Source organism: Leucopleurus acutus (assembly GCF_964270905.1).
Source record: "Leucopleurus acutus genome assembly, chromosome: 20".
Classification (NCBI taxonomy): domain Eukaryota; kingdom Metazoa; phylum Chordata; class Mammalia; order Artiodactyla; family Delphinidae; genus Leucopleurus; species Leucopleurus acutus.
Genome location: NC_139162.1, coordinates 29801991 through 29874079, shown reverse-complemented (window position 1 = coordinate 29874079; position 72089 = coordinate 29801991). Strand labels below are relative to the sequence as shown.

The 72089-nt window shown below is 42.4% G+C and overlaps 1 protein-coding gene and 1 long non-coding RNA gene across 3 annotated transcripts; one reads left to right on the top strand and one right to left on the bottom strand.

Annotated features, from left to right (window-relative positions):
- Positions 1-23995: 23995 nt before the first annotated feature.
- Positions 23996-55582, bottom strand: LOC309976881. Its single transcript, XR_014327013.1, has 3 exons — positions 55460-55582; positions 54001-54066; positions 23996-24086 (listed from the first exon to the last, which is right to left on the bottom strand). It is a non-coding gene; the product is annotated as an uncharacterized lncRNA (long non-coding RNA).
- A 6058-nt stretch (positions 55583-61640) lies between these two features.
- On the top strand, positions 61641-64824 carry IRX5 (iroquois homeobox 5; the record flags this gene model as incomplete). Of its 2 annotated transcripts, none has more annotated exons than XM_082862400.1 (3): positions 61641-61889; positions 62951-63356; positions 63520-64824. In XM_082862400.1, 3 exons carry the CDS (start codon positions 61641-61643, stop codon positions 64311-64313), a joined length of 1449 nt encoding a protein of 482 aa, XP_082718526.1. In that variant the 3' UTR covers positions 64314-64824. The 2 variants fall into 2 exon arrangements, with proteins under 2 accessions (XP_082718526.1, XP_082718525.1); XM_082862399.1 differs by having other exon boundaries at positions 63517-64824.
- Between the last annotated feature and the right edge of the window lie 7265 nt (positions 64825-72089).

Here is a 72089-nt window from a genome sequence, read left to right as displayed (position 1 = left end):
GTTATATTCATTATTATTATAATAAATTTTAACTTTATTATATGAATTCATAATGGAGTATTATATCATTGTTTTCTTCTGACTTTAAAAGAAACCAAAACATTCCTGTGGCCCCTAGGCACTGTGCCCTACTGTGGCTTGTGAGTCGGCCCTGATGTCAAGTGCCTGGTATGGGATAAGCACGTAGTAGGTGCTCCACAATTTTTATTCCCTTTCTCTTCCATTGCCCGTCAAAAGAAAAAAAATTTCGAAAACTTCAAGTGGCAAATTAAAATTCAAGAAATAAAGTCAAAAGAAAATGTTCCCCAAGCCAGTGGATATCTATAACAGCAGGTTTCACTTATAGTGAATATCACTTTACTGCTTTTAACAAACTTCAAAGAAAATGTTGTAAGGCCATTCATTCTACATGTCTGTTTCACATCAGTCACAATTATATCCCAGCTTCACTTCTCTCCCCTTGTTATACCTCATAAATTGTATAACTAGAATGTATGTGTAGTGTATGGATTACATTAGGAATTGTCAGAAGTAGCCTGATAGTAAGCATTTGCAATCACCCCCCTTCTGGCATCTCTGAACCCCTCTGAAGGTATGTGAATACGCTGTACCCCCAGTAACGGGGGACAAAAACACAGATCAGGGAAGGGACCCTATGTGCTTAATAGCTCCTCCAGAGAACTGAAATTGTCACTGTGATGTTTAAACAATAGTGCTACGGTTCTACGACAAATATGTTGCTTACCTGTTGAACGGTCATACAAAAATACAAACAAAAATCAAATTTCCACTGAGAGTGAAACCTTGTTTGTGGTAAGTAGGGACAATGTAGGTTTCCAGAGCAGGTTAGTTGAGCCCCAGAGATGTCCTTCTGGCAGTGAGGAGTGAGATGCTGTTATCCTATAAGAAACGCTGTCTGCCAAATGTCTCTCAATGCAGGAAACTTCTCTGGGCTTCTAGTTTGGTTGTCCTCTGCTCTTTTCATTTATGGGAAGACCCCTGGGTGTCAGCCGCCATCCTTTGCATAAGGAAACAACTACAGAGATGAAATGGCAAACTGGGGCCTCTCTGGCAACCATTTGGACAGCAGCAGAGAAATTCACCTTCTCCCCAACTTCCCCACCCCCAACCATGGGTCCTTTCTCTTCACATTGTAAAGAACCAAGGAAGTGACTCATCCGTGGCCAGCAACTTTTTCTGTTTGAAAGTTGCAGTAAAGAAAAAAAGTTCTATGGGCAAAGAATACAGATTCCTTGTTCTAAAGGAAAGCGCTTTAATAGATTTATATTTATCATTCCTGTTGCATTTATAAGATCATTGAAATTCAAGACTGTCTCATTTATCTCACACTGTTAGAGAGAGAGCTGCTTCCCACATGTGCGTTTCCTGATAACCCAAGCTTTCTAGCCTTTGAAGCACCAGCACTTGTTAAAGTTGAATCTTTTTTTTTTTTTATAGAAAAATGTCCAAAATGTTACACATGTCTCCCAGCCTTTTAAAACAGACTTTCCTGAAACATAATTTAGCCTTTGTTGAGGGTCATCCTACGGTGTTATGCTAATGCCTGAGAGGCATGATGGTGAAAGGACTCTGAAATCAGACAGGCTGGGTTCACGTGAAACTGATGCTGCCATAGTGACCAAGAAACCTCGGGCACTTACAAATCTCTGAGTGCTGCCACAGAGATGGGATAAAACCTGCCGCTTCTGAGAGAGGCTGAGAGTGTTAAGTGACCTGCTACACATTCAAAGTGTTCAGCATGATGCTTCGGAGATAGTAAGCATTAAAAAAAAAAAAGTGTAGTAAAAACTAAATGTACGATAAAATAAAGAAAACGAATAAGCAAAATAAAAATGTAATGAAACTGTAATAAACTGAAAAAGCGTTGCTGCGATACAGAGATGGCTTCAAAGGCTTTTTAGTAAGCATCATTAATTCCACCTATCCAAAATGGCCCCAGATCATAATGCTTTTTGAGTTCCTTACCTTCTTATCACAGTTTTTCCTTCTCGTTGGGGTGAGTGCCTACCTCTGGTGACATCGCCTCTAATATTTTGCTCTAAACGTCCTGTGAGATGGGAAACCACATAAACAAGTTGGAAAGAAGTGCTTTAAATAAGAGCAAATGAATTCTAAAGTATGGCTTTAGGTAGGTTTTTTTTTGGGGGGGGATGGTGGGAAACTACAACTTTTAATGCATTATATTAATCAGGATGGGCTAGGTTTTGCTGCAGGAACAAAAAAACTCCAAAATCTCAGGGAGTTTAACACATCAAAAGCTTGTTTCTCATTCATTTTATGTGTCCACTTGGGTTGCAGCAGAGCTCTCCTCAACATGGTCATTCAGGGACCCAGGCTGGCAGAGGCTCCATCTCAACATGTGCTTCCCCATATAGGGGAAGGCGAAGTGATGAATTGTTCAGTAGGTCTTACAAATTCTGTAGGAAATGACATATGTCTTTATGATTACATTTTATTGGCAAACATAAATAGCATGGCCACACTTAACTTCTAGAGGGCAGACAAATGCAGTTCTATTGTGGGCTGGCAGCAGGATGGGAGAGAACTGAGTTATCTCAGGCATGGCTTTGGGTTTACATATTTTAGGTAATAATCATCCCAGGTCACGTTTACTGAGTGCTTTTACTACGTTCCACGTGCTGAGCTAGGTGATTTCCAGGCAAGAACTATTTTCCCTTTCTACCCATGAAGAAATTAAGACTCAAACTAGTTAGGTTGCCTATTCATAGTCATAAAGATAGTAATCGCATGGTTAAACTGATCTGTCTGACACCAAAGCACATGATTTTAACCAACTTTTTCTGAATCTCAAATATATTCCAGATCACTGAGATTAATCAATAACTTTGAAATAAGTGACTTTTATTATTGTTTAGTCAGTGCAATTTATCCACCAAAGAATGATCAAAACTTGCTTGTTCATTTTCTTTTCTTATTGCCTTTCCATCAGAGGGACTGCTTTCAATTTAACAAATACATTCTTTACAACGTGTTTAGCTGTAGAACACGCCATGAGGGATTTCAGGGCAGGGTATCATAAACACCACAGTTCTTGACCTCTGAGATTCTATAGTCTTTTACGTGAAATACTGAATAAAAGAAAGCAATTAAAAGGAAATAGAAAACATAAATGTAAGATAGTTATGTACAAATAAGAGAGAGCTAAACAGAATGTAATTATGTATTATGTGCTACAGACAGTCCTATTTGCTGTTGCCAATATTGGGTGATAGGAAGAAGGGTGTTTAAGGACAGGCAGGATTTGGACAACAGAGATATGAATCCTAAAATAAGCCAAGGATTATAAAAAAATGGGGAGACTGGCCTGATGGAAATAGAAAATATGTGTTGAGAGGTGGAGAGGGAGCTAAGCTGGCTGAAAAATAGAGGCAGGTTATGAGGGACCTTGAATATCAGGGAAAATCCTGAACATATCCCAGAGGCAAAGGGGACAAAAAGGCTTGTTTCTAAATGTTTTAAAAATGTAGACCATTTCAGATAAAGTTGACGTTTCCTTTACTCCCTGCCCCAGCCCCTCCTGGTGGCCATCGCCTCTTCTCTCTCCCAAGAGGAAACTACTATCATGATTTGGTGGACAGTATTCCAGTTCATATTTTTCTTCTACTTGTATGCAAATTATGCATTGCATTTCTGTTCTGTTATGGCTACCCTTATATTCATGTTCACACCTAAACTGAAGTCTAGAATTAATCAATAGCACTTACCTCCTTCTAAATAACATGTTTTAACTCTGATCTGCTCTCCCATGTTCCATGGTTTTATACTTACAAATTTATTTTTCCCTTATTTTTAAACACATAGGCATTTTAATTTGTATTATCAAGCGTTTGTTTATATTTACCAACATATTTATCCATTTTAAAAATACTTCTTGCATCCCACTTTTTCTTTTCAAGGTAATATTCTTTCTTGCCGAAGTAAATCTTCATGTACAACATGCCAAAGTACTACTGGTCAAAATAGTCATTTGTGTCTGAAATTGACTTTATTTTCCTTTCATTCTGGAAAGACAGTTTTTCTCTCAGCAATTTAAATGCATTATTCCTGTGCATTTGTAACTACATTTATAACACAACAGCCATGTTCTGCCAGCTATTTTTGCTTTGAGAAGTATGCCCTCAGTCTAAATGTCGTTCATTTGTAGGTAAATTTGTATTTCTCTCTGGTAGTTTTTAAGGTTGATACTTTGCAGTTGAACTAGTGTTTAAAAGTAGGTTTGTTTTTAATTATACTGCATGAGGCCAGGTGTGCTTCTTTAAAGACTCATGTCTTAGATAATGGAAATTATTGACTACTATCTATTTGCTTCTAACTCCCTTTTTTTTCTATTTGGAACTCTTAATAGACATAGGTAGGACCTGCTCATTTGATCAACTTTCATATTTTTCATCTCTTTGTGTGTTATATTCTGGGTGATTTCTTGCAATGCGTCTTCCAATTCACTTAACCTCTCATCAGCCATCTCTACCTTACAGTCCAACTGGTCTATTAAGTTTTTTATTTCAATTACTATATTTTTCATTTTTAGAATTTTTTCCCCAAATCTGCCCTTTTTCAAATAGTTTTATTCTTGGTTTGTGACTACTATTCCTTTCTCCATGTCTTGAAATGTTTTTTGTTTTTACTTAAAGTCTTTTTTAGATTGTTGTTCTATTATTTCCAGTTCTTGAAGTACAAGTTCTCCCGTTTGTTTATCTGCTGGCTCCATTGCATTGTGGTTGGCTTTCTTCTATGATTTCTTTTTTTTCATTTCTCTTTTTTTCTTTCCATAAACTCTTCCTTAAAGAGATGAGATTGAAAGGGGAGGCCACAGAATTTTCATGTGCCCTAAATCATCCTTTTGGAGCATTTTTACACTTACCAATTCTGGACAAGATTTTAGGATAATTTCTTAGTTTGGGGTTCCCATAGTACATGAGTAATCAGAATTCAGGCCTCATATAACTTGTGGAACAAATTTCCCTTTTTTTTTTTTTTTTTGGTGATTCCTATTACTTTCACAGCCCCAAGAAAATTAGACGCTTTCCTGCAATTCCCCTAGGCTAGCAGAAGTTTTCTCTAGTTCCAGATTCAGAGGATACTAGATAATCTCTTCAGGACCCCTGGCTTTATGCAGGTAGCCTGGTTCCTGATTATGGTCTCACGGAGCTCAGACCTGCATAATCCTGATCACAGAGCTTCAAAGCTTCAGCTGCTAAGGTCTCTCTCTCCTCCTGATTCACATGTGAGCATTTTTATTTCTCCTCCCTCTTATCACTGTAACTTTGAGTATTCCCTTTGTGCGTATATTTTCACCAACATTCATATATGTGTGAAGTGGGAGGGTTCCTTTTAGCTTTTTTTTTTTTTTTTTTTTTGCATTAGGTCAGGTTGGCGCTATTGAACTGCAACCATGGAAATATAATTTCAAATTAAAAATACACAGGATCTGGCAACTGGTTACGTGGAATTGACCTAGTTTGCATCCTTCCTCCCCCAAAAAAGGAGGTATTGAGACAAGGATTTAAGAACAAGTAATTAATATGGGAGGTGAAGGAAACACCAGTAGGGACATGAGGAAGTTAGGGGAGGGAAAGTAGTCAATAAAGGGTGTTATCAATCCAGTTACTATCCCAGGCAAATGGAGTTTCCCCTGGGGAAACTCTGAGAGTTCAGTGATCTACAAGGCATGAGGAAGCTGTGGTATTTATACAAACTACTGCATGTCATTGGTTGAGGGATGCTTCCAAAATGTAATCCACCAAACTTTCCAGCTTGCCACATGGATAAGTTTATATATTTAGTTATATACTGATGTGCAATGAATTATCCCAACACTTAGTGGCTTAATACAACCATAAATATTTATTACCTCATATTATTTGTGAGGGTCAGGGATTTTGGAATAGCTTAGCTGGTGGGTTCTGGCTTCTGTTTCCTCATGAGGCTGCAGTTATGAAATCGGAAAGACTTTCATTATCTAAAGGCTGGACTGTGGCTGGAGGATGTTTCTAACATGATCCACTCACATGGCTGGCCAGTCAGGGCTGGCTTTTAGCCGGAGGTCTCAATTCCTTTGACCCCTTGAATGTCCTCAGGACAAGGTATAGGGCTTACCGCAAAGTGAGTGATCTGAGAGGGTGAAGCCACAGTGCTTTTATAACCTCCTCTTGAAAGTCACACCATCTCTCCAACCTTCCATTTGAGAGGAGCGAGACAAGTCATGAAACATGGCCCACATTCAAGAGGAGAGGAGGGAGGCATGTCAAAGACTGTGAACATATTTTAAGCCATCACAGTAGGCAAAGACAGCCTCAAGCAAAGAATGCAGGTGCCTGTGGAAGTCAGGCAGACGGAGGCAGTAAGGGCCAAGGGGAATGGGTGGGCACCAACGTGCCCTCTACAAGAACAAATAAAGATAAGACCCACCCATTTTCCAGGCTTAGGGAAATAGATTTGATTGATGGGAGAGTTGCAAAGTGACATCTTTGCGAAGGACGTGGAGACAGAGATGGGTGAAGATTTGGGGTACTTTAAGTGTCAATCTGCTGCAACCACTAAGAAAGGAAAAATAGTACCAATTAGATTAAGATTCTCCATTGATTATCAGCTGTATCCCAGTTTTGGGGACACAAGTATGAGAGAAAAGCACATCTTAGAATCAGCAAATACAGAAGTTGCACAAAGAATTTCAGATTTTCACATATACAACTGTTGCAAAAGCAAACACCTCTAACTTTTATCTTCCATCTTATATAGAGATCATTAAAAATTAAGCATAGGCAACCGTGTGATATGGAGTTTTCCTTTTTAGTTGGCCATGTCCCCAAACCTGAACAAATCACTAACCCTCTCTGAGCCTCAGTTTTCACATTTGAAATGTAGATAAGGTATTGCTTTGATTTTCCTATGGATCAATTCAAAAATGAATTCAAAATAGCTTCAAAATTAAAATGTTGTCAAGATACAAGGTGCTATGAATGGGCAGAAGAAGCTATAAAACTCACAGGCAGCATGAAAGAAAATGATCATTTTCTCCTTGAAAGCTCAAGAAAAACTAATTCCTCATGCTGCTAGTCAAACTGGAATTATTCCTGCATTTTAAAGAAATTTCACTGCTTAAAGGCATCAGGGGAAAAAATGGGAGGTGGTGGGTAGGAAGTTGAGGATGGTCCTATACAAACAGATCCTGCACATAAATAAATTAAAGCCCCAACTGTTCATTTTCTAGCTGGTGCAATAATCCTAGGCCCAGGAGAGCCACATCCCTCATTGGCTGGAGCGAGCAAGCCTGGTTATTGTTCACACATGGCCGTTTCCTAACGCTGTCTGTGCAGCCATAACAGAGAACTTGGGGCTGTCAGCCAGAAAAACCCAGGCTGCCACTTGGGGAGCTTGAAAGCTCCCAATATAAAGGAGTGACACACACCTGAGCGGGTCTGATATATATTCCTTTCTGCAGAGGGCAGTGGAATACATTCCCGGGCCATTCATCTTGTTGCTAAAATTAGATCCTGCTTAGAAGGAATGATATATTACTGATTACATAATAAAGATAGCTATATTTCTCATGAGAAACAGAAGGGAGAGATATAGTTAGGCACAGGGCAAATATATCCTTGATATGAAAAATGGATTCATTAAGTATTTAATCTTTATACTATTCCTGTGAAATAAATGCACACATACATCACACGTGTGTTAAAGTGACTTGATAATTAATATTGTTACACTTGAGAAAAATCCTGGCCCTCCATCCTGAAGTCATGTCATGAGTTGGAGAACACAGGCCAAGGCATGCCCTCTGCCGAACTCTGAATGGGGCGGCTTGGCTGCGCTCTGAAAGCCAAGGGAATCAGAGGGTGAGTCGTGGGTTTGCATCGAGATTTCATCTTATTTTGGTGAGGCCCAGCGGGAGTCACCAGGGATCTCCTGGAGTAGATGGATCCCACATTTCTAAGCGTCACGGAGAGATAGCTGAAAAGAGCCCATGTACTAAAGGGCCTCTGGTAACTGCGTACAGCCTTCATGCTCTCCTCTTTACAAATAAACCTTCTCCCTCCACATCTCATCTCATTCTATTTCCCTGCTCCAAGATTCCTGCCAGAAAGGGCAAACCTCACATTTTTAAAAAACCCGTAGCCGCGGTAGAAGAATTTCCAGACATCCTGGTGATGATATTCCAAATTAAACATGAGCGCGTTTGGTTGGAGTTTAAACAAACATGCAGATTTGTAGCACCTCAGGTGTCAAAGATCAGTAAAAACAAATCTGAGTGAAATAAAAGAAGAAAATAATTCTAAGAATAATAGCTTGGAATAATAGCTTGATCTAACTAAAGATTATTCCAAAGAGATTATGGCTTGGAGAAAAACCACTAACAGGCTATCAGGGGTTAAAAGCTCATTACTTGTATATTTATTTTACAAGAAAAGAACATAGGTTTTGTAGTCAGATGGACTTCAGTTCTTCTCCTGGCTCTGTCATCTCCTAGCTAGATTTACAGACGAGCAAGTTAACCTCTTTTGAGCTCTTCTTCCTTATCAATAACATAAAAATCAAAATCCTTTAACCATACTGTTCTAAAGACTGGCTGCACGCACAGCACCAGCATGGTGCCTGGTGCAGAGCAGGAAATCAACAAACATTAGTTCTCTTCCATTCTCCATTCCCTGAGTCCATCCACCTTACAGGAGCACAGAAGGGTAATGCCAGAAACTTTTTCCCCCTCTCAGTGATAAAAACTGGTTCCTTCTACTCTACCAGGCTGGAGGGTAAGCAAAAGTTCTAGAGAGTTAACAGGGGCACGTTCATGGGGAAAGTCCTTGCAGTAGTCAGGATAGGCTAGGCTCTGCTGCGGTAATAACAACCTCTGATGCTCCGTGGCTTAACACAGTAAAGGTTTATGTCTCTTTCATGCTATTTGTCCACTGTGAGTCAGCAGGTGGCTGTGCTTAATTTAGTCACCCAGGGACCCAAGACTACCGTTTTTTGATGCCACCATCTCAGTGCAAGGTTGACAATTCATTGTCACAGGAAAAGAGAACACCAAAAAAATACAGTGGTGGCTCTTCATGGCTTCCACAAGGAAGTGACGTATGACACCTCCTCTCGTATTTCAAAGGGGCAGGGAGGTATAATCCACCCAGGTGCCTGGAGGAGAGGAAATTCAGAGAGTGGAGGCTGCTGTGCCAGAAGCAAAGGGATGAACTGGGTGTACGTTGTACAACCGAGTCCACAGAGGCTCCCAAGAACCACACTGCGGTTGCTCTAGCCCTGACTCCCCCGTTCCTTTCCTGGGAGGAAGCAGCTTTGCATGGCGGACCTCCCAGTGTTTGCCAGGATCCCATCCAAGCCCGTTCTCTCCCCTGGTTCACGCTTGTGAGCAGCACTCAAGTTGCCATTATTAACTTGTCTAAATAATTCATATACCTTTCTCGACTCGCATCCAAGTTGCCGAACTTTCGGATGCTTCATGGCAACGTGATCACAATTGTCATTTTGTCACCTATTTTCACCTCAGATCCAATTAAACTCCCTGTAGAGCTGCTGTTCACACAATTTTTGCTTCTTCCCCAGAAATGCTCAGTCCATATCTCCCTTATTTGCTTCCCATCTGTGGCTGGCTGACTGCATTAATTGGCCCCCATTTTTCACCCCTCCCTGTGTTCAGGCCCCCTTGCACATAGCTTTGCACAGCCCCCTGCTAAGGGCGTGGAGTTTATTTCTCCAGGAATTCAAAGGCCATGTTGAGGGGCCATGTTCAAGGAGATTGGCCCACTGGGGCTTTGGCAGCTTCTGAGTCTGCCAGGCTGGGATGAGTCAGGAGGGAGCCTCCACTGTGATTCTGGGTGGTTCAATCTGTGGGAAGCCAGACCCCAGCTGGCGGCTTGGACAGAGGGAATAAGGCCCTGAGTCCATGAAAAGGAAGCCAGCAGGAGCTAAGCAAAGAGTAGCCAGGCACAGAGGAGCCGGAAAAGGTCTGGGCTGAGGGTTCAGGAGGGCAGCTGGAAACCAATCAGGAAACTGAAACAGGGCAATTCCCTGGCGGTCCAGTGGTTAGGACTGCGAGCTTTCACTGCCTGCCGAGGCCCGGGGTGTAATCTCTGGCTGGGGAGCTAAGGCCTAAGACCCCGCAAGCCAGGTAGTGCGGCGGGGAAGAAAAAAAAGGGAAATCGAAACAGGGGACCAGAACGGAGGAGAGGGTGCCGTGGTGGCAGCGCTAGGCTCTTTGAACACTGTTGAAGATAGCAAGACCAGTTCCGGAAACCACCGGCAGAGAGGGGGATCCTAGGTTCTTTCCAGGTTCGGTCAGAGCTCGATGAGAATCAGGCGCCTCTAACTGGCAGGCGTGGGGAAGGCAGGGCTGACAACGACTACCCTGGTAATTCCCTTTTCTCAAGACTGGACTACAGCAGCCTGCTGATCCAGTGGCTCTCACCCCTGGCCAGCTCGCCTGGCACAGTACACAAAACACTAGTGCCTGGGCGCACCCTCCAAGATCCTGATTTGATTGGTCCCGGTTGGTAGGATAGATCATTATTAATAACGTACAGCCGGGGTGGAGAACCGCATACCTAATCTGCCCGCCCCCAACCCTCCCTCCCAGGGCAGACCTCTATACTTGTCCTTCTAAACCACAGTTTAGTTAGGCACTCTACCTTCAATTCTTTAAAGAAAAAAGTAAATTTTCACACACACATATACAAGGATGAGAAAAACATTTTTTTCTGAGAGTAGATTTTTAATCTACTGATTATACACACAAGTTATTTAGATTTAGAACCTGTAAGGTAACCAAACATGGGCATTTGCCCCTAGCCATATATTGGCATGCCCTCCAGAATAACGATCTGAGTCTAAAAAGACAAGGAGTGTATTCCAAACCTTGAGAGTACTTTGCATTAAAGAGATTCCTTAAAAGATTAATTTTAAAGCAGATCATAGCAACTTAAAGTGACAAAATATTAGCTTATCAATATATATATTTTTATCTATTCTTCCCAAACGCTGGAATTCTAGGGCTCTTAATAGTCTTATGTGCTAAAGAGAAAATAAAAGAGCATGCCAGGATACACTGATGGGGGGTGTGATTCTTTGGGATCTGAGATCAACGCAGGCCTCTTGGGGAAGGTGCCGTTTGATTTCAGGCCCGAGGGAAGGAAGGTAGCAGTTATGGGACCATCAGTGGAAGAAACATGTCCAGGCAGAGGGAATCATCAGCGAGAAAACTCTGCAGAGGCTTCTGGCTTGGTGATCAATGAAGAAAGGCCAGAGTGCAGCCTCTTCAGATGCTGCGCACAGCAGTTTATTATCCAAAATGTGGAGCACCCCGACCAGCTGAAGGGCAGAAATGCATACCACAAAATCAATGAGGAATAAGAGTTTCAAAGTACCATGAACAAGCATAGCTGGTGCTACAGACAGTATGCTGGGGACGATATTATGCGCTTCTGCATAACATTTATCAAGAACAGAGAATGGCATGGCCCTGCTCGGTTTTCCCTAGGAGTGATATAAAATAATCTTTTATTAATCTTATTTTAAATTTGTTACCATTGTACATGATCTCAGAAGACCAAGTGGAGAACATTTGATATAAATCAAAGGAATAAATGAATATGAAAGAAAGGCAAATTATATGCCCCAATAAATACTTCTGCCCATTCTGTTATACTATAAAGCATTTTGTAAATGTAAATATTGTACATAAATGTTAAATAAATATATTAATATAATTTCCTCTGGGTTTTTAAAAATAAGAATCTCAGTAGGCAAAGAGTTATTTCATATTTAAAAGTTCTCTCAGGCCCACATTTTCCAGCCTCTAACAGTTACCACAGGGAAGCCATTATCACGGTAGAGACAATGAGGCTGATGCTCGAAAGCCTGGGGTTGGGGGCAGACAGACCCAGGCTCAAATTCCTACTTTGCCGTTTAATAATTGTGTGACCTTGAACAAGGGACGTAATCTCTCCAAGTCCTTGTAAGGGAATATGCAAAATGTGATGATTCTTTTCACTGAAAATTGTTGTTGGAACAAAACTGGGTTCTTTTGAGAATATGGCACAGTGGTGTGGCATCCTCAGGTTCACTATTACCGTCATCATCTCATCAGAGGGCATGGGTGTGTGCAGGCATCTCATACTCACGAACTTGGAAAAACACAAGACAGGCTCAGGATAGAAGAAAACTGTGGCGTGGCGGCTCCCCTCCCGTTCGAAGATTTGTAATGGATGACAAGTCCTCTGTAGCTTTATCCATCAATTCTCTCTGACAATTAAGAATCCAGGAAGGATGAGCTCAGCCTGTTGCCAACTAGTTGTCTGTGTATTTAGCCTAACCAGTCTGGCTTCTTCCTTTTTCTTTTTTTTGGCCACGCTGCACAGCTTGTGGGATCTTAGTTCCCCGACCAGGGATTGAACCCAGGCCCTTGGCAGTGAGAGTGCGGATTCCTAACCACAGGACTGCCACGGAATTCCCTGGATTCTCATTCTTGATTAAGGAATTTGACAATAATCTTAAGAATGGTTCTGGAGAGAATTCTTCCTGCAACAAATTGTCACCTGGAAACTCACCCATCCATACAAACAGGAATTCAACTATACAGCAATTAGTTACTTTGGAGAACTGCAAAGATTAATGTTATTCATGATGGAGAAAGATATTCCACTTTAGGCATACTTCGTATGCTGCTAGCAGGGGTATAAACACATTTTTTCCCTTTTCCATTCAAAATAAAGACAACGAGTGCATTAATTAGAAACAGTAGGATTTATTCTAGGTAACAACTCAGATTATAAATTGAGAGATGAAAAGGACTCCATAATCAGGAGTCATCCATCACTACCTCATCTGCTGGTGAGGTTACACTCCTAGATTTCCAGTGCTGTCTGTCCTGAGTTTATTCTGCTTAAGCTTTGGACCCTCCATTGAGCGACTGATCAAAACGACCGTGGCCTTGTGCTTCACCAGAATAACCGTGGCTTCCTCTGGACAACCAGTGGTCCTTGAGGGCTCAGAGTCTTTTTTTTTTTTTTTTTTTTGCGGTACGCGGGCCTCTCACTGTTGTGGCCTCTCCCTTTGCGGAGCACAGGCTCCGGACGCTCTGGCTCAGCGGCCATGGCTCACGGGCCCAGCCGCTCCACGGCACGTGGGATCTTCCCGGACCAGGGCACGAACCCGTGTCCCCTGCATCGGCAGGCGGACTCTCAACCACTGCGCCACCAGGGAAGCCCTAGGCTCAGAGTCTTTTAACCAAAGGGTGGGCTGTTTCTTTTATTGACATCATTAAAGACCTGTGTATCAGGATGACCAACTTTGTTCTTTGTTGGACGAAAAAGACACACAAGGTTAGCTGCTGCTACTGATTACTAAATGATCTTATAAACACAAATTCTTAAGGGTCTAGCATGGGTGCAAGCACACTTAATATTCAAAATATGAGATGGATTATGTAGAACAAACAAGCTGTTTGTTTGATGGAAAAAAAATAATGATCCCAGAGTGAGAACTCAGGTTCAAGTCTGAGGTTGATTACTGAGCAGCTATGTGACCTTGGGCATGGTCATTTTGCTTCTCAGAATGTATTTACTCATCTATAAAATGGGAATGATAATATTTATTTCAGGTTCCTCATAGCATTGTGGTGGAAATTAAATCAAATGGTGTATGTGGAAGTGCTTTGAAAACTGCCAGAGGAGCTGCTGTGTAAATGGTATCATTATTACCAATTTCTAGGAATTACTGAACACCATATCCTTAGACCATATCGGCAAGCTGACACCTGACAAATGAGAACGCATTACTGTGTCATATTCCATTGTCTCTGGCTGTTTTCATCCTCAGCTGACAGGGTGGGCCTATGGGGTCTTGTTAGCATAAATCCTTGGTAGAGGGCATTTCTCTAAAAGTAGAAAGAATTTCTAGCTCCTGTCCTATCGCACCTCTTTCCACACACTCATATAGTCAAACAAACACCACTCAAAATTCCTGAAGCAAGAAAAGACAAACACAGGAAGCATATAGATATCTCTGTTTTAGATTTCCCCACTTTTGTCAAGATTCTTTACAGATCAAAATGGCCACAGCCTCAACTCCTGAAATCTCTGTAGAATAATAACTATTTATCTACCATTTGTTGAGCACTTCCTGTAGTTGTTCACAGTGTGGAGTATCTTATTCAATCCTCACAACAAACATATGAAATACTGTTACTGCTCCAAACTGAAAGATTGGGAAATTGAGACTTGGAGAGGTTAAACAACTTCCTGAGGTCACACGGCTAGCTCCTAAGTGGTAGAGATGGGACTAGACTCTAGGTCTGCTTGGTTTCAAAGTACATGGTCTGACTATAAAACTCTTAGAGGAAAACGTAGGCAGAACATTCTATGACATAAATCACAGCAAGATGCTTTTTGACCCACCTCCTAGAGAAACGGAAATAAAAACAAAAAAAACCAAATGGGACCTAATGAAACTTCAAAGCTTTTGCACAGCAAAGGAAACCATAAACAAGATGAAAAGACAACCCTCAGAATGGGAGAAAATATTTGCAAATGAAGCAATGGATAAAGGATTAATCTCCAAAATATACAAGCAGCTCATGCAGCTCAATATCAAAAAAACAAACCACCCAATCCAAAAATGGGCAGAAGACCTAAATAGACATTTCTCCAAAGAAGACATACAGATGGTCAACAAACACATGAAAGGATGCTCAGCATCACTAATCATTAGAGAAATACAAATCAAAACTACAATGAGGTACCACCTCACACCTGTCAGAACAGCCATCATCAAAAAATCTAGAAACAATGCTGGAGAGGGTGTGGAGAAAAGGGAACCCTCCTGCACTGTTGGTGAGAATGTAAATTGATACAGCCATTATGGAGAACAGTATGGAGGTTCCTTACAAAACTAAAAATAGAACGACCATATGATCCAGCAATCCCACTACTGGGCATTTAGCCTGAGAAAACCATAATTCAAAAAGATGCATGCACCACAATGTTCATTGCAGCACTATTTACAATAGCCAGGACATGGAAGCAACCTAAGTGTCCATCGACAGATGAATGGATAAAGAAGATGTGGCACATATATACAATGGAATATTACTCAGCCATAAAAAGGAACGAAATTGAGTTATTTGTAGTGAGGTGGATGGACCTAGAGTCTGTCATACAGAGTGAAGTAAGTCAGAAAGAGAAAAACAAATACCGTATGCTAACACATATATATGGAATCTAAAAAAATGGTACTGATGAACCTAGTGGCAGGGCAGGAATAAAGATGCAGATATAGAGAAGGGACTTGAGGACACAGTGGGGAAGGGGAAGCTGGGATGAAGTGAGAGAGTAGCATTGACATATATACACTACCAAATGTAAAATGGATAGCTAGTGGGAAGCAGCCACATAGCATAGGGAGATCAGCTCGATGCTTTGTGACCACCTAGAGGGGTGGGATAGGGAGGGTGGGAGGGAGGTTCAAGAGGGAGGGGATATGGGGATATATGTATACATATAGTTGATTCAATTTGTTGTACAGCAGAAACTAACACAACATTGTAAATCAATTATACTCCAATAAAGATGTAAAATATATATATATAGTCTCCAATAATTGAAAAAACTTAAAAAAATAAAAACACCAGAAAAAAAGTACATGGTCTGACTACTACATGACCAAGTTTTTCCTGAAAATTTTTTCTATTGTTACTGTTTTGTGTAGAACCTACTGTTGGGATAGGTGGTTATAGAGCACTTAGACTTCCTTCAGCCTCAAACCAGATACTGTCAAATGATTCAACTTTCCATCCAACAAATTCTAGGTACTGCCCCAGGGAGGGAGTGGTCATAAGCTATGAGTGAATCCCGTCCCTTAATCCTGAAGAGCTTCCAGGTAAGGATAATGAATCAACTACAACAACTTTCTCCCTAAGACATGTTGATGTGCATTGAATTAGGAAAATTCCTTCAAATTAAAATACAAACTCATGAGGATTTTCCTCATTGTCTAAAAGAGATACACCTTAGGATTTAATTTCATTCATTCAATCCATGAAACAATAAATATTTGTTAGGTATCTATTAGGAGTCAGTCCCTGTGCTAGCCAATCTAAAGATAATATTGCATCTATCAACCCTTTGTTTACTCACAGCCATTCCAGAAATACTAGAGAACACCTAACGTTAATACATGTTCACTCTCAGTTATCCATCTTGACAGAGAAAGAAGATAGTTGGAATAAAAGGTATATCTATATCTATGTATCACTGTGACCAAGAATTTGAGACTCTTCCCACTTTACACTTTTACAAAGATCTTTTGAGCTTATAAACGATCCTCTCAATTTGCTCTGCGGAAAAAATATTTATAAAGTACAGTAGCTAAAATTAGGCTGCAAAAACAAGAGGTAAAGGGAGAAGTGAAAGGCAGCATGGGTAAGCCAGAAGCTAAGTATACTCTTGAATAACCATCAGTGTTTTTAATGAGTTTTTCATGGTTTCTGAGCACCCAGATCAAATCAAGCTTTCACCTTCCTGAATGATGGTACTACTTTGTACCATTAAGCTTATTTTCAGACTAGTGGGGGCCTTCTCTTAGAGAGATGTAAACTCCCTGAAGGAAGCAGCCCTGCTGTATTTCTTTTTTTTTTGTTTTTTTTTTTGCTGCATTTCTTTATACCTCCGCAGTGAACAAAACAATTCTGGTCGCATAACAGGCACTGAATATGTTCTTACTGATTCATAGATTAAGACTCTTGGAGAGGTAACAGTAGTACACGAAGGACTGCAGAGACCAAAAACAAAGGTATTACCTAAAAGCCACCATCTTCCAATTTGTTGGAGGTGGTCAGAATACATATAGTGGTTAAGGAGCCAAGTTCTGTCATTTTCTATTTCTGAATCTTTGGAAAAATTACTTAATCTTCTGTGCCTCAGTTTATCTTCATCTGTAAAAATGAAAAAAATAAGGATGTCTATATTATAAAGCTGTTGTGAGAATGAAATTAGTTAATACACTAGCAGCATTAACAACACTTAACACATGATGAGTGTATAATAAATGTTAGCTATTATTATTTGTGATTCTTTTATTTTGCAGAATGTAAAAGTCCTTTAAAATTAGAAAATATGATATAATAGATTGATTTATTTCAAAGATAATAGGAAATTTAGTTCCTTACCACCACTAACCTTAATTTAAATAACGAAACTCACACTTGACTTCCAGGTAAAGATGGTAGATTGACTATGTGCATCTCCTTTCACTCCTTCCCAAGACCACTAAAATGGCAGAAAACAATCTTTTAAAGGGATAAACCCACAAGGATTTGGAGAGTAAGAGGAGAACAGCAATGAAGTTTCTTCAGTCAGACCCTCACATCTGTGGAAACTGGATTTATAACAATTCTGGCATGGATTGCAGAACAGTGGGGAAGGATAGAGAGTGGGTGGAAAAACACAACAGAGCATCCAAGAGATACGATATAATAACAAAAGGTCTAACCTGTGTGTAATTGGCATCCCAGGAAGAAAAAATAAGGAGAAATAATACACGAGAATATTCCAAAATGAATGACAGATATGAAACAACAGTTCCAAGACATTCAAAGAACACCAAGCAGGATAAGTGCTACCCTACCAAAAGTACTCCCACACCATAGGCATATTATATACAAGCTGCTGAAAACCAAAGGCAAAGGAAATTATGAAGGCAGCCAGTGAAAAAAGACACATACCATACAGAGGAATAAAAATTAAAGATAAGAGTTACAGTAGACTTCTCCAGAAACTACACAAGACAGAAGATAAGGAATGAGGTCTCTGCAGCTGAACAACAACAAAAACCTGTCAAGTCAGAATCCTATACCCAGCAAAAATGTCTTTCAAAAAGGAACAAGAAATAAAGACTTTCCTGAACCAAAACCAAAAACCAAACCTGAGCGAATTCATTGCCAGTAGACCCATGCTATAAGTAATATTGAAGAAAGTTCCTCAGACAGAAGGAATATAATAGCAGACAGAAGCTTGAATCTACACAAAAAAATTAAGAGCACTGTAAATGGAATAACTAAAGGTAAGCGAAGTTCAAAATTTACTTTTTATTATTTTTAATTGCTCTGAAAGATAACTACCTAAAGCAAAAATAGTAGTATTGTGTATTTACAGCATATGTAGGAGTCAGTATGTGGCAAGAATAGAAGAAGAATGAGAGGGAGAAATTGGGGATATATTGTCTTTGTACTAGACATGACAGGATATTATGTGAAAGTGGACTTCAATTAAATAACAGGTACATGGTAAACCCTAAAAGTACTAAATTTTTTTCAAAAGAGGTGTGCATGATAATTCAATAGTGGAAATAACATTGAATCATGAAAATGCTCAATTAATCAAAAAGGAAGCAAAAAGAAAGGAAAAAAGAAACAAAGGACAAAGGGAAGAAACAGAAAAGAGCTGGTTAGATGGTAGATTTTAATTCAACCATATCAATAATCACATTAAATGTAAGCCATACTAATTCAAAGATAGATTGTTAGATTAGATAAAAAGCAAGGCCCACTATATGCTGCCTACAAGAATACCACTTTAGATATAAAGAGATAACTAGATTAAAAGTAAAAGAATGAAAAAAGATATTCCATGCAGACACTACTCAAAAGAAAGCTGAAGTTGCTTTATTAATATCAAGGTAGGCTTCAGACAAAAAATATTACCAGTGATAGGCTTATTACAAGATGAAAAGGGATTCAATTCTCCAAGAAGACAAAAACATTAATGACTTTATGCCTATAATTTCAACAACTTAGAGCAAGTGGACAAATTCCCTGAAAAGCACATCTTCCCAAAATTAGCACAGGAAGAAATAGAAAAATTCAAAGAGCTTTATATCCATTTTCAAAATTAAATTCATAATTAAAAACCTTTCAACAAAGAAAACCCCGGCTCAGACGGCTTTACTCACAAATTCTATGAAAGGTTTAAGCACAAAACTAATACCAGTGTTATACAAACTCTTTGAGAAAATAGAAGGAAATGCTTTTCAAGTAGTTTAATGAGGCCAGCATAACCCTGTTATTACAACCTGACAAAGACATTACAAGAAAAGAAAATTATAGACTAATATCCTACATGAATAAATATACAAAGTCCTCAAGAAAATATTAACAAATCAGATTCAGCATTATATGAAAAGGATAAATGTTATTAATAAATGGAGCTTATGCCAGGATTAAAGGTTGGTTTTACATTATGAAATCAATAGTTCTAATTCATTACATTAACAGAATCAAAGAGAAAATAAAATCTCAATTGATGCAAAAACATTTTTGAAAATGTCAAAAAGTGTCACACCATTCATTAAAAAAAACCTCTCAAAACACTAGGAAAAGAAAGGAATTTCATCAACCTGATAATGGGAATATATGAAGAAAGAAGAGTTAATGGCATACTTATTGGTGAAATACTGAATGCTTCTTAATTCAGGAACAAGGTACCCACTGTCTCCATGTCTATTCAGCAGAATAGTGGAAGCCCTATCTAGCACAACAATGTAAGCAAGAAATAAAGGTATAAAAATTTAAAAGAAAGAAGCAAAACAGTCTTTTTTGCAGTTGACATGATTGTATATATAAAACATTCTAAGGAATCTACCCCGAAAACTACTAGAACTGAAAAGTGAATTTAGCAAAGTCACAGGAATTAAGGTCAATACACAAAGTTTAATTATATTTTAAAATTATACCAGCAAATTATTAAAAAATGAAATTTAAAAGCAATTCATTTACTATTGAAGGAATAACATAAAATATTCAAAAATAAATTTAAGAAAAGATAGGTAGGACTTGTATTCTGAAAACTACTACGTACTGCAAAAAGTTATTAAATAAAAAACTTAAACCATGTAACACATTTAGGGATGGGAAAATTTAATATTGCTAAAGTATCCGTTCTTCCCTAATTGATCTACAAATTCAGTGCAATCCCAATCAAAATTCCATGAGGCTTGTAGTAGAAATTAACAAGCTGATTTTATATGTATATGAAAACACGAAAGATTAAGAATAGTAAAAATAACCTGAAAAAGAAGAAAAAATTTGGAAGACTTACACTACCTGCTTTTCAATTGTGCTTAAAAACCACAATGATTGGGCTTCCCTGGTGGCGCAGTGGTTGAGAGTCCGCCTGCCGATGCAGGGGACACGGGTTCGTGCCCCGGTCCGGGAAGATCCCACATGCCGTGGAGCGGCTGGGCCCGTGAGCCACGGCCGCTGAGCCTGCGCTTCTGGAGCCTGTGCTCCGCAACGGGAGAGGCCACAACAGTGAGAGGCCCGCGTACTGCAAAAAACAAACAAAAGAACCCCACAATAATTAAGACACTGTTACTTGTATAAAGATAGATATGCAAGTCAGTGAAGCAGAATAAAGTTCTGAAGTATACACACACACACACACACACACACATACACACATCCAATGGGGAAAGGAAAGTTTTTACAACAAATGATGCTAGAACAATTGTATATCCATATTTTAAAAAAGAAAGAACCTTTACCTCTACTTCACACCATAACACAAAAATTGTATTTAGATAGGAATCTTTCATGTAAAATCTGAAACTAGAAAGCGTCAATGTTTTCTAAAAGAAAACATAGAAGAATATTTGCACGAACTTGTGGTTGGCAAAGAGTTCTTTGACAGGATACAAAAAGCACAAGCCATAAAAAAAAATCATAAGATGGACAAAACCAATATTTAAAATTTCTGCTCATCAAATGATACCATTAAGAGATGAAAAGATGAAACACAGACTGGGAGAGATATTTGCAAAGCTGATTTCTGACAAAGAACTTCTTATCTAGAATATATAAAGCTCCCATGAATCAATAATAAAAAGATAACCCAACAGCCCCAAAATGGAAAAAACTGAGCATCAACAAGTAAACTGATAAACAAACAGTAGTATTTTCACACAATGAAACATTACTTCGTAGTTAAAAGGAATACATTTCTGCATGAATCTCAAAGATGTCACTTTGAGCAAGAGAAGTCAGGCACAAAAGAGTGCCTCATGTATGATGCCGTACAGAAAGTTCTAGAGCAGGGAGATCTAATCTACGATGAAAGAAATAACAAAAGTGATTGCTTCATGGATGGGGACTGATTGCAAAGGTGTATAAGGGAACTTTCTGGGGTATTGCAAATGTTCCGTAGTTTGGTATACAGTTACGTGGGTACATTCATCTGTTAAAATGTATTGAACTGTACATTGAAAATCTGTGCATTCATTGCATATAAATTATACCTTGGTTTTAAAAAAGAGTAATTAAAAGAAAACCCACTGGGACTTCCCTGGTGGCTCAGTGGTTAAGAATCCGCCTGCCAATGCAGGGGATGCGGGATCGAGCCCTGGTCCGGGAAGATCCCACATGCCGTGGAGCAACTAAGCCCGTGAGCCACAACTACTGAGCCTGCGAGCCACAATTACTGAAGCCCGTGAGCCTAGAGCCCGTGCTCCGCAACAAGAGAAGCCACCGCAACAAGAAGCCCACGCGTAGCAACGAAGACCCAACGCAGCCAAAAATAAATAAATAAATTTGTAAAAAAAAAGAAAACCCACCTTCATGGTAAGTGGAAGAAGTGAATCACAGCAATGATTCCATGTATGTAACATCCAAAAACAGGTACAGTGAAACAACCTATTTCTCACTGTGAAGTTATTTTTCTAAATAGTCTGCTGCAGGAAGTGAAAGTGGTTGTCTGTGGCGGTAGGGGTGGGAGATTGGGGACATGGCTATTTTTTGTCACAAAACCTGGAACTACTTGACACTTCAAAATCTGTGCATATATAACTTCAATAAAAACAGAGAACAAAAAAATCATACCCATTTGCAAGTTCATGATATTAGCTTCAATAGAGAATTGTTGACATTTGCTTTAAATAAGAAATTATTTCTGATGGGTGAATCTGGCAGAAACTTCAGGCTGTTAAGTCCAGGAGACAGAGTCCATTTACTGGTGGTTGTATAATGTGGGCCACCTTGTTACTAGGCAAGCATAAAAGACAGCGGGGGAACTCAGCACACCAAGTGTGACAATACACTGGAAAAGGGGGCATTAAATTAGGGTAAGTGAGTAGAATTGTGACAGAAACCTGGTCTGTACTCCCTAATTACAAAGTTTCACTTTCACCAAACTGACACAAATGTTAAGTCAAATTAAATATTGTCTAATTAACAAGCATACACGAGAAGGCAAGCCCAGTGACTAGGCAGTATTCAGCCGAATAAAGGAAACACAAGGACTTGTAAATTCTCAGTCACCCCCCATCTGCCATCTCAGCCAACTGCTACAAGATTTGTCCATTTTGTTTTCACACATCTCCACTTTCAGGGCTCTGCTTGTAATATTTACAGAAAAAGGCAATGGTGGTAAACCGTTTCACACAATGAGGTGTGAGAGCTGATAGGGTCCTATTCAAGCTCTGAACTCTCCTGATGAGCTGCCAAAAGTTGTTATGAATGGCCCGGCTGACAGGGTGATGACTGATAAAGGAAAAAACAAACAGCTCTGGTAATTCATGAAAACACACAGCTCCAAGACAACTCAAAGTGGCGAGTGACAGTTAAGATAATGGAATTTTGGAAGCTTTTCTTAAGGGATCCTCTCTATACAATTACTCTGTTAATAGATTCTCCCTTAATGTAGCTGGATCTTCAACTTTTTTTTCCACCAAAAAATACTTATTATGATCGCTGGCAGAGAGGTGCTGGCCTGTGCTTTTATACTATGATCAACTTTTCATATAATTTCCTTTTCCTAGAGCAGGATGAATTTTAGTTGAGGCCTGTGTCTGCCATTTAAAGAAATAAAATATCCTATTTCCATTTCTATTACTAGAAGCATTTCAAAGCATTCTTCCCTCATTTCTTTCATTTATAGACCATTTGCCACAAACCTTTGATTAGAAAATAAATATTGGTTTACACACTCAACTGCTAATATTTTAAAAGAGAATAATTTAAATGTGGTTGAAGTCAATTTCCAATTCACATAGCCTATTTTGGCTTCATTTCCTTAAATCAGGCATGACCAAGCAAGAAAGTATCAATTTGTCAATGTTTTGCCTTTGTATCCAATGTTTTTTCCATGAAGCACATTACGGTTTCTGTAACAATGGCCTATTTCCCAATTAATGTTTGAGAAAGCAGGAATATAAAGATATATGTAAAGCATGTGTATATGTGCATATAGTACTATGGAGTAGGGGACTGTGTTCAGGAGAGTTATATTTTAGAGCCTGGCTACTGAGAGGTCTGGGGACAAGCAGCTTGCTAGAAATGCAGAATCTCAGTCCTACCTGAGCCCCCCACCCAATCACAGAATTTGCGTTCAAACAAGATCCCCAAATGATTCATATGCACATCAAGGTTTTGAGAAGCTCTCTAATTTAGATAACTGAGTTTACCTTAATAGTTTAAGGAGGAGCCATATTTTCCAAAAAGTTCAAAACTATATCATAAATCACTGAAAGCTATCTCCAAGTCATTTAGTGTCTGCATTCAAAGTTCTTACTTTCTTTTCCTCCCCTTGAAGAAGCGTGAGAGCATCCTTGAGCTCACCAAGCCTTCTAGGAAGGTTCATCCTTTCATGAATCACATTCCTTTACCACAAACATTGGTAGACTCATCCAGCACATTCCTGAGGGGTAGGCATGGTGCCAGAGCCTGGATTTTAAAAATTCAATCACTGTAGTGAAACATACGACTTTTATAACACTAATAAAAACATTTTAAAAACATTTTAAAAATCATATCTTGATTGTAATGTCAACTGTTCAGCTGCTACAATGCAGAGTAGAGTATTTTACAGGAGAGATGACAGAATCCTTGGAAAGGCCTAGACAACAGAAGCGGCTTTCACCCACCTGCTAAAGTCTGCAAAAAATCCACCACCGGACTTGCGTTCCTTTCATTTTGTGGTTGTTAGTATTTGTAGAATCTTCTTTAGACTTGAAGGGATCTTGAGATTTTAGTCCAACTCTCCACAAATTTCCTGGGTGTTGAGAAATTTAAAAACGTAAATTTAAAAACTTAGGATGGGCCAAAATACTGTAAACAAAGACAAAAGACAAAGGGTAAAGTGGGGAAAATATCTGCCTTAAGGGCTCGTTTCCTTAATTGATAAAGGGTCTATATAATTCACTTGGAAAAAGACACACCCAGTGGGAAAGTGGGCAAAGTAATACAGTCTACTTAACACTGGCTAAAAGTCATTTACTATTATATGACATCATATTATGATGTAAAACTGCATGTGACTTTGGAAAGTTCCTTTGCTTCCTGGTACCCATGCAACTACAAGGCCGCACATGTAGTTAAGTCCAGGTTGGAAACTGATGCCATTTGGACAGAAATACACAAAAGTCATGACAAAAGGAGAGTGAGAATATCCAAACATAAACCAGTGTAGAGCAAAAAAAAGTAGAACTCTGAAATTTCCTTGAATGAAGCTACCTAGATCAGAGCTGGTCTATAAATGTCATCTCAAGGGCCAATTCCAATCCCTTGACTTAAACTTGCGTTGAGGAAAGGTTCCAATGACACATCTGGGCTTGCGAAAGAGTGCCAGGGTAGATGAGGAATGGCTGTTTGAACATGGGGAGACAGATAGTTACATCCTGGATCTGGACATTGACTGATGGGTCCTTCTGACATCCATCTTTTAAATTTAAGGCCTATCAGAGATTCAGGCTATTGTGCATATTGGATGTATTTCAATACCGGAAGGCAGCAATTTTGAATTCACTAAAAAGTAAATGTTTTTCTTTATACATCTATTTCTTGGGATGTTTAAGCTTTATTATTTAAGAACATAAGGAGAACACTGCCTTGAGCCAACAAAGGCCATTAGCCTAATCACTGTTCGGGTTGCTCTAAAACTCAAGCCAACAAATCCATCGACTCAGAGAAGAGGAAGACAGTTTTTCCTCAAAAAGTCACCAGGGTAGCCTTTAGGTTAACACCCAAAAATACGCGTGTGGCTCACACATCTGCATCAATCTCTAGGTGCTGTTTAACTTAACTCCTGATGAATGCATGTTCTCGTGGAGGAGGCCAGGTTGTGGGATGTGTCGCCCACTGAGTCGTCCCCTGGAATGTTAGAGGGACATACTGGCCCTGCAATGCCTGTACTTCATTTGTTTCTACACAGAGGACCAAAGCTCTCACTGTAACTGTGAGTCAGGGCTGATGCAGCAGCCAGCCAGCCCCCCCTGTCTCCTCTGGGACCCCAATGGAGAAAGTCATTCCTAGTGATCAACAATTAGCATTTGCATCCAAAGTTCCAAGCCCACTTGTCTACAGTAAGATACTAAGAGGTCTGAGAATCTGGGTTTAAGCCCCAAATGGGCCAATTAGCTTCACACAGAGAAACCTCCAGCTCCACTCCAACCATAGTCCACCCTGTGGGTTAGACCGAGGAGAGAGAGACAGAAACCCAGAGTGACAGAGAGACTGACTCAAGTCAGGTTCAGCACCAAAGGGCAGGTGCCGCTGAGAGGGCCCTGCCTCCTTCCTCCCCAAGATCATCACAACCAATTCATAGTCCACACTCAATATGAGGTTCCTTAAAAAACTAAAAACAGAGCTACCAAATGATAAAGCAATCCCACTCCTAGGCATCTATCCAAAGAAAACCATAATTCGAAAAGATACATGCACCCCAATGTTCATTGCAGCACTATTCACAATAGCCAGGACATGGAAGCAACCTAAATGTCCATCAACAGAGGAATGGATAAAGAAGATGTAGTACATATATACAATGGAATATTACTCGGCCATAAAAAAGAACAAAATAATGCCATTTGCAGCAACATGGGTGGACCTAGAGATTGTCATACTGAGTGAAGTCAGACAGAGAAAGACAAATATATGACATCTCGCTTATATGTGGAATCTAAAAAAAAATGGTTCAAATGAACTTATTTACAAAACAGTCACAGATGTAGAAAACAAACTTATGGTTACCAGGGGGGAAAGCCAGGGAGGGATAAATTGGGAGATTAGGATTGACATATACACACTACTATATATAAAATAGATAACTAATAAGGACCTACTATATGGCACAGGGAACTCTACTCAATACTCTGTAATGGCCTATATGGGAAAAGAATTTTTAAAAAGAGTGGATATATGTATATGTATAACTGACTCACTTTGCTGTACAGCAGAAAGTAACACAACATTGTAAATCAACCATACTCCAATAAAAATACGTATCACTGCAGAAGGAAAACAGAAGATGTCTAACGTTCTAAGTTAGTCATTGTGTCCTAAACATGTGATGCCTATAGGGTCTCACACAGTTCCTTACATGCAGGTATATCCAGTAAGTATCTGTTGACTGACTACATTTGAAAATAAAAATCAGCCTATTTGATTTGATCTAACAAATTTTGCTCACATCTCATTAAATTGGTTGGAGGAGGTTGGCTCATGCAGCAATTTAAGGTACTGTGTTATGAGTTCTGCCAAAAGTTTGAAAATTAAAAAAATCAATTATTATTTTAAAATTTCATTCAAAATATAAAGTAGAACAAAATAAGAATTATGTTGGTTTATTTTCAATGTCGAAATGATCTAGAAGACTTGAAAGTCCTCTTCAAGCTTTCAGAAATTCTAACAGGCAAAACAATTTTTTTTTCAAAAATTCAACAGGGTAGCTGCTGTTAAGATGTCCCCCATTGGGGAGTGTCCGGCTTATATTTATTCCAGCCTCATTCCTGCTTTCCAGCTATGCACAGCGAGGGTTTGTAAATGACATGCTTCTTACGCCATTCTGTAAGCAGTGCCTTCTTGGGCTGGCTTTGCTTGCCACCAGCAGAATTGCTATACTGTGGAAAACATTCCAAATGACTGGGTTTTTCCCCTAGAAAGATGCAAAGAGATGGGCTTTCATATATAGCAAGGGATCCCTTAACTGATTCAGCATACTTTGCACATCTGTTACAGGAACCTTTCCCAATTGAAATTACATTTAGTTACGCTTTTAAAAAAAGTTGCTTCTAGGAGAATGCAATCTCTCATTCAAATATCGGGGTTTCTAGCACCTTATCTGAAGAAGCCCTCAAATTCCTCTGCCCTTCTGTTGTCTCCTGCATGGCTTTAATAACCAGAAAGCACAAAGATGGAAAATGAATTCAGGCAGCGTAAGTGGTAACCCTCTCCCACATTTCCTCTTCTCTGCAACCCTGTGGAATGCTTTTTGAAGTCAGAAAGAGCTCCATAGGAGGTGAGGGCTGACTTTGGCTGCCAGCAAGCAGAAATGTTCAGCCACTTAACACTGGGCCACATGTGGCAGCTACAAAAACATCACCAGGACTTGAAATCTACTTACTTCAGTGGTAATCCCCTTGCCTTCAAATCTTTGCAAACCTAAGGAACTATGGGAGTAGGTGAACTTGGAGGGAAGGGTGGGGAGAAATATCCTGTGATTTTAGTCCAAAATTTGTATCGTATAGTGAATCCTGGAATCATGTCCTGCTGTTTTTATTCCACATTGTCCTTTGAGTCTGCAGTCTCGGGCCATGTGTGTTGTATTTAACACAAAGCCCAGTGGCACAGGGGATTCGGAAAGCTGACCAATGGAATATTAGGTGTTTTATATCAACTATAAGTCAGAAGGAAATCTATGTCAGAGTAGATTCCCAAGGTGCCTTTCTCAGGACAAGCACTGTACTTTCTTAAGTTACTCTGGTGTATAGCTTCATTCACCCTGTGGACAGAGGGCTGTGTGCACTTGCCAAAAATGATCTGGGGCCAGCTTTTGTGCCCTTCTTTGCCCTGGTTAGCTACAGATTCTGATCCTACTGTTTCCTGTGAGGCATCAATGCTAAATGCAGTGCTCACCGTGCAAATGATACGTGGCTGGAAATGTCAGGCTTACATTTTCTCCTCAATGCCAACAGGAGTTGGAACAAATAGATGACCTCTATGATCTTTTCTTCCTTTGAGATGTCATGACTCCAGCCAGTGATTCTGTGATGCTTAAATGTAGAGGGAGGAAAACATCACAGAAACCAGTAGAACATGACTGTACCAGCAGAAGCTTTTGCATCAGACAGACCTGGGTCCAAGTTTAGTTCTTTCATTCACGAATCCCATGGACTTGAGTGAGTTACTCATCTTCTCTAAGTCTCAGTCTGCTCACTTATAAAAACAGAACTAATAGGGATAATCTACCCCAGATGGGAATTAAATGAAATTATGCGTGTTGCATACGCAGTATGGTGCCCGGCACATAGGAGATGCTCAATATATGTGCGTTGTCATTATTAACATTACGAATCAAGTCCCAACCCCAGAGCACTGATCTACACACTTTTCTCCAAAAGGGACAGGGCTTAAGTCATCACAGCTGGAACACAGATGTGGGGGAGTGAGGAGCAGACATCATCCTCCTCTCTGCATGGATCCCAGCTTCACTCGCCCGTAAAGCAGTATGTGGTCCCAGATCTGGCTCTTTAAAGGCAACGTTGGGTGCTTCTGACGGCAGCTTCCTCCAGGCCAGGCAGAAGGAAAACGTCACACTTCTTCCAGTCTAGAACAACCTAGCTCTGCTTTGTTTATTCACTCAACAAGTAAGTATCAAGCAGGTGCCAGGATTTGAGTAAAGAGTGATGAAAGATAGAGCCTGCAGCCTAGAGAGGCCAAGGGACAATACAAGAGGGAGAAAATGGAGACCCAGGGGCGGCTTTCTGAGGAGGTGACAGTAAAGTGAAGGAAGAGACAAGGGTTCCAGGCAAAGAGGACACCAGTACGTAAGGAAAAAGAGAGGATGAAGACATCACTGCATGAAAGATATCAAAGTCATCTTCAAAGACATCAAAACAATTTTCAAAAGTGGAGAGTGGGTGGAGAGTGATAAGTTGGCTTTAAAGAGCAAAGGAAGCTAGAAGCTAAATTCTGCAAAGGGGAGCAAAAATGAGAATGTAGCCCAGGACACCTAAAGGCTCAGGAATGGGAGGAAGCAGGTATGGTGGAGCATGAGGGCTGAGCGTTAAGGTGGACATAGGCTCAAAGTCTGTGTACACAGCAGACTCCCAGATCTCCTCCCCTCTCGTATGTATTCAGGCAACTGTCGGGGGCAGGAGACGTTAAATTAGAGGCTCCAGACTCAAAGATAGCAGGCAGAGAGAAGGGCTGCAATAAGGCACAGGGTTTAAAAATGTTGTACTGAACGGGGAGCTCCCTGGGCCCTTCCTCTTCTCTGCTTCCAGAAAGTCAGTCACTAAATCATACCTCCCAAAGAGGAGATTGGAAGGTTCATCTCTTGAGACTCAAGCCTAAGGAAAGGGACACTTTCAGATCCAGAAGTTCAAGGGTCCCCCAGAGCCAAGGATGCCTTGCCACTTGATCATCCAACAGTGAAATTCATCCACCAACAAGCTCCACAGATGAGCACAGAGCTTCCATCAGCTTTTGAGCACCTTTCTCTTAAATATTATAGCTAATGACTACAAGACATTTGAGCAGATTCTCCAACATGAAAGAGAAAGACCTAAATTTACATAAAAATGGGATCTGGAGGAAACTTGAGACCATGCAGAGCACAAAAGGAAACAGTGCTTAAAATCAAGTTATTAACAACCTCAGAGAAATAAAAGATGCTATATTGATGAAACAAGAATAGACAGTTAAAGAATAGGAGCAATCAGAGCATAAGAGAGAGCTCTTGGAAAAGTGTGACACCTCCAATAAAGACATTTTCACATGAAAATATTTTACTTCCATCCATATTTTTGTAGAAAGCTGTGGAAGGATGTGCTCCATGAAAATGAGAAGCAAGAAAGAGGAAGACATAAAACAAGAGAAAACACAGACTCCAACACAGGAGAACATCAAGATAAGTTTCAGGATGACAACCAGGTGGCAAAGCAAGAAAGCAGTCGATCCAAACTGGAGAAGGAGAGAAAAACGTTTCCAGAGAGAGTTCCCTAGAAAAGAAAAACTAAATAAAAGAGAATTGATAAGTTATTATCTGATAGATATAACTGCTTAGAAACTGTTGATAGTGAATAATGGATTTGATGGAACACATGGAAACTAATCAAATATAGAAACAAGTCCATTATTAGCTTGAAGAAAAAAAAGTTTAAATGATTAAGGAAGTATAAGTACACTATTTTTCCCAGCAGTAAAAACCAAATTTAGCCAAAAATTATATTGGGAGAATGAAATTTTGGAGCAATGGGGATGGTAAAGTAACAAAGCTATATACTCATATGTCACGAGTGGAAGTCAATAAAGCATTCCTACAAGTGGTAAGCAAAGCAGAAATCATATTATTTAGAAATGTGAAGGCAAATAATAGAAGAAACAGCTAGAAATTTTTCAAGGGTTATCTCTGACGAGTAGAATGGGAGTGAAGAAGGGCAAGGTAAAGACCTTCTGTTTTTCTTTTAGGGTTATTTCATTGTTAACTAATTTATCATTGTTACCCTGATGAAAATAAAAATTAAAAAGACAGGAATAGATGAACAGAAATACCAGAGTAAACCACAATCCAAACAGGTATAGGAATAGCTACTATGGAAATGAAGGTCGTCCTTCTCAGTGGAGTGATGAAAGAGCAAACTCAGAGATGACAGATATGAAAGACCCAGAGTGAGTGATGGGCAATCTCTCAAGATCCCTGAAAGGCCCACCTGGAGGACAATGGATTCTGTTAGCAGGACTGGGACTCTGGGGAGGCAGGTAAGGCCCCTAGAGTGCCAAATTCAGGAAGGCACTCACTCTCAGCAGCATGCAAGGTCTGCCTGACTTTGCAGACACTGACAGCGATCAATTTTGCACCCTCTGGGCCTCCCTTGGCCCACCCTAGTGCCAGCCTTTCTCCACACTCACCCACCCTCACCCATAGGTACAGTGGGTTGTAGCAGCAGTGTTTGCTGCTGAGAATTGCTCACCAAACAGAAGGAGAAATGTGCCTGGGGAAGGCTCACTGCTTGAGGGCTGGAGCAGAGGGAGAAGCAAGAAAAATGTGAAATAACTCCAGGCTCTTCAAAAAAAAAAAAAAAAAAAAATCACAAGGAGTGCCACACTAGGGAAAAGGCTTCCTTTAGTAATCAAAGGGAACAAAGAGAGAAATTTTGTATCAATTAAATGTACAATCTACTGAGAAGATACAGTGGAAACAAACCTTTACTCCATGAAACAACAAAGCCTCAAAATATATAAACACATTATTGGAAATACAGGAGAATGTCTGAAAACCACAAGCTCCTAAAGACTGACAGGTTAAGATATATGGAAAATAAGACTGTAGAGCATTTGAAAAACATAATTAACAAGGTTGATTTAATAAGCAGACTTAAGATACTTTTCCTAAAGAGAGAATGCACATTTCTTTAAACCTGTAGAATGTTTACAAAAATTAACTGTTTGACTACAAAGGAAATCTCAATATACTACCCAAAGGGGAAATCATATAGGCTCTATTCTCTACCTATAATGAAAAAAAAAAAAGACCCTAGAAATAAACAATATATGGATAGCTCTCTCCTCCTTACCTGTTGCCACCCACCCCACCCCCCCAAAAATATTGCTCTAACCACTTATTTTTTAATGCTGTTTTCAAAATAACTCTTTGGTAAAAAAGAATAAAAGTGTAAAATTATGGACTATTCACTTATGAAAGACAATGAAAGGAATATATATAAAAACTACTGGACATAGCCAAAACAGAAATTAGAGGATGATTTATAGCCTAAAAATATGTATTAAAAACTAAGAGAGAGAAAAAATAAACACACTATACATTCAGCTAAAATACCCAGGAAAAAGTCAATCATATAAACTAAAACAAGTAAAATGAAGAATTAAGATGAAAGGGCAATCAAACAAGTAAAAAAGAGAGCATATCAATAAAAGCAATTTGTTAAATATACTTAAAGACCAATAAAGTAAAACTCTGTCAAGTCTGACAAAGACAAAAAGTGGAGAAACCAAAGTAAACTACATTTGGATTAAGAAAGCAGACATACTTAGAAATATGGGGAAAATTGTTAAGTGAAAATATTATGTAGAACGTTACAATGATAAATTGAAAATCTAAGTGAAATGATCATTTTTAAGAATTTTTAAAACATCTAGAAAATGATCAAATATTTACTCCCTCTCCTCATCTCCAAAAACAAAACATATATTCATTCATTCAACAAATATATATTAGCTGTTATTCTGAGATATCATAAGGAGTAAGGATTAGAAAGATTCATCCCGTCCCCTAAATTAATCTATAAATTCAATCTATTCCCAATAGAAATCTCAAAGGAATTTTAAAATGAAATTTGAAAGCTGATACAAATGTTTATCTGAAAAAGCAAATGTATGAGATGTTAAAATATTTTTGAAATTTTATATTATATACAATTTTGTTATATAATATTTATAATAACTTTTATAATTTAAGATTGAGTATTTGATAGAGATTATCTTTTTAATTATAAGATTTTAAACTTACTTTTATGTTATAATGGTAAAAAGTGTGACGCTGCAGGATTAGACCAGTGGAATATTCCAGAGAATTGGCAATCCAGGGACATATATAGGTGGAATATAGCATTAGACAGAGATTATCTTTCAAACCATAGAGAAAAAAATGGACAAATTACAAAAGTAACCTGTGGGTGTTACTAGAAATAAAAGGTTTGATCTTTATCTCACACTGCACACCCAAATAAAACCCACTTGAGTGAAAGATCAAACTTAAAAAAAATTAAAAGTAGTAGAAGAAAATGTAGGAAAACATACTTGTAATCTTGCAGGTGATAAAAGGCTTCATTATACCTCAATCCATAAAGCAAAACTTGGTAATACTAAAATAAAACAAAGTAAAAATATAAGCAACAAGCTTAGAAAAAAATTTGATAAACTATAACAAAGAGTCAATAGCCATTATCAATAGAGATCTATTGTAATTTGCTAAGAAGACAACACTACTGAAAAACAAGCAAAAGACAGAAACGGACCAATTCTCAGAACAAGAAATGTAATGGCAATAAACATATGAAACCACATTTGAACTCACTACTTAGGAAAGATAAATCAGAAGAAAAAACAAAGTATTTCTGCAGGCACACTGGTTCGGTTAAACCCTCAGACTGGTGTGCCAGACCTCCTGCGTTTGAGCCCAGGCTCTGCTATTACCTGCCTGTGGCCTTTGGCAAGCAACTCAACCTCTCTGTGCCTCAGCTTCCCTATATGTAAAATACAGATAACACATTTTAGCTCTTTATTGTAATGATGCAATGAGTTAATACTGTATATGTAAAGTGCTTTGAATAGCACCTGGCACAGAGTAACCACTCAATAAATGTTAGCTCAATATCTTTGTATGACATGTGCACAAAGATGCACACACACCTGCTGCAAACACACACACACACTCAAGCACAATCAGAAGTTCACTGCAATGCTATCTGCCATAGCGGAAAAACTGGAGGTGACTTCAAATGACATCAATAGGCAATAGATAAATTTTATACCTCTAAAATACGAAATGGCAACTGGCTATGAAAAAGAATGAGGAAGATTTGGACACCAGCATAGGAAAATATCTATGATGAGTGAGTGTGGGGAAAAAGCAAATCACTGACTTCTATGGGGTGATCCAAATTATGTTCTTTAAATACGCCTTGTGTACTATGTATAAATAAATAACATCTGTATGTGCACGTGTATAATATGCACAGGAAAGGTTATGAATGCTTGATATGTTATCAAACTGTTAGCAAAGGTGATCACCAGAGAGGGAGGGAGGATTGGGGGAAAGGGTGAAAGGGAGACTATCAAATAAATTTCTACGTTCTTCTCTTTTTTTAAAAAATAAGCATGTATGTTCTAAACATTGCAAAAAATAAAATAGAAATCATGATCAGTTAGAATAAATTCTCAAAAAAACTGACTCAGACAATGGTAAGCAAAATAAATTATGAAATCAAAAAGTCCTGCAACTTTTTCTTTTTTCAAGAAGACAGAATGATTGGCAAAGGAATTAGTCGAGTTATGCTTCAAAGAATGTCAGTTTAGCTACGGTTTTTCAAATACTTTGAACATGGGCTAAACATGTCAAAGTCATACATCTCTCACAGACAAAGAGTCTATAATAAATAGTCTCCATTAATTGTTTCCATTGTCCATAATATTTTGTAAGTTTTACATCCCCGGGAAAATAACGTTTGCCAAATTCAAACCAGGGACCTTCAATATTACTTAGATGACATAAATTAAAATGAGACTGACCTAAGCCAGTTGTGTTTATCAACCTGATCTCCTCTGAAAAGGAGAAATGAAGTCAAATACCCTTTAATACTATTTATTAGTGGAGTAATATAATACATTTTGACAAGTTGAACAGTTGTAACAGGCGGCCATTAAAGTCTCTACAGGGCCTGTTTGGAATGAAAACAGGAGTGAGAGACAGCTCTATAACTGGGTTTTAAGAACAGCTCAGCCATCAACTATATCCTAACCAAGTACTTTTATCCAGTTAATTTACGGAGGGAATCCCTTAGGGTCTCCAGCCGTCTACCACTGTAGCTCATTAGAGTCTAATATCCAACTTTTCTCATTGTAACACTGAGAGCATTTATGCTTAAAATGTAATTAAACTTAAAACAAACAAGATCTTTATTCCCTGACAGTCCTGCTATTTTTAAATTAACAAAGGCATGAACTTATATAGGATTATTTAGAAAGCACTATACATTTCAGCCACTTATGGCAAGACATTTGCCCAACTGTTCATCCTGCGTGCAATTAGAAATCTAAATACTTGGGTAACGGGTTTCTTTTGGGAATTAAACTTGCAGATCTCTTACAAACGAGTAATGTGGTAAGACTTGCTGTCCAATGAGGTGTCTTATTGAAATATCCCAGGCCGTTTCACTTGTCACAGCTGTCGTTTCAGCCGCTTGCACTCACAGTGTATAGCTTTCATTACGAAAATAGAAATTTGTGTCCTAAGTGCTGTTACATTACTAATGCTAAATATTTAATTCCCTGGGGTTCCAATTATGGTTGAGCACTGGCAACACTGATTCTACTTTTTAATAACAACTGTAAAAGCAATTTGAGCATTTTTCAATTAATTAAATACACAGTAAACGAGTAACCTCTTGTCATTTTGCCCTCCAGGACCTGAGCTAATTGGTGTAGAATAAAATGTTCTGAAAATTAACCAATATTCCGGTCTGCACACTGTTATACCATTAAATTACAGTTTGCAAAATGAAGTTTGTCTTCTAATAGTTATGCTCAGTATAGTCTGCAGATATGAGAAGGTACCTGCGTTTTATGTACTTAACCGTGCCTCTAATTAGAGCAGAGTTGAAAGCTGAGTGTCGTTCCTCTAAACACCAGTCCGTATCAATAATACTTTGCATTGTTCACATATAAATGCAACATAGGAGAGTTTCCCAGCTTTCAGGATGCATATTCACAACTTAGCTTAAACAGTTTTAAAAGTTTATCCATAAGAATTCCTATTGTCAATTATACTCACAGGAAAAAAGTTCAAAAATAAATGTTTAGATTTCTTTCACGAAAGAAAGTTACAAATCAAACATCTGGGAAAGTCCTTCTTTGCTAAACACTTTGTTGAAGTTTCTCCTTCTGCCATAGAACAATGTCGTAAATAAACTCTAAATTGGTTTCTCAGCTTTAAAAGGATGGTGAGGATGAATCATAAAAGCAGATGCTGTTTTACCCACATTCTAAAATGAATATTTTTCTGAAGTGCAATGAAACCTGATTAAAGACACCATCTCCTTGCAGAAAAACGTCTCTGACAGGTGTTCCTCCGGCTCCAAGTCTTGATTGGCCATAATCTAAAGTCCATACTTGGAGAGTGAATGCCTTTTTGGCAGCTGTCTTTCTAACAGAGATGATCCCCTAAACAGGTTTCACTGAATTAGGGATCTCCACAAAAGCATTATGGTTCATGGAAGAAGACACAGAAAGTGAAATGAATCACTCTGGGAGAGAAGGGAAAAAAATAGGGAAAATCTAATAATTTCCATACCAATTTTTAGGGTTTAAATCTTTAATATTTCTAAGATGTTAGTAACATCTTTGAGAAATGAACTTTAATTACAGGATTAACTTGATAGCACCAGTCTGTTAATATAAATAGATCGGACTAAATTTCCAATTTTTAAAAAGCTAAACTGGATAATGAATTCGAACATTTTAGAATTTGGGGGTTGGGTTGACTTCTCAGGAAGCAATCTCTACTCCATCAGCAAATACATACCCACACACCCACACATATATAAATGAAAAGAAAAATATAAATTTGTTAAAGGTTTATTTAAATATTATTCTATTTGGAATGTAACATCTTAATAGACCTTCAAAAACATTGGTTTAATATAACCTATCATTTACAATTCTTAAAACAAAAAGCAATAGAGTTTGTAAATGACAAATTAAATCCAGTTACGCAAATTGTTTTTGCCAAAGACTAATTTTTTCCAGCTCAAAAACAGCTATATTTTGAAATCTGAAAGTAAAAATAAAGGAAACTTGTGATTTGGATACAAGTGGTACAGATATATTGTTTGCATTAAGAAATGGATCAGAATACACTCCTAAACTCTTTAGCACCTGGTTTTGAAAACTAATAATTTCATTAACTGACTACTCGTATGTGGCCAAAACCACTAAACAAAACAATATTTGGTTCTCTGAAAACACTGGACAATTATCTACAGTAATAACTAATGCCACTATATTTAGTACCAGAGTCCCCAGGTTATTGTACACAACTGACCATCAGTCCTTGGATCCCAAACGGGCAGTCTCCAGCCCTCCAGCAGCAGCAGGGTGACGGCTGGTTGAAGATGACAGACTTCTCCCTTAGGATCACATGCTGATCAAGTTCTCCTCCTCTCGCTTTGGAAGATCTGACACTTCACATACTCGGAGGGGTTGGCAGCCCCAACTGCACACTGAGAACTAATGTGTCTGCACACTGTAAACTAATAAGTCTCACCTCTTACTCACCAGTACGATAACTTAGGAGCTAATGGGGGAAAGCCCACAGGTCTGGGAAGCAGAGCTGCTGAGCTCAATCGTGAGAGCGCTAACAGCAGTGTGACCTTGGACGCGTCACTGGACACCTCTGTACCTCTGGTCTCCTGGCTCTGGCATGGGGCTCTGACAATATAACCACTGCATTGCTCTGAGGATCCAATGAGAAAACATGATGAAACCCTGCAAAGCACCATGGAAATGTCAGACAACCAAGTTTCTAGTCTAATGGTCACCTGCCAGCATCTTTAATAAAGAATTTTTCATTGTTTTTGTGCAAAGAAACTAAAGTAAAAAGTACATGTAACGCATCCATAATAACATGCATTAAAAAAACCAGAATCATTAAGGGCTAGGCAGTTTTGACTAGAGATGCTTTCTTAGAATTAAGGCTTTAGCTTTAGTTCCAATAAATTACAAGCCCAAAGAGCATATGTTTAGCATTTCACTTTTTTTAAAAAAGGAAAAAGATGCAATAGGATAAAGAGAAGGAGAATTTGCAGGATATTATCATGATATAGGCATCATTTAATAAACTATGAACTTAAAATGAGGCCTGTTTTAAACCTGATTTTCTTTTCTAAGGTGTATTCAACTAGCTGCCTTAGTTCCCAGACACAAGGCTCAGAGCTCCCCTATCCTGGCTAGAATCAGCTTCTGCAGAGCTTTGCTGAGTAGAGAAGCATGTTGAGGGGAGGAATTACAGCAGATCTGCCCCATTTTACCACCCCCTGGCTAGAACGCAGAGAACCGACAGGCTAAGGAGTGAGAGGTTTCAGGGAGGCAAGGGTTGCTTGCAAGTTATTAATACACAACTGAGGCATCTGACCCGTTAGTGGGTCCCCGGAAGTCCTTTCTCATGCCTGCCTATATTCTCATGAGTTCCGTCACCTGCTTCCAAGTCCACAGAAGTATAAAAGCAGTAAATTGAAGGGCAGAGGGAAGGCTACCAGGAGGGCACGTGAGAAACACAGCTGACAGCCACTGAAGAAAGAAGACTGGTTTAAGAAATGCCCACGAGAATTAAAAACCAACAACAACAACAAGAAACTAAAAACAAAAAAGAACACCTAAGTCCTTTATGAGAGCTGAGTCACGCAGTGCAATTCTTACTGAAGACCATGAGTTATTATCAAAGTGCAGTGAGACTCTACCCTTTTTTCAAGATAAGAGGGACAGGTATGGTCCATTTTACAAAGGTTTCCATCACAAATAGTTAATGTTCATTCTTAAAACTTGGCTATCTTGAATAACCTATTCCCCGAGGGTTCCAGATTATCGTGGTTTTTTACTGTAGTTAGATAGTTTTATGGTTAATGTACTGTGGTAAAAATAAATATAGCTTAGCCTAAGCGTCTCCACTGAAAATATGTATGTCATAAAATGACAAATAAAATAGGTCAATAACCAAACCCACAGTAAATAATTCAAGCCCTAAAGTACATAACATTAGAATAAACTAAAACTAGCCCTCTTCAACACTGACGATAAATATATTCAATATGGACTTTTCAAAATGAAAAGTGAAAATCTCCAAAGGTAAATGGGGAGAAAAGAGACATAAAATTACTAATTTATACCCTTTTGATAAAATCTAAATAATCACACACTACACTCATGAGAAGAGGCTGTAGGAGAACAAACCTAGCCTATGCATCTGGGTGAGGATCTAGTAATATTTCACACCATTCTAATTTGATTTCACAACATAATGGCCTAGTAGGTGCTCAATATATTGTTGTTTATCTGAAATACAATTTGCAACTGGTCTGGTTGTCATATAAATAAAAGAAGAGAGATACTGGGAATATCACCAACTTTTCTTGGGGGTGTTTAGTTAGACGTCTAAGACATAAGGAAAGGGAAAGAATTCAAGATTGTAAAGGAATCTTTACAATCCACTGCTGGCTATAAAGCACACATTGATTTTGACCGCATCTGGGGGCAAAAACTGCCGGGTGAAGAAAGTCCCATCCTGGTTATTTTTCAGAGTAGGAGACTGTGGCTAATCTAAAGATACTCCAAATAGCACCAGAAGATGATGAGGACCAAGTCAGAGTCCCCCCGTCACAGCTCGCATGAGCCTTGCTACTAGGGCGTCCTGTTCGGTCGGGCCACAAAAGATGTCCTGATTTGTGGCTTTGGGGAAATAGGGTAGCAGGGTGACCTCCATGGGGCCCCTTGGGGGCAGAGGGAGGTGACAAAGGCTATCATAGCATTAGCAAGCCTCCTCTACCTGCTTCCCTGGTGCTGATGATGTCAGGGTTTTAGTAACCCCGCTGTTTTCGACTTTAATTTACATGGCTATTTGGCTTGAGCATTTTATAGAGTATATGACCATCTGAGCCATCTGAGGCAGGTATACTTGCCTTTAATGTCTACTGGCCTAGTTTATGCATTGCTACGCTATCTACCACTCTGTTATCTCAAAGATAAGATATCAGTAAGCTGTGCAGTTTTTCCCATCGGGTGTGAATTCTAGACAGTATACTGGGCCATGGACGTGGGCATCCTCTAGGTCCCCATCCTTACCCCAGTTTGTGAAAAGCTTAACTCTACTTTCCAGGTCCAAAATTCACATAGCCCACCAAAAGGTAGTCAGAGCACCAAGGATATTACCAAATCACTTTATGGCAAGGTTTTAGCTCTCATATAGTTCATAGTCAGAATCTCATGTGTCTATCTCATAAAGACCTGGGTTAAGGATGAATTTTACAAACACTTATACATGTTCAGTGTATGCCACTGCATCTTTCACTCCACCAATAAAGAACATTTTAGGCTGCAACTGACTGGCAAGTAGGGGCAGATTACTCATTGTTTATGCCATTTTGAAGGAAAAAAAATCCAGGAATTTAGAAACTATAAAGGTAAACTTAGCGAGGCCCCCAAAGGCTATTTAGAGACAGGGCAGAAGAAAGGGGACGTTTTCTTTCCTTTGAGCAGGGGTTGGCAACTACAGCCCATGGGCTAAATTCAGCCTACAGTCTGTTTTCATAAATGTTATTGGAACACTTTTGTAGAAGTGTCACTGGAACTCAGCCACACCCACTTGTCTATGCCTGCTTTTGCGTTGCAATGACAAAATAGTCGCAACAGACATTGTCTGGCCCACAAAGCCAAAAATACTCATTATCTGGCTCCTTCGGGAAAAAGTGTGCCAAGCCCTGCTTTAGAGGCTCTCTCTCTAGGAGAAGGATGGGAACCCCAGGAAAGCTGCCCCAGGAGAGCCCGACCTTCAATGGCCTCTTCTCTGGTCTCCCCGCAGCCCTGAGGCATCCAGAGGCTAGTTTCAGTGTTATCTGGTAATTGCTCCTACCTAATGGCCTGAAACACATCCCCCTTTCCAGTCACGAGATGCCCAAAGAAGACACAAGAACATGAAATCATCCGAAATGTAGCAGAATCTGTAAGTTTCCCTTCCAGCTCCACACTCACCCCACATTGACTGAGCACCTGGGCCCGCCTCACCTGTGCATTTGACATCAAATGCAGGAAAATCCCCAAGAGGATGATGTTAAAGGATATGTGGGATTTCACCAGAGAACAGTGAGAGGAGGGAAGGCCTTCCCAACAGAAGAGGTCACAGATGCGTAGTTGCTGCACATGCATGACTGAGGTGGCAGTGCATGCCACGATCTACTCCAGGAAAACCAGCTGCTGGAGAGAAGGGTCACAGGCTGGAGTGGTAGAAAACGATGTGAGAGGGGTCCCCTGGTCAGGTGCACAGCAGCCTTAGGAATGGTGCTAAGCTGAGGAGCATTAGGCAGAAGGTGTCTCTAAAGGATTTAAGCAAGGGGGGTGACAGGATCTGATCTCCATGTTAGGAAGATCACTCTGACAGCAACGGCGAGGTAGGTGGGGGGTGGAGGATGTCTATGCTCTCCCATAAGCCACTGTATCCTGCCCAGCACAGCCACTCTGAAAGGCCCTAATCACCCTTTTCTTTGCACTCCAAGCAGTTTGACTTTCTTCCCCTGGCATCTCAGAGCACCTTCTGGACAACTGATAAAGTGGTATAATTCCCATCCCCAATCATCATTTTCTTGACTGCCTCCCAGTTCCAAGCTCCTCCACCTATCTGTAGTGAAGGGCCAATCGTTCGTTGTCTTTTTGTTTTGCTTCTAATTTCCAATCTTCTGCAGACCAATATTTTTGTAAAATATAAAATCGTGCTCGTGGATATCATGGCAAAGTCAAATCGCCATGTAAGTTTCTAAATGCGTTCTCTTATTATTTGGTATTTGTCTTGTCACAGGCTGATAAATGTTTGTGGATTTCTGGTTTCTGGTCCAACACGTAAGGAGCTTAGATGTCACCAACTCCAATATAAAACAAGTAAAAAAATGAACAAACTGAAAAATCAGCCAATCTTGTGAGATGCATAAGGGAAGTGCAGTTACAGGGCAAACTTCTGCCCCTAAAGCTGGAGTGAGAGACAGATGAGTACAGAAAATCACAACTCACTAGAACAGAAACCTCCATGGGAGCCAATGGCAGGTGGGAGAACCCGAACTGTAACTGCCCAGTTGCTGGAGGCTCAGTGTGGACAACTCTGAAGGCAAAAGTTCCAGGGGGGGCCAGTCACAGGGAGTTCCCACCCTTTTGTGAGTTTCACCTCCAGGAGCTCAACCAGGTCCTCACAGTGAAGGTCCAGGAAAAATCCCCTCATGTTTCTGGCAGGGGGAGGGGAAAAGGAAGCATTTTTGAAACGTGCCAGAGCTTTCTTCGTAACAAGGTCTGCTCTCAGGAGAAACTATTTTCGTAGAGCCTAACCTAACTGACCTGAAGGAAAAGAAATACTCACTTCCAGCTGGCCATAGCCTTCCACAGGGAGGAAGGGAAATATGTAACTGCAGCCCGCTCTAGCCACCCTGTCCTACCTAAGGGGGCGGGAGACTGAGGAGTGCAAAGTTCTGACAAGAGGTGCAGCAGGCTTATTAAACGACAGAGACCTAATCATGGGTCTCTCTCATTCCTTGCTGGTGGGATCGCAAAACAATACAGCCACTTCTGCAAGACAGTTGGGCGGCTTCTTATAAAACTTAATACTCTTTATACTTCTTATAAAACTTAATACTCTTACATATGATCCAACAATAGCACTCCATGGTATTTACCCAAAGGAGATGAAAATTTATATCCACACAAAACATCTGCGTACAGATGTTTACAGCCACTTTATTCGTAACTGCCAAAACTTGGAAGCAACCAAAATACGCTTCATTAGGTAAATGGAAAAACACTGGTACATTCAATGAAATATTATTCAGCACTAAAAAGAAATGAGTTATCAAGCCATGAAAAGACAGAGAGAAACCTTAAAGGCATATCACTAACTAAAAGAAGCCAATCCGAAAAGGCTAAATACTTGATGATTCTAACAGTATGACATGATGGAAAAGGCAAAACTATGGAGACAGTAAGAAGATCAATGGCTGTCAGGGGTTAGTGGAGATGAAAGGATGAATAAGCAAAGCACAGAGGATTTTTAGGGCAGTGAAACTATTCTGTATGATACTCTAACGGTGGATACATGTCATTACACATTTGTCCAAATCCACAGAATATAAAACACCAACAGTAAACCTTAATGTAAACTACGGACTTTGGGTGATGGTGTCAATACAGGTTCATCAACTATAACAAATGCACCACGCTGGGTGGGGAATGTTGACCCTTTTGAGCAAGTAAGTCACAACTCCACTTCTTAGCTACTCAGGAATAGCCAGGAGCTACTGTCCACATGAGCTCCAGTCCCCTGATTTGAGGAACAATTCCAACTAGCCCCACCTCAACAGATAGAAAGTCAAGGCAGCCTGAATCCTTTCTTTTTCTTCCTCCTGTGAACATGGCAGTGCCCTCTGGAGGCATAAACGTTCATTTTTATAGGATTTGAGAGTCGTAAGTTGTCCTCGCAATGTATGTCAACTATATTAAACAAACATGGACAGAAATAACATAAAAAGCTACCTTCAGGATTTATAACCCTCCAGCTAGACTATAAACTCTGTGAGGGAAGGACCATGCCCACTGTGGTCTCTACTCGATGGCCAACGCTGTCCAGTACCCAGTACATGCTGAGTAAGGACTTGTGGGTGAATGTTGGAAGAACATGATCCAGATAATGTTACTTACTAATCACTTAAGCATATGTTGTAATCCAAACTCACCAAGTGTCTAAAAACAAAAATATTCTCCAGTGCTTTATTCTTGGAAATGTTTTGCCCCTCCCTCTCTATCTTTAAATCCCTCTGCACAAATGAAATTGAGTATACTTAATCCACTGAATGGTTTAGGGGATAGCTATAGCCAGGAATATTCTTTCACTTTCCTTCCTTCGTATCCTGAACCCCATCTATTTTAAAAACAAATGCTGCCCAATAATATTGAACGGTTCATCTCAGACTTGCTTTTCATAGGACCATTACAGCTGTATCACATAAGAAAAAAAGGAAAACAACATTTAATAATGAAAGAAAACACATTTTTGGAGAAATGTGCCTTTCAGAGAAATGAAAACAAACGGATATGAAAGAATAGATTGTGTTCCCTGCCTGCTACTAGATTGTGAGTTCCAAATCCCCTGGATATTCTACTAGCATCTCACCATCTACTCGGCCCACACTCTTTTCTCCCATTAGACTTCCTTGTCCTAGGTTCCCTGTCTCAAAACACCACCACCACGAACTAACTGCTGCAGCCTTCTGGACGCCCTCGTTGACAGGCTTTTCCTTTACCCCCATACGTAACCAGTCAGCCACAGGTCCTTTAATTTCTAGCATCTTAGTATCTCCCATCACCGACAGCTCTCCTTCCCCTGGCTCCCGCAACTATTCTCACCCCTGGACAATTACTTGCAAAAACCACTGAACTAGTCTCTCACCACCAATCTTGCTGGTCTCCAATGTACTCCCCATGCTGCCACCAAACATGATACCTCCACAAAGCAGAGCTGGTCAGGTGAAAGTAAGATGAGGTCCAAGCTGCTTTCTCGAGCGTATAAACCACCATTTGTAGCCTGGCCCCTGATTACTCTCATCTCTCCTTCTAATCTCCGCACGCACCTCTCCTGCTTCTTTCAAACTCCTTGCTGACTCTTGAAGGCACGCGCTCTCCCTTGTCTTTCTTTGCTCCCCCTTCCTTCAAGGCTCAACCCCAATGCCCCTCTCCTCTGGGAAGCCTTCCTTGACTTTGCCCACCCTCCGTCAGGCTTGTGAGGACTCTGCCCCTGGGGTCCCATGGCACCTGGCCTTTCCCTCTCACCGTGCTGTGCTGAAATGGTCTGATTATGCCTCTGTAGCCAAGATAGATGCTAAGCTCCAAGCTCCACAAAGGTAAACACTGCATGCTGTTCACCATTTCATCTCCACGCCTGAGCCCAATGCCCACGTTGTTGAATTCAGAGAACATATTGTATTCATATTTGATTCCCTGGATTTATCACAATGGTAAAAGCCAGCAGGTATGTATAAATAGTAATGAATACATGGAACATTCTATTGGTTAAAATTCAGTTCTGAGATTAACATACTTTAACTTGTTACTTGTACACATAATGGATGACAAAATGTTTGTATGACATCTACAGATGGCAAGTAGACATTTATTTCTGATGTGTATAGAATAAAATATTATGAAGAATAGGGATGTGATACAACCATCTGCAGATTGAATTTCCAGAACTGGGGACAAGCATCTTCAAGATGGCAGCATTTGCTGTGGAGTCAAAAGATCCTTATTACCACTTAGAAGCAAGGCATTTCATCTTCCTGGGACTCAAGTTTCTTCACGTGAAAAACACATCTTCTCCAGCTTCAAAAGCCTGCAAGTGGAAGCTGCCTGCTATTTTTATGCATAGAGTTTGCAAGGTGTTTTGAATAAAAAGCCTCCTGGAAAAAAAAATTAAATAGTCTGCTAATGTGTCTTGCAACTGACACTTCAGTACATTCATACACAAAGTTTAAAGATGGCAGGTAGGTTAAGGTAATTTAGCAATAAGTTGTTCTAAAAACATTTTGTGGAGAAAATATATATAAACAATTATAGACAAAATTATAAAGTGCCTCGTATTTTAAAAGAATATAGAGAGAATACAGCAATCACAGCAGAGTCAGGAAGTCTAGTGGTAACCAACCTATGATTTGCAATATTTGTAAAAAAATTTTTTTAACTGTCTAAAATAGCACCATTTTTTTTTTTTTAAACTGCTAGATAAACAGTATTACAAGATGATTCCACAGTGCTGGCTCATTATACATACTCAGAACTTTTAAGTCGTCCACCTAATGTAGCACTTTCCTAAAACACAATTCATTTTGGCCTCATTGGCAATGGCATATAGTTGGGGGCACTGGAATCTGTATTATTACACATAAAATCCTGAGTATCTTAATTTTGATGTCTTTTATAACCACATTGATCAAATCTATGATTTATATAAATTTAAAGAAACTCTGATAGTCCCTTAGGTGTCTTCCTTTTTCCAGGTTCCTGACTTAAAGGGCCTCAGGAGTATTAGCGCTTCCTAGTTTAGCCTTCTAAAATTGGATGCATACTTAGAAAAGGCTCTCAGCTCTCTTACTACCTTGAACACTTGAAAAGAATGCACAGAAATGCCTGTATTTTCTCAGGGTGCCCAAAATAGTTTCTTAGTAAAGCCATCAGCTCTATGTACCATCTTACAAATGTATTCTTTATGTAACTTGTAATCTATATGTGATCTTGCAGTTTTAATTTTGGAGCTCTTCTAAAAGAACTTTAAGTTCTTTTATTTTAAGCCTAAAATAAAACATTTTAAAGTATTATAGTCTTACAGATTATGCATTTAAGACATCAGAAAGGTACAAAATATCTTATTCCTTATCAAACACAAATGGAGGAAAGTAAGGTTGTTTTTCACATTCACACACACATACTGAGCCTCATAGTCTAAACGCTACTTCCAAGTCCTAGTTTTAAGAAGAAGAGTATCCATTTGTTTTTCCACTCAAATATACATATTTAAACTCAAATATTACTCTTAAAGCATGCCACATTTCTGGTGAGTTCCTGAAACACAGGAAGCTGTTAAGTATACTTTGGGGCAGTCACCTACTATTCTGATGACCAGACCAGATTGCACCTCACTTCCAACAACCACACTGCAGCTCATTTCCCTCTGCTGCTGATGTCCTCCTTCTCTGTGTCACATACATGCTCCTTCCCAATTCAAGCCCACCATTTTCTGTGAGGCCTGCTCCAGCAGTTTCAGCTTTCCTAGTCTCTCTCCTAAATTCCGAAGGTTCTGGATTTCTAGTAACACATAATCATGTTGGACTCTATCTCAGTTTCTTTTTACTTCTCCCCTGTCCCCACCCCCCAATCTAAGAGCCGCGAGAACCCCGCAAAGGGATCAGGGCCTGTATTGCTCTTCTTTACTGTTAGGGTCCCAGTTCCTAGAAGTGCTAGACAGGAGATGCTTCCCTAGCTGCTTCTTGATGAGTGACTACTGGTATTCAAAGATTCTATATGTCCATACTATCTTTTGTCCAGGTCATTTTTAAGGGCAAGGACTATTTTATTATCTTATGTCATTTATATCACTGTGGTCATGACCATATGGGCTAAAGATGAACTATATTTAGAAGAATTGCATGACTGGGGTTCCCCTGGGCCTAGGGCCTCACTCAAAAAGGTTAAAGATTGTAAAGCAATTATACCCCAATAAAGATGTTAAAAAATAAAAAAAAAAAAAAAGGTTAAAGATTTAAAATATTGACTTTTGTTAGAAGGATTATTGTAACCAGTTAAAGGCGTCCAATGTTTCTAAAAAAGAAATGGAGCTACGTCTTCAGTAAGAGTTCCAAAGTCAATATATACGGTGGAAAACTAGAATAAAAATTATCCTTGAAAATACTTTCAGTAAGTCTCTCCCAAAATATAGCATAGACGGTTTCATACATGCCTCTCAGGAAGTATAACAGTATAATTTTCACCAGGGTTGGGAACAGAGCTGTTTCTTCCATTAAGCATCATGTAAAGTGTCAATAGTTGCCTTTTAGGGGCCATGTACTAGAAAAGATACTTATTGTTTTTTATTTCCTTCTTTTCTTTCTAAGTGTATATAGTTGAATTAAATGGACATTACATGCAATACCGCTGAACACAAATTGTAAAGATAATGAATTCATTCTACAAATAAAAACTACAGGCAACACGGTGGTGACAAAAGCTAGAGTCTACCAATTGAAAAACTATTATAATATATCCTTGAACGTCAAGTCTCTCTATCAACACTTGGAAAATATCCCCAAGTAACCTGTCAGCTTTGCAGCATCTTTTCTATAGTGTATGTCTACCTTTATTCCTTTACATAGAAATTGTTTACCCCCCCCAAAAAGTAATTTTTTCTCAAAAATATTTCTCTAAAAATAAGAACAAAATCTACGTTGTGGAAAAAATGTTTTTTGATATCTAGCTACAAGTTATTTAAGATAGTCTGCATGTTTTGAAATCATAAACAAATCCTGTTAAAGCAAAAATACCACAAAAATGTAGATGTTCTCTTTGTCTCCCCTTCCATACACACAAAATCAATTCTAGTCTTAAAAAGAAATGCTCTCTGTAATTATCATATGACCCACAATCACACTTCTGGGCATTTATCCCAGGAAAATGAAAACTTACGTTCACACAAAAATCTATACACGAATGTTTACAGCAGTGTTATTCGTAATAGTGAAAAACCAGAAACAACCCTGAAGTCTCAACTGGTAAATGGTTAAACAAACTGTGGGACAACCATACCGTGGGATATTACCCAAACATAAAAAGAACAGACTTGAAATATTCAAGTTCAATCTCCAGAAAATTGTGCTGAGTGAGAAAAGTCAATTCCAAAAGGTTATATACTATATGATTCCACTTATATAACATCCTTGAAAAGAAAAAATTATAGAAATGGAGAACAGCCTAGTGGTTGCTATGGTTAAGGAAGGGGAGCAGGACAGAAGCAGCTATGGATACACAAGGGCAACATGAGGAATCCTTGTGCTGAAGGAACTGTTCTGTATTTTGGCTGTACTGATGCCAATGTCCAGGTTGTCATATGGCACCATACACCATACTATTTGGGGAAACTAGGTAAAGGGCACAAAGGACCTCTCCATTATTCAGTACAACTGCATGTGAAATCTATAATGATCTCAAAATACTAAGTTTAATTAAAAATAAAAAAGAAACACTCTAGCCTAATAAATTTACTTTGCCATATGGAGACCTGAGCTTAAGAATTTATCATAGCACTTTCTTTGTAAAAACTACAGAAGTGGATGAAGTACGAACTGGGTCATTTACAAAACAGTTACTCACAACTGCTTCTTCGAGTGTCATCAGCATCTGTGAATCTCCCCAGTTCCCTCGCTAAGGGCCACCTCTAGTGACACATACCCCTTGACAGTGTTCACACCACAGAAGCCAGAGGCCTGCCTACCACAGAGGAATCCTTCCATTTTCCTACAGCCACCACAAAGGCCACAACAAGGAATTTCCCAATGGCAAGGCAAACGGTCATTATTCAGTCTCCCCAAATGTAAGAACTCTGTGAAAGCCTGGATGTCAACCTTCTTTACATAACAAATGCTCAAACACGTAACAAATGCTCTGCCAGTTATGATTTTTATCTTGTATCTGAGTTGAGCTAATAGATTTTTTGAGAAGAAAATGTTCTACTCCAGAGGGACTAATATAGAGAATTAAAATATATATAAGGATACCTTTCAAGTCTTTTTTCTCCCATAAATATAACACAGTCACATTAGAAAGTGATTTTAAACCTATTCTAATGATATCAGATTGCCAGAAGAATTGCTAGGTTGGAGAATGTGATTTTTTTTTTTTTGGAACGCTCTTTTTCAGGTATAAACATTCATTCAATCCAATAAAGTCGTTTTAGAAAAAAAGTCAACATATAAAATTGATTTTATTTTTTCTATACTTTGATTAAAACAGATAGCATTTGGTAATACATTACAACGCTAAGCATGTCAAATAAAATTGGTGATCTAGAAGGGCATAACCTTCTTCTGCATGACAACTGTGGATTTTAAGTGGAAAAATACTGTAATCTATAAATAAGAACATCCAAAACATATTTAAACCACTTGAGCACTTGATTTTTCCATGGCCTTTGCATCTAGACTGAACAGACCACAGGAAATTTCAGACTGATAGCTGAATCTAAAAGAAAAAAGAAATCCATTTAGTTGCCATGATCATTGTCACCATCAGTCCCTAATATCATCTTATACTTCACCAACCTCACTAAACTTTGCCCTGTTGCTTTATGCTTGGGAGAAAGACAAATCACTAATCAATTATGCACACTAATTTAAAATGCTACCTTTAGGAGGCATTTTGATACCTTAGGAATAGGGGTATTTCCTCTAACTGCTTACTTTTAAACATTTTCGATAACACCTTAGGCAGGATGCACTGAACATTTGCAAACACTTAAAAATGCTACAGTCTACATAGACTATCAAACTGCGCCCCAAAAGTGGCGGTACAATTCTGCAACTGGTTGAGGTCACATGGAAAATAGAATTATATGCTAATTTGTTCCTATATTAAGTTATCATAGAAGGTCATACCAAGCACAGTAAAATGAATTCTGGAAAAAAAATTAACTAAGTAGATTGGTATGTACCGTATCAAAGTAAACTGTTTATCTTAATAGATACAAATACAAGAAAGATTTTTAAAACAGGGGCATTTTTCTCCTTTTCAAAAAAGTAAATGTTTTAACCAACCCCAGGCAATGACTTGTATGATTTAAAAACACTTTATCTAAATAGTTTTTCCTTAAAGGAGAACAAGGGCAAGATTTTTTTTCCCCAAGGGGAGAAAAGAAATGGAAAAGGGCAGAGTATCCAAAAGAGAATAATTTCCCCAGAAAAAGCTTTACTTTATCTACGTATTTATTGAATTTTATTCACGTAAATAGTTCTGCACATGTACTATAAAATGAACAGATAGGTTTAAACTAAATGATGGGGTCAGGAGGTACTTACCATATACATTTATTATTTTACTCCAAAATAAACTAAACAACAATATAGATGTTTTCCTTAACGTAGATTTGTATGAAGAAAATACACTTCATTTAAAAAAACTATTGAGGAAGAAAATCTATATTCATTTTTTTCTGGAGGGCACATCTATAGACAGGCCTTAACCACAGATAAGTTCTAAGGATAAAGTATCAACTTAGAAAACTATAAACCAAATTAATGGTTGAAGAATTCGGGCTACCAGTTTCATATGTGATGATAGTGCAACCTTTATATTTCTATTTTCAAAGGTCCTTTATAGAAAAAAGGAAAAAATTGGGGGGAGGGGGTGATGGAGAACTAAAATCTTACAGCATTTGAAACCAAGGGACCAGTATTTTATAAAGCATCCAGCTTATTGCAGGACACAACTAAGAAGAGTAACAGAGATCATCTGTGTCACACCCTCAGGCAAATTCCTGGGAAAAAATAAAACGATAATTTTCTGTTCTAGAGTCTATCCTATTTTCCATTAAAAGATATGTTTATATTTTTCATTTTATTGCAACATTTCCAATGCAATGCTACAAAAGAACTAGCACTGACAAAGAGCCATCTGAATTTTCTTTAAATCATAACTCATTTTTAATTTCTAAAGGGACTTTACCTATTGCTTTCAATAAAATTTTATTACTATTAGTTATCATAAAATACGTTAGGTTCCCATGGAATACAAGTTAGACATCTTCAAATACTGACTTTTCTACTATATATTATGGGCATTGTTTACCCTATTTTCTCCTTACCAAGTTAGATATGGAGGTACTTAGTCAGGCATAAGATCTTTGGCTTCTTGATGAACTATAAAATAAAGCAATATACTACTTTATTATCATTCTTGTTTGAAGGACCTTATGTATTGGGATCTTAATCCATTAAAAAGTTGAGAATTACATTTGAAAAGGGTGGGCGGAAGTCTGACAAAAATGAAAACATGCAATGATGCCTAAAATATCAGGGCTTAAGTAAATTAATCTTCATTCCCACTGAAAGCAGTCTGATGTCCAGGGACAAGGAATTATTCTACCATAACACACAGCACATTAAATACTACAATAGACCCATTTGAAATGTCTTAAGATAATTATTATGTCATCTACAAATGATTGTATATAGACTTATATTTTAATATTCAATACCAGAGGTTCTAACGCAAAATATGCTGAAATGGTAAATACATTAATTTGGTTCAAGATAAGAGCAAGCAAATCAGTAGCTATTCTATGACTGAAAGTAAGACTCCAAATAAGATCTGAAAAAGAGTCGATAAAAGCAAGGGCAAAATATTTGGACCCTGGTTATCACAAACAACACTATCATTCCTGATGGTTTGCATATAAAACTCCTTATCTCCACTAGCTAGTTGAAAAGAATGAAAAGCTTCTTACAACCAGCTAAAAAGAAAGTCTTTACCATGCTCCTTGAAAAAGCTCATTTTCACATTACTCAGGCTTCATTATGCTAAATCAATATTCGTTTAGTCACTGGGGTTATTGACATATTTTAAAATAAAAGTATACCCTTCAGCTACTGCACTCATTACAGGTAATTTGTCTTGTCAGAGAGCAGGGAATATTATCCTAGTCTTTCAGGGGCTGACAGCCCGTGGAAATACCTCCCCATGGTTACAACTGTAAATAATTTTAAGGTAAAATATTGAAAAATCAATGACTGTTTCCTGCAATCTGTCACAAACAAATCAATCATAATCTGTACTGCCAGAGAGTATGATTTGAAGGAGATGGGAGCAGATGTAATTCTTGGCTGGAATCTCTCATTTCAAAATCACTTCACATAATGGTGTCATCATTTAAACACTTAACAGTCAGCGCAACTGCCACTGTAACATCTAGTTGGACAAAACCACAAGGAGGAGGAGGAGAAAATGCCATCACTATTACGTTAACAAACATTTAATTTAAATGGTTACTGCATTAGTAAATTTCAGCCGAAAACAGTTTTACCTGCCCCCTTTCACAGTTTTAAATTAATCAAGGCTGCTTTTCTGTGTACTAATGCTTAATAAATTAGTCCATGTCTAAAGTACGTATTCTTTTTATTTTAAAAGTCCATTATAGAGAACAAAAATTGGAATTAATAAATAAATCATTTGGATTGTAGAATATCCATAATTCTATCTATAAATAAAGACAAAAAATAGTGTCACAGATGTCAAGATTATACTTTTAAAGTAGCTTTAAAGGTCACAGTTGCCCAGATATTAAATTTTATATTTTCCTTCTATTAATAAATATTACATTTCAACTTTGTAATACTGTAGCACATTTTAGAATGACCAGCAAGACCTAGTCAATTCAAAAATACCCTTGCATTCCATACACAAGCTACACCATAGATTGATATTTTAAAAGCTAGAGTAATAACCGAGTATATGAAGTGTAAAAGTTGGTCAAGGACATAATATTGAATTGTTCTGCAAATGTAAACTGCCTTCCAAGTAATCACTTTTATATCATTTTTTTTCTAGGCTACATGTTAATAGCTCCTCAGCTGCTTCCAACCTCTACCTAGGCAAGAATAAAAGAATCTGAGATTAGTATATTTCCTCTTCCCGTTGTATTAACCAAAAACATCAAATGATTTAAAGATTAAAGAGTCCCCTTCTTGAAGGTTTTTGTTTTTAAATGTATACTAGCTCTTTAATAGAAGAAATTGATTTTACCTACTACTGTTGCTTACTAATTTCCCAATTATATAATTAGACATCATAAAGCCCTTTATTATTACATTAATATCCCTCCATAGATATAGTTCAGGGAGTATTTTTGATGACTAGAAAAGTATATCATTTTTCTTAAAAAGGAAAAAAAATGATATAAATACCATTACACAATTTAAGCCTTTATAAACATTCTTAGACATAGCGATTGATAATTTATAAAGGGGTTTGACTCTGTTTTTAATTTAACTTGCATGGGCAATGTAGCAACATAGCATGAAAAGATGGAAGATTTTCTTATTGACACAGATTTTTCATTTTTCATTTTTGTTGTTCAAGAATCTTAGATTCATTCTGTAACACCAGCATTAGGTTTCTGAAACTGGAAAAGCATGTGGGGAAATGATCAAAGATCTCATCCAGAATAAAACAGAGTCCTCCATTCCATGTGAATCCCTGCAACAGCTGCAAAGAAAGCAACAAGCCAACCTAGTGAGAGGAAACGGAAAGTATTACCCATAGCCTAGGATTACACAAAAAATGGAAAGGGACCTAAAGCTGACAACTAGGGAAGGAACCCGTGTGTGGGAGCTCCTGGCCTCCAGTGCGCTAGAGCAGCCCAGGCTGGGCCTGGTGAGCTCTTTGGCAGAGCCCTGGAACCAGTTGTCAACCAGCAAGTCTCCCACTCAGAGCTGGGTGGTGGCTGGCAGTAAACCACCCTGCCGAGAGCACGTTCCCCCAGAGAAGGCAACAAAGCCAGAGAGGTAAATGAGGACAGCTAAGCAACGCGCTCAATGCCTGCACATCAACCACATGCTAAAATGACATCTACTAGAACGGGGTAGGCCACCATCACAGATCTAATTCTCAGAAAGAAGCTATTTTAAGGGTGCTGAGTATGCCTAGATGAGATTTCTCAGCTCTCCCAACATAGCCTATTACCCCAGGAGGAGGAGCTCGAAAACTCAGCACAGGAAAATCAGATTGTTTCCATACCCCAAATTTAAAGAAATTGCTCTCTACTAGATAAAGTTCTTATATGTAATAAAGGCACAGGATTACATAGGAAAGTATTCTTTCAAAAGAGATAATATTACCTCCCTATCTTCAGAATCTCCTTCTTCCAATAGCCAGTACAGTAGCTCCATTATGGACTGTAGATTCTTAAAGAGAAAAACAGCAAGAGTTAGCTTCATCTTTCCTACCAGTTCGTTCCTTCATTGAATTACAATTTAATTACCAATACTTCAATTGATTTTATTCCTGAATGATATAGTTCTCAAAAAGCATACTCTAGCCATTTCCACTAGAGAACATTTAGTATAACCTTCTCAATTAATCAACCATAACCTATTACTGTTGAAAGGACATGCTTTCTTCATATTTTCAAGAGTGGGGAACCCCCCCTCACACCACCTATTTTATATAAAAGAAGTATCAGTTTTAATACATTTGAATACCATTAATATATAAGAAATAAGCATGAATCTTCATAATAAATTTTGGCTAATTACAGATATAAAACTCAACCAATTTGCATATATGTTTAGATTTTTCCTATATTCATCCTTAGGAGGGAAGAAAAATCTAATCCTCCTGTCTTATAAATTCAACAAGTTTACATGTGGTTAAAAAAACAAAACCAAAAACTAAGCTTAAAGGCAAACAAAGAGGAATCAGACTGCTCACTGTTTAACATTTTCTTCATATTTGTGTGTTTCCTAAGTCACTGTAATGCTTCAGCTCTTGGTCATACATGAAGCCCCATAATGCCCAATCAGTGATAGAAGAACACAAGTGTGTTATTTAAAAACAATTATATAACATTAAAAATCACTTTAATACCTTTGAAAGTATCCACAGAGAAGCACTTATTCTACTGCAGGCTGTACTAGAGTTGCCTTCTGTAGAATTAGCTTTTTTTTTTTTGGTCATTCAACCATCTTTTTTACTTAAGAAAATATCCTCTATCACTAAATCCAGTATTTGCTCTCCCCACTAGGCAACACAAATATTCTGCACAGTATTTTTCTTTTCTCATAGCTTTTCTCATCTGCTTGTATTCAGCATCCCCTATTTTGATGAGAAGTGACAAGTTTTGTGCACACCTGTATATCCTTTGTCTTTTTAAAAGAGTTTAGTACCCATGACTAGAGCTGATACTCCCTCTAAGTTTATTCTTAAAAGAACTGGGGTAATGAAAATAATCAAAAACTGTAATTTGATATAAACATTATTTCCTTTAAATAATAATCCTATTTCTATAACATATCGTAACTTTAGTCTTGATTTTTACAAAAAGCACTGAGCTCAAAAGTTTCACTATTCAACGATAACATTAAAAAATAAATGCATTTTAAGTGCATTTCCATGAATCAAAAATTTTCCTACTTACCAATGCATTGGTAAAATTTTAATAATCAAAGGCCTCAAGTGACATTCTCTACATTCTGTACTTAGACCATCCCTATTTCCAATACAAATACTTTGGTAAAACAAACGCTGATGCTATTTTGGGTTTACTCCACACACAAGCACAACTGTGCAGACACTCACTTGCAGATGAGCCTGGGGATGCGCAAGGACAAATTTCAGTCAACATTTGGAGGAACCCCATGGTTCAGAAGTGAGCTTAGCTGAAAACATCCAAATGTATTACGGAAACATCATACTTAAAACCTGCACAGAAAATGGAAACGATTCTGTTTAAGGAAACACAGAAGTCTGGTTAAATACTTTAGGGATATTAGATATGAATATCTAATCTAATTTTCTCCAAGGTATCACTCTATATTATCACAAATAAACAACTAAAGACTGTATCAAGGTGTGGAATATCATTAGCCTGAGAAAAGGCTAGAAAAATGGATTACATAAATGACAACTGCAAGAGAAAATTATATTCTATTCTCTTGAACAAATGTTAAGTGCATCCTTACTCATAAAGACTTAAACTTTAACTACATTTGAATATACTGGTTTTCAATTTTGAAGCATCTAAGTTAATTTGTCAAGCTAAATTGGTGCTCAGGTATACTCTAGCTATAAAATACTGCAGATTTATGCAGAAATAAGTCATGAGTATCACACTCCAGAGTAGTGCTAAACCAGAAAGCAAACCAGAGTCATTACTGAACAAGAAAAAAATAATTCCAAGATTTTACATCTTCTTAGAGTGGTATCAGCTGCTATTCTATTAAGGACAATTATTCTCTATAAAACAGCTAACATTTATACCGAAAAGATGTTAAACTACAGGAGCCAACACAATGTAGACACTGAAGGGAAATACACAAAGATATTGAGATATTACCACACAAAATAGGCTGTGCTATCTCAGAGGTAAAACACTGTTCCAAAATACGATCCTGCTTTCATAATCTGTTTTAAAGAACATGTTTAATTCACTCAGGATTACACGATCTCATTTACTTGCACATTATCAACTGAAGAACACTGACATTTTCCACAAGATCTCTATACTGTAAAAATATATTATATTATTATATATTAATATAGTAATCATTACTTGGTGTTACTTATTAAAACAGATGACAGGTAATTAGCTCATATTCCTATTTCATTTCTTTTAACACAGCATATCAAATTTGAAAATAATGTATGGATAATGGCATTGGGATGCTGATCTTAGCTGCCAGAAAAGAAATTTTTGAAGGGGAGTTGGGGGATAAGTAAAGCAATTATGTCAAAATTAATGCTCTTGTTTTCGTTTCAGCAAACAAATCTACATAAGTCATTCTCTGATTTTAGTTTACCATGTAATGCTCGGCAGCTCATTATCCTTGGAGTCACGAATGAGCTGTGATTCTACACCTGGCCTCTCCGATCATAACGCCTATGGCCTCCTGCACTTTCATTTCCTCTTTCTACAATGAGTTTTAATATTAAAGAAAAACACTCACACATCTTACATACACACTGATGGACAGCCAGCTTCCAGGAAATCATGGGCTACAAAGAGAGGGGGGAAATCTTAATGCAATACTTATGTTGAAGGGTATTAGGTGCTGGGTAAGCCAAGGGGTAATATAATCAACAGCATCCGTCCTGCTATTGTTTTGGCATTTGGTATTCAGAGATTTGAAGTAAAGGACAGTAATACTATTCTAGTGGTCATCCAGGTTATGATTCAGATCCTTAAACTAATAAGAGTCTAAATGCACTATCTTCACTTGCTCATCAATTCAAGTTTACAGAACCACATTTTGGAAGAAATAAAACAGTTTTCTTCTACGTCTGGAAATAAAAACAAGGCATTCCATAAAAAATGTAGTTAAGTACCTGACAATAAGAAAAAAGAAATCGTTTTAGATCATTAAAACATTCTAGGAGACTGTCTTCTAAAAAAAGTGAAGGGACATAAATTTCTTATATATTTACCTTTTCAGTACAATCCTGTTTCTGCACATTAAGCACGCCTTCCTCTACATATTTTTACTGAACACTAATAAACGTTTGCTTAATAATATACTATGCTATTTATGCTTTTCTTTCTAAATCAGGAACCATTACTCCACAAAGATGGAAGCACAAAAGAAGTCGACAAAGGCATTGCCAAAAAGCCACAAGTAGTATTAATACATTCCAGAACACTTAACATTGAACTATCATTTCTGTCTAAAACTTCTGCTGCCAGAGTGCTGGAAGCTCAAAGACAGGTTTCTATGCAATTAAATTCTCCAAAAGCAAAACTGTACAGAAATATGCCGCCCTTCTTATGTCACCATTTTATAGACAACATTTTCTCAAGATCTTAATTAAGATAACGATGCACACCTGTGTCAACATTCTCTGGCAAGACAGCCTTATCAATCATAATCCTTTAAGTACACTCCAAAACTGCAAAGCGATATGACAGAAGCAATCTGTTGCCTTTCCTAGCGTCAGTGTTGTGTCTCTCCCACAAGAATGATGAGATCTTTAAAATACAGCAGATCTCCTTTTATGAGTCTTTAAAGTTTTAACTGTAAACAGTTATTACACTAAATAAACAGGAATAACCTCTTTTGCACTTGATTTAAACAATGACAACTGTACAGCCAAAACTCGAAGAGCAAGCTCCACGACCATGTCTTAACACTACAATTGTGGATCTTATTTTAAAGCTCTAAATTTTAAGAGTTATGCCTAACAGGATCCGTGCAGACATGACAAACCAATAAACTCTTAGGAAGTTTTAAAATTAGATTTTTTTTTAAAGTCCTTCATTAAGAACAATCAGGGAATACCTATCCCTAGTGTAAGTTAAAATGTTCGGAAAGATACAAATGCAACAGTAAGCCAAAAAGAAAAGGAGTCGTCTTGGTAACCTGGAACCAGAGGGAGTTAGCTCCCACCTCTGCTGGGGGAGAAAGCTTCAGTGACAAGAGACGAGTTAAACTACTGCTAAAAGCACGCAGGCTCCCAAACGGCAAAGCTGATGAATAAAGAAGGAAAAGGGGCGGGGGCGGGGTGGAGAGAAGGGAACGTATCCTTATCGTCACTGCTACCAAGACTAAAAGTTAAAACCTCCGGTTTACCAGCAAAAACGTGAAAGCTTTCACATGAAAACGGAGAAAACCCGCCAGATGTTATCTGAATCCCGTCTGCACGCTAATGATCAGCTCTTCCCTTTCACATATTAACACGAGTCTATCTCAGACGCCGGGCGGCCGTGGCCAGCCGAGCATCAGAGCCATCAATGTGCAAACAAACCAGAAAATAGAGACATCCTTAAGAAATGAGTCTCAAATTTGACGTAGAGCGGAGGTGACAACCACAGCAACAGAACCATAAACTCCATAAATTCTAAATGCCTCAATATCTTGCAGGATTCTCTACAGTCCGTGCACCAAAAAGAAGACAGTAGAAAGAAACGAAGTGGGGGGGGAGGGGGGTTTGGTAAGTATAGTGTGTGTGGGGGGGGGGGTTGCTTAGCTGCCCAGAGTTACATGATGATGTAATGAGAATGTCTGTGTGGACAGACTCAGATTTTCGGTGGCACAAACCTCCACGGCTCCATTTCAGAAATCAGCATTTCAGAAATCTCGGACGAGAGCCGAGAGGGTGAAGCCGCCGCGCGTGGATGGAGGGGACACGCCCACGCCCGCCCGCCCGGGGACCGTCACACCAGGAGAAGCCCGCCCAACTTTCACGCGGCCCATGCCCACGGAGCCTCGCGGGGCACCGTCGCGTCCGTCCGGTCCACGAGGGGATGCGGACGCGGCTCGAGAGGCAGGAAGCCCGGCCGCAACGGGGCGGGTGCGCGGTGGCATGGAGGACCCGGGGCTCACCTCTCCTCCACGGCGCGGGCGCGCGAGCCGCGGACGCTCCCTCGTGGCTGGCGCGAGCCCCCGGCTGGCGGCGCGCGCGGGCCGCTACAGACCTTTAGCGCGAAGGGCTGCTGCTGCGGCGGCGGCGGCGGCGGCGGCGGCGGCGGCGGCGGGCGGAGCCGGCGGCGGGCGGAGCCGGGGGGCGGGCGCTGGGGAGCTGAGGGGCAGCGAGAGGCGGGAGCGATGCGAGCAGGGCGGGGACGCTTCGGGGCACTCCCCGCGACCACCCGGGCGTTGTCCGAGCCCCAGAAGACATTGCCCCTTGGCTGCCTGAGAGGCCACCACTGGCCGGCTCCGCACGCCAGGCCGCTCAGCCTCGCCTCAGTCTCGGCCGGCTTGCTGCCACCTCAGCCTGGCTGTTCCCGCCACCGCCGCCGCCGGCTTCCCGTCTCCATGACAATAGCGCGCCGTCGCCCCGCCCAGCCCCGCCCTCTCGGCGCCGTTACTCGGAGGAAAGCGGGCTCACGTCGCCGAAGGGCGGAGCCAATAGAGGCCAGCGTCCAATTAGAGGTGAAAGCAGGGAGGGATGGGGCCGGGAGGCTAGAGCGGTTGTAGGAGGACGTCCGCCTGAGGGGCGGAGCCTGGAGGGAACTGACGGAGGGGAGGAGTCAGCGCGCGTGCGTGAAGTCGCGCTGCGGAGAGTGTGCCGTTGTGGAGAGTGGGTTTGTGTGCAGGGGTTGGAGCTCAGGAAGTAAAAGTGTATCTCTCCCGTCAGAGTCAATGAGGGAAACTCTGTGTATAGGCATACTTCGGCTTCCGTGTGACCTCATTATAAAAGGCCACAAAGTCCCCGATCTACTGGGCCCCAGCGGAGTGCCCAACATTGTGCCAGCCCCTGTCCTGGTTCACCAGCGCCCCTGTCTGTCCCACAGTTCGAGTGCTTCTGTGGCTTGTGGCGGCGCGGTGTGGAGAGACAGGCAAAGGGTCTGTTTTGTATTCTAAATGTGTGGCCTTCGTGGGCAAGGGCTCGGCCTGTGACTCGGTTGTGTGTGTTTGCCTTGCCAGCGCCTCGCTGAACAAATGGTTGGGTTGGTTACTGCTCCGCAATGTTAGCAGTGGAGCGTGGGCGGATGCGAGAGTGGGTGCGAAGGGGAAGAGGACCCGCACTCTCCACCACCACCGGCCTGGCGGGACGAGCTGCGGATAATGCAGAGCCCCGAGAAAGAGGCAGCCAGGCATTGCGGGAGGAGGTGTAGTGGAGTCCGACGACCTACTCCGGTGTAGCTGCTTCTCCGTCTGGCAGCTCTTGCCCACTACCTCTCTAGAGAAAGGCTACCCCCGTAGTACTGGGTCCCCAGTGCCTCCTCCCTCGCCGTCTGGCGGAGAGTTGGTGGAAGGGAGGCCGGGCCGGAGACGTGCAGATGTCCAAGGCCTGTCTCTCGCCCACCTGCTGCTGCTGGCGGAGAGGGACGGTCACCCCGGACTCCCTGCGCCCTGGACGCTGGCATCCATCCGGTTCTCTCGGGGGCCTTCATTCCGGGTATCCAACTCGCTCTCGGGTCCCCTAGCTTGGGGGAGAAGCCAGGGGCGCGTGGGCGGCGATCTGCCTTGGAGCTCAGCCTTCTGGCGAACGAGAAATCCGCTAACTCCGCGATTTACTGCGGCGTACAGAAAGCAGAGCTTTCGCTGGCGCGCGGTCCGCGGCCTCGTTCCCTTTGTGCGTCGAAGCGGCGGGACCGGCCATCAGGGCCCGCCTTGTGTCGGAACCGCCGCTCCACCCCGACTTAGCAGGGGAGGAAAGTTGGAAGAGATCGGCGCGCCTGGGATGTGTTTGTCATCCTGGGGCCGGCGCTCAAGAGTCTGAGAGAGAGAGAGGGAGAGACCTAGGAGGGGAGGGGGGGAAATAAGAGGAGGGGGGAGAGGAGTGCCGCGGAGGAGAGGCGGGCGCTAGGGAGGGGCGAGGGGAGCGCCAGCGAGCGGGAGAGGGAGCCGGGGAGGAAGAGGGAGAGGGCGAGGCGCGCCTGGCGGCCGGGTTGGCTGCGGCCGCCCAGAGGCTCCTGCCAGTCCTCCCACCGACTACACCCCGCGAAGGAGGAGCTTCAGGCGCGCACAAGGCGTCAGAATCCTCAATTTCCAACTTAGCATCTTGGCAGGACCTTTGCGAAGCCAAAAGCAGAGCCCCCCAGTGCAAAGAGCGAGGGGGAAAAAGAGAAAGCAGCAAGGGAGGGGGGGGGGAAACCCTGCCGGGGCGAGCGAGGCGCGCAGAGGAGCGGGCTCGGCGGCCGCAGCCGGAGGCGCGCGGGAAGCCAGCGAGGAGGCGCCGCGGGCCGGAGCCCGGGAGCCGGGGCCCGAGGAGCGGCGGCCCGGGGCAGCCGGAGGCCAGGTGCCCGCCCGCACGCCCTCTCAGGGCACCGCCCGGCTCGTTGGCGGCCGCGGCGCGGAGCGCCCCATGCCCGTGCGTGGCCATGTCCTACCCGCAGGGCTACTTGTACCAGCCGTCCGCCTCGCTGGCGCTCTACTCGTGCCCGGCGTACAGCACCAGCGTCATCTCGGGGCCCCGCACGGATGAGCTCGGGCGCTCGTCGTCGGGCTCCGCGTTCTCGCCCTACGCCGGCTCCACCGCCTTCACGGCGCCCTCGCCGGGCTACAACTCGCACCTCCAGTACGGCGCCGACCCCGCGGCGGCGGCAGCCGCCGCCTTCTCTTCGTACGTGGTGAGTGAGCTGGAGCCGGGGCGGGCGAGGGCAGCTGCGGCAGCTTGAGGCGATCGGGGGCTGCGGGGGACACGGGCCTCGGCTCCACCGCGGGCCGCCCCTGCCAAGCCTCGCGGACCCTGCAAACTTGGGCGATTGTCTCCCTCGGCTTCGCCCGGGCCTCGGGCTCAGGAGTTGCTCGGAGAGAAGAGCCGCGTCTTGCTCGGATCGCTGAGTTGGCGAAAGGGTTTTTTGGGGAGAGGTCGCTGCGATTAAAGAGCAGCATTTGGTTCAAACGTGAGCTCCAGGCCGCCCTGCACATTTTACTTTCTTTCTTTCTTTCTTTCTTTTTTGGTTTTGCCATTTGGAGAAAGTAGTTCAAAAGAAATAGACCCGAAATCTGAACAGAAGCGTGCTAAGTCTGTGTAAATGTGTTTGGCCTCGCCTTTAATTAGTCCTCCAAAATGTTGCAAATCCGTAATCCTATCTTTGCAATCCGATTTGGAGGTATTAAATTTCTGAAAAGTCGGGCGAGCTGCGGTGCATCCGGGATTTTTCGGCCGGGTGCACTTTCTGGAAAAGCGCCTTGGCTTCGGTTTCGGGTAACACTTTTGGAGGGGTGGGAGTGCCGAGGCAAGGCTTAGCTTTTCGTTTGCCTTTCTCTGTGGGGGAAAAAAGTCCTTGATTTCCTCTGCTCACCACCCTTGCTCCCAACGCGCAACCACTCGGTTGCGGAGCGCAGAGTCGCCGCCGCTGCCCAGGCCTCTCTCTGGGTAGAGGGCCCGGCCGCCGTGGCCGGATCTGCGCACTGAGGGAGGACGTTCCCGGGCCTCCCAGGGGCCAGGGAAGCCAGGACAGCTCCAAGCGCCCCCAAGGACTCAGGAGTTGGCGCCCCCGCTTCCTTATGAGGAGGAGGAGGCGTTGCCCCAGGGTCTGAGCTCTCCAGCCCTACCCCAGGGGAAGCCTGAGTGCGGGCCTCGCAGCCCGAAGACCCCTGGGCGCAGGGAAAGAGTCTTTCAGTCGCCCAGGTGGCACTGGGGACCACGGCCCACTCTCACTTTCTCTCTGCCCCTTCCCTGCAGGGCTCTCCCTACGACCATACACCCGGCATGGCAGGCTCCTTGGGGTACCACCCGTACGCAGCACCCCTGGGCTCGTACCCCTACGGGGACCCCGCGTACCGGAAGAACGCCACGCGAGATGCCACTGCTACACTGAAGGCCTGGCTCAACGAGCACCGCAAGAACCCCTACCCCACCAAGGGCGAGAAGATCATGCTGGCCATCATCACCAAGATGACCCTCACCCAGGTGTCCACCTGGTTCGCCAATGCGCGCCGGCGCCTCAAGAAGGAGAACAAGATGACGTGGACGCCGCGGAACCGCAGCGAGGACGAGGAGGAGGAAGAGAACATTGATCTGGAGAAGAACGACGAGGATGAGCCCCAGAAGCCCGAGGACAAGGGCGACCCCGAGGGCCCCGATGCAGGTTGGTGGACGCGGGAAAGGGTGCGTTAAGCAAAAGGGGGACTGGAGAGGGGGCGCACAGGGCCTGGAGGTTGAGGGCAGGGGTCTTTGCCTTTGCGGGCGGGGACCTGGGCCCCGCCGCGCGGCCTCCGCGCCTCTGACCGCCTGGGTTTCGCCCGCAGGAGGAGCAGAGCAGAAGGCGGCTTCAGGCTTTGAACGGCTGCAGGGGCCGCCCACCCCCGCCGGCAAAGAGACCGAGGGTAGCCTCAGCGACTCGGATTTTAAAGAGCCGCCATCCGAGGGCCGCCTCGACGCGCTGCCCGGGCCCCCCCGCGCCGGCGGGCCCTCCCCGGCCGGGCCTGCGGCAGCTCGGCTGGCCGAAGACCCGGCCCCTCACTACTCCTCGGGCGCGCCGGCTCCGGGCCCACACCCAGCCGCGGGAGAGCTGCCCCCCGGTCCCGGAGGGCCCTCGGTCATACACTCGCCGCCACCGCCACCGCCTCAGGCGGTGCTCGCCAAGCCCAAACTGTGGTCTCTGGCGGAGATCGCCACATCCTCGGACAAGGTCAAGGACGGGGGCGGCGGGAGCGAGGGCTCTCCGTGCCCACCGTGCCCCGGGCCCGTAGCCGGGCAAGCCCTAGGAGGCAGCCGCGCGTCACCAGCACCGGCGCCATCGCGCTCGCCCTCGGCTCAGTGTCCCTTTCCAGGCGGGACAGTGCTGTCCCGGCCTCTCTACTACACGGCGCCCTTCTATCCTGGCTACACGAACTATGGCTCCTTCGGACACCTTCACGGCCACCCGGGGCCCGGGCCAGGCCCTACAACGGGTCCGAGCTCGCATTTCAATGGATTAAACCAGACCGTGTTGAACCGAGCGGACGCTTTGGCTAAAGACCCGAAAATGTTGCGGAGCCAGTCCCAGCTAGACCTGTGCAAAGACTCTCCCTATGAATTGAAGAAAGGTATGTCCGACATTTAACGCGGGCTGCGTCGGTCCTGGACTTTCCTAATTTATTAAAAAAAAATGGCCTTGGCAGTTATTTTTCCATCAACATGAGAGAAAAACAAAACTACCCCTTCTACTAAAAAGTTTATAGTTCCTGGAGATGGATGACATAAAAATGTAAACATCTCCACACACAAACAAAAATGTCTTAACCAACTGAAAAGAAAAATTTAAAAAAGGATTTGTATTAAATCTTATTCTGTATATTTAATGTAGCATTTTTGTATTTAAATTGATAACTCAATATCTTTGAAGTAAATTATGAAATTAAGACACCTGTACAGGCATTTAATGTTTTTTTTGTAATATAAATATATACATTTGTGTTTCCCCCAGAACTGTTTCATAGTTTAAAAATACAAGTTTAATTTAATTTTTTACACCTATTGATTTTTCTGGGTATGAGCTGAAGTATTATTACAGAAAGGGAACAGGTTATACTCTTAGATTTAAAAAGTAAAAGAAACTGCAGCCGCCTTTGTAAAATGCAAAATATTTAATTAAAAGAGATTTTAACATAATCAGAGCCACTCATTACTTTTTAGAAGCCACAGTAAACTGTCCATCGCCCTGGACAAAAGGTGCAAACTGCAACTTTTTTTCGAAGTGGGGAATGAAAGGTTCCACCGAACCTAGTGTGCCAGCGGGAAACTGTAATTAGGCTTCGAGCCCCGGGGAACCTGGCCCTGCCCGGAATGCAGATTTGGATCACTGATGCGGGCTGCTGTGGGGAGATTGGACCCTGAAGGAGGGAGGAGAGAGACCCAAGTGTGTGCCCAGAAGGGAGAAGAGATGGCAAAGGCAGCTAGAGACACGCACCACCCGAGCTCCATTGCTTAACCTAATTACTTCCAATCAGTGTCGTGTTTTGCGCAAAGCAATCAGCTGGTGAACTTTGCTAATGAGTTCGATTTTATGCCGGATTTAGCCCTTATTACTCTTTCAAAGGTGCTCTGGGCTAATGCGGGCGGGAAGCGCTAGGGGATGACAAGGAGAAGGCTTTCCCAAGTCACTGTCTTCTCTACGCCTTCAAAATTGGGCATTGATCTCTTCGCTGGATTTGATTAGGTTAGTAAATGTTCCATCCGCGACCGTGCGGGTGGTAGGCGGCCGGGTAGATTCCCCGCGCAGCCGCGGGGCTGGGCCGCGGGACCAGCGAGGGGACGGTTCCTCCCTTTCACAGGTAGGTGTCACACTTGTCCTGAATTACAAGCCTGCACTTTGCAGAGTCGGAGATTGGAGAGAGAGTGGGCGGAAGTGGGGGAGGGAGTGCCATAAGCGCTTGGGGGAAGCAAGGGGAGCCCCGAAAGAACCAGAAGAGCCCCCCCGCCCCACCCCCAAGGGCCCCTTTTTGGACAAGCGGCATTCAAAAGTTCGAGGACGTTTGCCTAGATAATGAGGCCGTTGTGAACTTGATCAGGCTTGTCACTTTAGCACTCTTCCCATCACGGATTCAAGAGTCCGAGTAGCCACAAAAGTATTTTTGAGGTTTTATCTTCTCCGTTTAATCCCGCATCTTTCATCGCAAAACGAAAAGGCAGGTTACGTCTCAATCCCACATGAGGAAGAGATACCGCCCTGCGCCCGAGGCCCGCCAGCACGGTCGGTGTTCGCCTCTCCATTTTGCGCGGGAGATGGGGAACCGCGGACTTGTGGAATTTCGTGGGAAATTTTCCCTGGTCGGGGGACGGGAGGCTTTACAGCAAAAACATACCCCAGCGAGGGGAATTAATTTGCTCTATTAAACCCAAGCCTGAGCGTAGAGAGAATGTGTTTGCACATAACACCGGTTTAATTAGGCTAAATCAAAACTCACATATTTGCACTTCTACTCAAGACCACTTTAACCCTGTTTTTTTAAACACAGCCCAAATTTTCACTGGAGTTTTCACTTTTGCTACTTTTTTTTTTTAACCTGCAACGGGGCTCCTTTAGTTATTCGAATTTAAACAAGTTTGAAAGCAGCATTGTCCAGATGTTTTCTTGAACAGCAGTCGACTTCAGTGTTTAAATTAGTGAGAAAATTCACGCAGGGAAAATGGTTTCAAAGCTGGAAGTGTGAATGATTAAATATGCATGAGACGATCGTATTTTATTTTGTCCCTTTAATTATAAATGATTTTTTTAAACAATTGAATTCCAGAGATGACTTGCCCTACCCCCCGCGCCCCAGCCCCCTCCATCCACCCCCCGACAGCCCGGTTCACAATCAGCTTTTTCCCCCCTGTTGAATATGCAGCCCCAGGAGTCACCTTCTCTTCTAAAAAAGTCAGAAGAATAGGCCAGTCGCCTTCTCTTAAGAGAGAGTTTAAGGACGACATCAACTCTGCGGGATTTGGAAGCACTGGCCCTAAACCCTGCCCAACGATTTTAAAAAGAAAATTGTAGGCTTCCTTGTGTTCCCGGGAATATGCAAATGGCGCGGCGCGGGCCTCCCGGGTCTGATTGCCGAGGCTCCGGGCTGGGAGCCGAATGCCCGCGGGGGCTGCCTGGGAACGGGAACCGCGTACCGGGGAGCCCGTGGCGTTTCTCCCCAACGAGGGGCTGTGCGAGACGCCTCCCGGCTGCGCAGCGAAACCGCCAGAGTCTGGAAGGCTGGTGCCCACATCGCTGCCCCCTGTCCGCATCCCTCCTGCCCTTGGCCTCTGCAGGGTCGAGGGTTTTCTTTGCGTACTTCGTCCTAAGTACAAGCCCCAAATTAAGTTTAGGGTTTTCTCCTTTGCAGAGCTGGGTTTCGTTGGCCAGTGGTTTTTCTGTTGTCTAGAGACTTCTCAGTTTGGGGGCGGCCTGCTGGGCGGGTCGAGGTATGTGCAGCTAGGAAATGTCTCCCGCGTTTAATCCCAGAAGTAGATGCGTGTCTGTAAGGTCCCAAGTCCCTCCTCGAGCCTCCGAGCCTCAGCCTGGCCGCATCTTGGGCCGTGTCGAAGGCGATGCTCCTTGCAAGGGGGGCTGGGGGAAACCTTTGGGCGTGTGCCAGGGGTTTGTTCGCAGACTTGGACGGGGGCGCGGAAGTTATGCGAAGCAGCGCCTAATACACCTCGGTGCTGGGGTATCGCGGGCGTTTGTCACCTGCGCTTGGCTGCACTGGTTGCAGCCCCCAAGCAGAGCCTAGCTTGGCACTAAGGGGACTAGGAGTCGCTGAACCCCTGGCAACAGAGGCCGCGGGACCACTGAGTGGGGTCCCTGCAGTCAGCCCCACGAGGCAGCGCCAAACCAGGGCCCGGCTGGGTTTCTTCCCTTGCCCCCCTGTGCAGGGACGAATCAGCTTCTGGGATTTGGGGTGAGGAACCAACAGCCCAGTCAATCCCCGAGGGTGCATACTCGGGCATTGAGGTGAGGCTGCAGAAGGGGCCCTTTCTCCTTCCCGCTCTTCGGACCGGGGTGCCAGGGCCCGAACTGCTGTTCCCCGGCCTGGGTGAGGGGTCTTTATCGAGGCCTCCTGGTTTGCAAACCCCTCAGGGCCTCTCGTTCCCTGAGATGTGCACAGCTCTTGGAGCCTGGAAGGTTGGGGGCTGGGCTGCGGTGGTCGTGCGAGCGGTTTCAGAACTGGCTGTTCCTACCAGCCCACCTGTCCCGCCTAACAAGCTGCCAGCTGGGGCGGAGGCACAGAACAGCGCCCTGCAAAGCGCCCAAAGTGAAAGGAATGTGATTGCGCTCCCAAGAGGGAGCCGGAGGCGGATGCAGTTTAGGAAGGGCGCCGCCTACTGGTCCCCGGGCGCCACGCGGCTCGCAGAGAGGAGGAGTTAGGCGACACCCAGCTATGCCCTCCGCCCTCAGCGGGGCCTTAGCTCTGGACCCCAACAGGGTCAAAAGTAAATTGCTCCGCCATCCCACTCGCTTCGGCCTGGGACCCAGGACCCAGTTAACATTGGGGATTCGGAAAGCACGGCCTTCGACTGGAAGAGTATTAACCCTACAGACTCCTGCCGCGGCTTGGGCACAGCCTTTAAAACCTTGCGGCAGGCAGTTGAGAAATATGCGGGCTGCTGGAGCAGCCTGCGGGGTGGGGGGGGGGGGGGGGACGCGCGGCGGTGCGCAGCCCAGGCAGTGCCGGTGCGCCCGCTCCGCTTCAGGTGCAGGTATTCCGTTTCTGCTGGCCTTTCCACTCCCGGCCTCTGGGCCCCGCACAGTTTTAATTTGCGGTTTGGCATGTCGGGGGTCTACGACGCAGCCGCGCCCCCAAAGATCGTTTCTATCTTTTGGCCTGTAGGTTGGACATCTTTAGGAAAAGGAAAAACAAAACAAAACTACCCTCGAATTCTTCAAACCCTATTTCGAAAGCACCTTTAATGAGCTCGGCGTGGCAAAGGAGGAGGTGCTCACCTGGACGTCCCCCTCTACCCATCCAGAAGCGCTAACGGGAAGTCTCAGCTGGTTTCCCCCGGTGCCAGGATGTTGGGGACAGCGAGGGGCGCGCCCTCTACCTGACTTTCGCCTTCTTTGCCACTCGGCCCCCGAATAGGAAGAAAATCGGCCCGACCGGAATCTTGCCTCCTGCTCTCCCCCCAAAGTGGCCAAAGCTGTGGAACTGGTCCTACACCCACCCCACGGGTCTCCCTTTTGAACCAGGCCAGAGCTAATCTCCTTTTCGTTTTCGCGCTAAATGCGACTTGGGTCCCTGGCGCGAGGTGGGACCCAGGTTGTGGCCTAACACGATCGCCTCGGGGACCGGGCTGCAGCTCTGGCTGCACACCCAGCGCCGGCCGGCCCCTCCGGGCCGTTGGGGATCTCCGGCCTCCCGTCGGCCGCAGGCCCCAACCCTGGGTCCCCAAGGCCGCCCTCCCGGCCGCGCTCGTTTCCGGCGCCCGGACGAGCCTGGCGCTCCCAGACGCCACTTTTCTCAGTGAAATCTGCTTTTATTTGCTCCGAGCAAACCCCGGGCTCTCAGCGCTCTCGCCTGATGGATGCAAATGTAAATGTGCACTTATTTAATTGGATCAGGCCCCAAGATAAAAGAGATAAACGGCTCCCCGTTTGCTAACTTATTTTCCGAGGCATGCAGCGCCGCGTGGAAGGGAAGCTAATGAAGGAGAGGCGCGTCGCTGGGCGCTCGAGCGCTGGTCGGTCGGCTCGGCTTGGGCGGCGGCTCCTTGTCCACCCCCTCTGTATGCGCCCTGCCCGCCGGGTAGGATCCCCTTGGGACTTTCTGTGCAAAGGGACGGGAAAGTGAGAAGGCGCGGCTTCGGCTTCACGCTTGCAAATACTCAACCTCTCGCCACGGTGTTCTGCGGTTTTTACCCAACTCTCCATACTGCAGTCCTACTGGCAGGGCCCATTCGATAGAAAATCCTGTTTTGCTCCCCTCCCCAGGCGTCGTCTTTCACCCCAGCGGGGGTTTCCGAAAGAAAGACGGGAGGGACGTGGAAAAGGCCAGGGGCGTCCCCCACCTCCACCCCGACCCCCGGCCACCAGGGTCCCATGGAGTCGCCCCTTAGATGGAAGGACCACCCTTCTCTGTTCCCAGTTGGCCCTCTTTTGGATTCTGGGATTTCTTTCAGGACTGGCGTGGATAACCCCCCCTCCCCCAATGTATGCCCGCAATGCACACAACCCTTCAATAGTTTCAAAGGGTCGCAGAACCCGGACATCCAGACTGTAGGAGGAGAAAGGACTACCTGACTCCCAGCTCCACTGGGCGGGAGTTCAGAACTTCAGCACCAGTGCGTCGGTCTCCGCCATCCTCGACAAATTCGTTCCCCAAGTTTGGGCCTCGGTTTTTCCGGCAAAGTTTTTCTTCCGTTTAGGAGGGTGGAGGAGGTCTGGGTGGGTGAAGGCACGAGGCCGGCTGAGGCAGACTGCGGAGGATGGGTGCAAAGGAGCCTGGGAGAGGGGGCGCCCTAGGCGGAGACCCTTGCCAGGTAGACCCCAGAGGCTAGGCTGGGCAGGGCTGGGACTGGTGAGGCCCGGCTGGGCAGGGCGGGCCGGCCGCGTCCCATCCCCAACTCGCTGATGAATTGGCTTGTCAGGAGAGCTCTGTGCGCGGAGCCCATCAGAAAGCACTTACCTCGCTAAACTGAAATTACTGTCTTTTCAGGGGCTAATTTGTGTAACTCCCATGGAGGGGCTTGGAGGGGGTTTGATGAGGCATAAAATGATGATTAATGAATTTATTGGCCGCTGCTCATCAAACAACGGCTGGAGAGCTCGGGTCCACACGGGGCGGCCTGGCAGCGGCGCTCAGCACAGCTGGGGTTCGGCCTCCGGGGGTTCAGCGCCTGCAACGGTTTTCTCTTGCACCCAGCCCTGGCCCTGGGGGCTTTCCTTGACCTTAGCCGCTTTCTGCTGACCAGCCTCAGATTTGGGGCACAGGTTCCAGCCATGCCGCCATCGCCCCCTGCGGGCCAGCAGCTCAGGCGGGGGTGGAGGTGGGGGGAGGCCAGGACTCCAGTGGCTGCAGGCCCAGAGGTGGACAGCACCTCTCCAGCGTCCTAGAAGCCAGGCCTTGAGTGTGACCAGGGCACCCCAGGCAGTGTGAAGATGGAGATGTAGGCTGTTGTCCAGAAGCGTTACAGTGTACTGGTTGGTTCCTCGGGCCTTGGTGGCTCAATCCTACCTCCCTCTGCAATTTACTAAGCTGTGGGTCCTTGGGCAGATCAAATAAGCTCTCTGAACTTCAATGGCCTCCTCTGTAGAATGGGCCTGTATCACCCCTGTTTTCTTTTCTTTTCTTTCTTTTTTTTTTGCTGTACGTGGGCCTCTCACTGTTGTGGCCTCTACCGTTGCGGAGCACAGGCTCCGGACGCGCAGGCTCAGCGACCACGGCTCACGAGCCCAGCCGCTCCGCGGCATGTGGGATCTTCCCGGACCGGGGCACGAACCCATGTCCCCTGCTTCGGCAGGCGGACTCTCAACCACTGCGCCACCAGGGAAGCCTCCACCCCTGTTTTGTGAGGATTCTAGTGGGTGGCAGATAGTCATCCTTCAATACAGTTATTAGGGTCATGCTCTCTTAGCACTTCACTTCGCTGGAGATGCTAGCCAAGGCCTGGGGAGAGGGTGGGAGACTGAGGCTTTGGGTTCTGACTTGGGGAGAATCCTGCCAGAATGGCTGTTGTTCTTTAGCACTCTTCCCTTTCCCTGCCTCCTCTGGCTATGCATCACTCTCTGGGGCTTGATTGGAGGGGGACACTGGGGAGCCTGGGAAGGCAGCTCTGATCACAGCTGAGCTTTGGGGAGCTGACCGGACCTGCCTTGGGCTCCCCTATGGGGGCAGAATTGACGTTCAAGTTAGTTCACAGGACAGTTCAGACCTCCTCTCATTTATGTATAACCCACCCTTTTTCTGCAGGCTCCTGTCTTTTGGAATGTGTCCCCAAGTCCTTTTAGCCACTTCCTCTAGCCTCAATCAAAACCCTGCAGCCCACAAACTTATAAACTCAGCTTGGAGTCTTTACCTCCCCTGCCTACCTTGTACCCCGCACACTGCCCCACCCAGATCTCCCAACACCTGGCTCTACCTTTGCCTCCCTGGGACATCCTGCCCTGCTGAAGCAGAGCACAGGGAAGCCCTTGGCATTGACCTCTCCAGTAAGAGGCTTGGTTGGCCTCCATGTTAGTGCAGCTCCACTTAAACTATTTTTTCCCTTCCTGCCACATACATAATTGAGCATCTATAATATGCCAGATTCCTTGTTCTAGGTGCTGATGATACAGCAAAGAACAGAGCAAAGTCCCTGCCCTCCTGGAGCTTACATTTTAGAGGGGTGGACAGAAAGTAAACAAATAAGTGTGATAATGGCTTATCACAAT